The 72,089-nt window shown below is 42.8% G+C and overlaps 2 protein-coding genes across 2 annotated transcripts in view; both read left to right on the top strand.

Moving 5' to 3' along the window:
* LOC114589436 (cytosolic phospholipase A2 epsilon-like) overlaps positions 1-7,943 on the top strand; it is a gene marked incomplete at its 5' end in the record, with an annotated part of 25,457 nt that extends 17,514 nt beyond the window's left edge. The window contains 4 exon segments of the mRNA XM_077927190.1: positions 1-181; positions 4,209-4,375; positions 5,016-5,202; positions 6,696-7,943. The exon segment at positions 1-181 is cut by the window's left edge and continues 17 nt beyond it. Coding sequence (XP_077783316.1) covers positions 1-181; positions 4,209-4,375; positions 5,016-5,202; positions 6,696-6,916 — 756 coding nt within the window.
* A 10,189-nt stretch (positions 7,944-18,132) lies between these two features.
* On the top strand, positions 18,133-71,230 carry LOC114588340 (cytosolic phospholipase A2 epsilon-like). The gene is made up of 21 exons (XM_077919738.1): positions 18,133-18,264; positions 18,596-18,628; positions 30,623-30,698; positions 35,563-35,699; positions 36,806-36,937; positions 38,586-38,626; positions 54,073-54,115; positions 55,088-55,151; positions 57,523-57,689; positions 58,717-58,809; positions 59,012-59,049; positions 60,033-60,168; positions 60,930-61,066; positions 63,664-63,886; positions 64,730-64,844; positions 65,212-65,349; positions 66,449-66,556; positions 67,507-67,695; positions 68,479-68,648; positions 69,071-69,257; positions 70,666-71,230. Exons 1-21 carry the CDS (start codon positions 18,133-18,135, stop codon positions 70,872-70,874), a joined length of 2,568 nt encoding a protein of 855 aa, XP_077775864.1. The 3' UTR covers positions 70,875-71,230.
* Positions 71,231-72,089: the final 859 nt, after the last annotated feature.

Below are 72,089 nucleotides of genomic sequence, written 5' to 3'. Positions count from 1 at the left end.
AGCATGCCTCGCCGGCCAGATATACAGCCAACACGCCTCTTCACCCCCAGCGGAAGCCTCACCGATGTGCTTAGAGATGTTGTAACAATGCGGCCAATTGTTGCAGAATATGGCAATTTCATGAGGGGCCTCCAAGTCAACGATAAATACTTGGAGAATGACAGGTTTTCAATGTGGAAAGGTAATTCCCTTGAACTCATTTACTCAGATCTCTTCTCCCCTCTCTCTTTTCTTTTCTTTTCTTTTTTCTTATGTCTTATGATCCTCTCCCCACAGAAGCCTCTGCACAGCATACACCTAGGTGTCACATATTTCTCAGCTGAGGAGAAACAGCTAATCCTCTGCCCCCTCGGTCAACAGCTGCCAGCTCCCAAGTTAGCCTCCACTTCTTTTTCCATCCACATTTCAGTTAATCAGCCTCTTTGCCCAGTAGTGGTGGCAGGGCAGAAATAGCCTCAAGATGGTGCTGGGCATATGCCGTAGTGCACAAACGTTCCCTGATCAAGGGCCACATCCTCTTCACAGAATCATAGAATTGTAGAATTGGAAGGGATCCTGAGGGCATCCAACTCTCTCAGTGCAGGAATCTCAACTAAAGCACTCATGACAGATGGCCATAGAAGCTCTGCTTAAAAATGAAGGAGACTCTACAACCTCCCAAGGGAGTGCATTCCACTGTTGAACAGCTCTTACTGTCAGAAAGTTCTTTCTGATGTTTATTTGGAATCTCCTTTCTTGTAACTTGAAGCCATCGGTTTGGGTCCTAGCGCTATGGTTACCAGAATTTTTTCAATGAATCCGGGGACACTTCCTCCCCCCTTTTTAAAGCTGAGTAGCAACAGGGAGTCAGTAGTGGGGATGGTGAGGCAAAAGACCCTGGGCCCAAGCACACATGCATATTGTATAAAGGTGCAAAGCCCCTCTTTCGCACCCTGTGAAACATAAATGCACAGAGTTGTTTTTTTAAAAAAACTGGGCAATGACGCGCCACCTGCCCGTGACTCCTGAGCCTTCCCCGATCTCCCCCCCTCCCCCCTTTGTTTTGACAGATCAGGGGAGGCTCGGGAGTCATGGGCGGCCGGCCATTGCCCAGGAGGGGCCAGCCTGGTAGTGCAGTTGGCTCTGGCTGGCTTCAGGAGAAGCTCGCTGCCGTGGTGCAGGAAAAATGGCGGGTGCCATGGCAACGAGCAGCGCTAACAGGCTGGCTCTGGGCTGCTGAGGCTGCTGCTGCCATGTTTCCCTGGGACAGATTTGCAGATTTTACGTCTGGTAACCCTATCCTAGCCTCTGGAGTAGGTGAAAACAAGCTTGCTTCATCTTCAGCGCTTTCCTTGCATTGTTTATTCTGTTATCACCGGTTTGGGCCCTGCTTTCCTTTTGAGTGAAGGCAGAGGCAAAGTAGGTGTTGAGCAGTTCTGTCTTCTCTCTGCCACCTAACAGCATTTCTTCGTCTTCTCCATGCAGAAGAACTAATACTTGCTTGTGTCAAGGTATTAAGTTTTAGGAAGGCAGAAGCTGCCAGTAAATGCTGGAATATGCTAGAACATTCTAGTGGGGATATAATTTTCCAAATTGCAGAAAGCAAACACAGCTGTTGTTTTGTGTCTTATCTTAGTGTCTTATCTTAGTGTCAAGGTCACTGGGAAGGGTATATCTACTGCCCAGTGAGCAGTTTCTCATTCTTCTACTGGCTTCTATTCCTTACTTTCTTTTTATATTCATGCAGTGTTATTTTTTATGCTGTAACTGGATTTTTCTCTAAAGTGAGCTAAGTTGAGCCTTGCTAGGGACCTAGCAAAGAACTGTAAAATTTATGCCGGGTGGTGCTGTGGGTAAAACCTCAGCGCCTAGGGCTTGCCGATCAAAAGGCCGGCGGTTTGAATCCCTGCAGCGGGGTGCGCTCCCATTGCTCGGTCCCAGCGCCTGCCAACCTAGCAGTTCGAAAGCACCCCCGGGTGCAAGTAGATAAATAGGGACCGCTTACTAGCGGGAAGGTAAACGGCGTTTCCGTGTGCTGCGCTGGCTCACCAGATGCAGCTTTGTCACGCTGGCCACGTGACCCGGAAGTGTCTTCGGACAGCGCTGGCTCCTGGCCTATAGAGTGAGATGGGCGCACAACCCTAGAGTCTGTCAAGACTGGCCCGTACGGGCAGGGGTACCTTTACCTTTACCGTAAACCTCTACTAAAGATTTATCTGCATTCTGTGTCTTTTTGGAACTCACACATCTGCCAAAGATCTGCTACTCTGCTAATCAAGCAATGGTTAGGGGTGTCCCAGGGATTGGGGCACTCGTTCCTGACAGCTTGTTCTACCTCTTGCTTTTAACATTGCCAAAGAAAGCCTTTTTAAATTATTTTTAACCTCTCTTGCAAACCCGAGCTCATTTTGAGCTTTGGCTTGCCTGACCTTCTCCCTGCAGCTGTTGGCTGCTCTTGTATATGATTCCTTTGTGATTTCCCCTTTCTTCCATTTTTAAATAAATGCCCTTCTTAAATCTCAGTTCTCCTTATGCAGCCACACTGATTTTTTTTAGATGCCTCCCAATTTTCTTTCTTATTGGAATTGTCTGCATGTGTGCCTTCAGTGGTTCACCTTTAGGAATCTCCCATCCATCTTGGACTCCCTTCTGTTTGACTATTCCTAACCATGGGATCTTACCCAGTAGTTCCTTAAGCTTTTTGAAATCAGCTTTCTTAAAGTGCACATCCGACTACACTCAGCTTTCCCTTGCCTCTTAAAATGAAGCCCAATAGGACATGATCCCTTCCTCCCAAATTTCCCAGTACTTCCACTTCGTTGATAAGTTCCTCCCTGTTGGTGAGAACCAGGTAAAAGATAGATGATCCCTTTGTTGCTTCTCCCACTTTCTGGGAAATGAAATTCTCACAGTTCCAGGGAGAGTATTTGTTGAAAACAGATACAACAGAAGTGAGATTAGATTTGGAATGCTAAAACAGAGCATGTTTGGAACCTGTGCAGCCAGTCAATCTTCATTTCTTCCTTGACTGTTCTCCCTTCTGGTTCCTTGTACACCCAGAATACATTATGCAGATACATAATCCCATTAACAATTATTCTGAGGTTCAGGCTTTCCAGAAACACTTCATGCTTGTCTGTTTCCAAGAACTGGAGTAGCAAAAGAAGAAACGTAAGGGAGGTTTGAAGGAATGGCATCACAACCACGTTGTTTTAGTCTCGGTGACCTGGGATCCTTTTTGGTTATTCAAAAGATGAACCTAGGGAGTGGTGTAGTGGTTAGAATGTTGGACTAGGACCTGGGAGACCAGGGTTCAAATCCCCATTCAGCCATGAAGTTGACTGGGGGGCTTTGGGGCGGACACTCACTCTCAACCTAACCTCTTGTTGTGGGGATTAACTGGGGAGGCAGCAGGCTATGTACCCCACCTTGAGTTCCCTGGAGGAAAGGTAGGATATACAGTAAATGCAATGATTCTTTAAAAAGAAATTATTAAGCATTTCAAAACAAATATTTTGTAAATGTATTAACAGAAAAACAATCATAAGGCATGGGGGAAGGAATTGCTTTTGATAACATTGCTGTACTAATAAGCACAATTTAAAATGTTTATCTCTCCTTCTCCACTAATCCTACAGCAGGATGCATTCTGGTTTCTCTGAATTTAATCTGCTAGGATTTAGTATGAACTATACAGTGGTACCTTGGTTACAGACGCTTCAGGTTACAGACTCCGCTAACCCAGAAATAGTACCTCGGGTTAAGAACTTTGCTTCAGGATGAGAACAGAAATCGTGCGGCGGCAGTGGGAGGCCCCATTAGCTAAAGTGGTGCCTCAGGTTAAGAACAGTTTCAGGTTAAGAACAGGTTAAGAATGGACCTCCAGAACGAATTAAGTTCTTAACCCGAGGTACCACTGTAAAGGCAAACTAAGTTAAATAATTTGGGGTCTCCGGCACATAGCTTCTTTCTTGATAGGTCTATCATTACTTTGTTGGATCAACTGAAATTTCAAAAGTTGAAGGAAAAAATGAAAGTATAAAAGGTACCTGTTATCAAAAGAGGCATCTATGTGGAGTATATAAACTATGAATAAGTAAATTAAGGCTGCACTGTAGTATCATTAACCTGTTAATGATACATAATTAATTGAGTCCTCCTGGTCTTTAATAACATATATGAGTTTTCTTTGCAACATTGCATATAATGCTAAAGAATTTGCCTTTCAGATACTGTACTAGATAATTTCCCCAACAAGTTGAATGAAACACCAGAATATTTGGAACTGACAGACACAGCTTTTTTCATCAATACCAGCTGCCCACCGCTTCTGAGGCCAGAGAGGAAAGTGGACCTTATTTTACATTTAAATTATAGTGGAGGATCACAGACATTGGTGAGAAGATTATTTTTATTTTCTTTAGCAACTTGACCATAACCATTCGTCTTTTCATTAATTTTTTACTTCAAATTTTAACAGAAGACTGGAAGAGCTTGAAAAAGAACTTGTGCTATGCCATATAGTTATTTGGTGTAGTTTCACATTTGATACCAAAATGGATTCTTTTTTTCTTCTTCCATGTATGACTGAGTCATATGGAGTAATGCTGGGGAGCAGGCAGGTGGTCCCCATTTCTCCCTCCCACCAAAGATCTAGCTTCAGCTTTTTACACAGTCTTCTTACAGGGGAAGTAATGTGGAGAAAGATGGCTTTGCTTTCTGATCCTCAGTATTTTCATTGAAAGAGAGTGAGAACAAGCAAAAGAGAAACAGCCCCTGGGAGAGGACAGTGGACGTCCTAGACAGACTGCACCTTGGACAATTATTATTGTGTCCTCCTTCATCATCACCATTTTATAGACTCATAGTGCTAGAAAAACTGATCCACCTACCTATGCCAAGACAAGAGTACCCATACCCCAAATATCCCTGATAAGTGCCATATCATCCTTCTAGTGCAACTACTAGCTTTTGAGAAAGGAAAGCTGTAACCATATCTCTTTGGGTTCTGATGTTGTTCATGTTTAATGCTCTAGCCATTGGATCTAGCTACAAAATACTATGCGGAGCAGGGCATTCCATTTCCCAAGGTTGTGCTGACAGATGAAGACAGGAAGCATCTCAAGGAATGCTACCTCTTCGACAAAGCAGAGAGTCCAGAGGCTCCCATATTGCTGTATTTCCCCCTGGTATGCGATACCTTCCAAAAATACAAAGCTCCTGGTGAGTAAAGAAGAGCAATAGTCTTCCTGAAGACGACATGACTTTCTTATCTGCTTATTTTCATGACTGACACCAATACACACACACACACACACACACACACACACACACACACACAAACTGTATATATAATGGCTGGGATCAAAAGAGAGGACATGTACAGGAGAGAGCAAAAAATGCTCTATGCATACCCAGACTTTTCCTTTTTTACAATGGTGCTTTATGCTGCCCAAGTGAAAAGCCACCGCTCAATTTGAAAAGTGTGTTGTCACTTTGGCAGTAGTAAGTGCTGCAGTGGAAACAAAAGAGCAGCTCTGGGTGTGTGAGGTGCTGTCCTCCATCTGCATAGTTGCTCTTTGGATCATGGACCCTGGGTTCTATGTAGCATCTTCACTTCAATCTGTCTTCTTTTGTTCCACTGGCTCATCATCTTTTATCCCTAACCCAGTCTCCGTTACCAAATCTTCCTTCTAGCTTCTAGCCTTCAACCCATTCACTCAGCACTTGTTGCACTGCTACATTAAAAACAGAGATGAATGTGGCAGGTGGAGATCTTCTCCCCTTTACAGTGATACCTCAGGTTATATACACTTCAGGTTACATACGCTTCAGGTTACAGACTCCGCTAACCCAGAAATAGTACCTCGAGTTAAGAACTTTGCTTCAGGATGAGAACAGAAATCGTGCTCTGGCGGTGCGGTGGCAGCGGGAAGCCCCATTAGCTATAGTGGTGCTTCAGGTTAAGAACAGTTTCAGGTTAAGTACGGACCTCCGGAACGAATTAAGTACTTAACCTGAGGTACCACTGTATTATAAATACATACAAATATAGACCATAAACACAATTGCCCAACCATCACAACCTCAAATTGATTTCAGTTACCTTCAAGATTTTCCTCATCTCATCCATTCTGACAGTGTGTTTTACCAAGATGAGGTTGTGTCAAATACCCTAGTAATAAATGGGCAGAGATTTCTTGCCATTTCTCACCGGAAACTGAAGTGGTTGAGCAATTAACAGGCAGTGATGAATATGCTCATACTCTCCTCTCTGACTCCTTGATAAGAATGTGAAGCTTGGCTGCTCTTGCGAGGCATTACACACCCACACACCCACCTCTCAACTTAGTTCAATGCTCTAATGAAATTAGAAGTTATTGACCAGGGATGGGGGGCTTGTGGCTCTCCATATATTTTTGGACCCACCAGCCCCAGCCAACATGGTCAGTGGTCAGAATAGTGAGAGTTATAGCTCAACAGCATCTAGGGTTCCAGAGGTTCCCCTGCTCTGGTTTATTTAGGGGTGGCATTTTCTGAAAATCCTGATGTTGAGCTTATCCACACACATCCCACCCCCCAATTCCTCTCTTTCTCCTTGATCTCGATGCGAAGTGAGTTACTTATTTTACTGATTCTACTAAAATGGCAAAAAAGGTAATTGCATATCATATGGATTATAGCACACATTATTTCCTTCCATCTTGTTTTCATAGGTATAGAACGCAGTCCTAGTGAGATGGAGGAAGGCCAAGTTGATGTCAGCAGCACTGTATTTACCCCATTTGCTACTGGTGCGCTGCAGTATTCAGAGGCTAATTTCAACAAGCTGTTAAATTTGACCAACTACAATATCCTCAATAATCAACATATGATTCTACAGGCTCTGCGTACAGCAGTACAACGAAAGAAGCAGCAAAAGCAACAGTCTCTATGACTCTCTTCTTAACCCTCTCCAAATGTATTTTCTGCATTTTCTGCCACTTGCCAGTATTACAGAAATGGGAACTTGCTAATTATTATTTGTGATTTATGTGCCCCAAGTGTACCAAGGTGCTCTGTTATTTTGTTTGAATACAAATATGGTAGGAAACAAATTGGGAGATAGTGACTGAGAGACATCTACTCGCAATTGGTCACCAATGAGGGGCTGGAACATGGTCGTCTTAGGCTCAGGTCCAGCACTACAGAGGCTTTGCTAAAATATAGACCTGAGTTATATTGCCCCAGCAACCGAAGCTTAGTGACAAAAGCCATTGACAAAATACGAATATCTATAATAGGCCTCTAAGTTTCAGGTCTTAGGTTTTGTTCATAAATGCATGATTGTCACTTGATGATGGCAATATGAAGCAGCCATCACCGATCAAACAAACCAGAACAGAACTCCCCTCTCACTTCATATCAACCCAGATACAATACCTTGAAATGGAGAAAGTTTACATGTTCAGCGCGAGCTCATTGACTCAGACCGATATGTTATCGAGTGATGTACATACAATGTGAATTTGTTCTCAGTATCTTCTAGAGATATGATATTGGTTTTCAATACTATAAACTATCATGAAGCAATGGAGTGTTCATATGTGAATCAGCCTTCCCTATGTGAAAATTCAGATCGAGAAATACTGTTATGAGTTTGGGGGGTGCCAGACCTCTAAATTTCTGGATCCAGTTAAGTGCTAAAAGCTAATCAGGCCAGGCTAGCTTCCTGTGTTCAGGTAATTGCCTGGGCGAAGGGCCATTAAATGAGAACAAAGGAAAAGGTGACAGGCCATTAAGAAAGAAAGGCTCTGGGCCAGATGGTGAATAGATAGTTAAAAAGACAAAAGTCAGAGTTTAAAGTGAAGTGTGTGTAATGTCGCCTAGAGGTAAAGTTGCAGGCTAGAAAGGAAAAAAGGGCAAAGCACAGTATTTGAATCCAAGACTGTAGCTACGGGAGAAGCAAGACCCTTTTTGGGGTGTTAATTCTGTGAATGCCTCCATTGCAGGCTCAGGTTTTATATGTGTGTAAATAAACCATATATCTTAAAGATACCACTGTCTCTGCTGTGCCTCATTCCCAAAAGGAAACACAAACTCTGGGTAAGTGCTTGGAACCCCTGAAATCTTGCACAGCTCAGAGATTGGGGTGGCATGCAACCATATATATTATGTTTACAAAGTTGTGATTCAAATAAGTCATATAAACTTGTAACAAAGAAAAGAAATACAAGAATGGGAAATCCCACCCCCAACCATAATTTCCTCATATATTATCATGATCACCAAAAAGATTACAACAAGTAAATAAGGGTCATCAGCACAATCTTAGCTTCAATATGCACAGCTACCTGGAGACCTGTGTTAATTCTCTTTCCACAGAATAAGATAAGATGAGCTTTAAGGCTGACCTTGGGTCTCACTGTCTGTGTCATGCCTAAGACCACTAGACATATAACCCCCAAAGGATCATGCATCTTGAACAGCTATATGACTGGGAGAAAGATGGGGGAGAAGCCACCAAGTTTATACTACAAAGCCAGGATGCATTCCCACCCAAAAATACACATTTTCTTTTGTTGGTTGACCTCAGCAGTGGATGGGGTGGTGGTGACATGGCATTCAGCTAACCCCTGGTTGGTTGTGTCACTGCTGCTTACCGAGGATGGGATGGTGCAAACACATCAGTGGAGCCAATTTGGTGCTCCCATTGGTGCATTGGCTGCCTTGCCACCCCTTGCCCCTCTCCTCTGGCACTGTGGTCTAAACTACTGAGCCCCTTGTGCTTGCTGATCAGAAGGTCAGAGGTTTGAATCCCCACAACTGGGTGAGCTCCCGTTCCTCTGTCCCAGCTCCTCCTGCCAAGCTAGCAGTTCAAAAGCATACCAGTGCAAGTAGATAAATAGGTACCACTGCGGCGGGAAGGTAAGCAACGTTTCTGTGCACTCTGGTTTCCATCATGGTGTTCCATTGCACCAGAAGCGGTATAGTCATGCTGGCCACATGACCTAGAAAGCTGTCTGTGGACAGATGCCAGCTCCCTCAGCCTGAAAGCAAGATGAGCGCTGCGACCTCATAGTCACCATAGTCACTTAACCATCCAGGTGTCCTTTACCTTTTTTTTTAACCTTACCTAGTAAGCAGCAGCAACATGCCTAGAGGTCAGGTGAGCACTGCGGCTGCCCCACCATGACACCTGTTATTGGTCATTCCTGTATTATCATTTCAGGTGAAAAACAATACGGAATATGCTACATGCCACTACCATGGCAAATGGTGTAGGTGTTGGCTTGCAAATCCAGGACCAATGGCCACCAAGACATTGTTCAGCTTCCCAGTTGGGACAGACAACACACCTTTTATTTAATGTTGCCTTGTTAATTAGACATCTGATTGCTTTTGCACTGTCCATTTGCAGTTTCTGTCACACATTTTGGATCAGCCCCTGTCTACTGCCCGTGGTAGTAAACAATAGCTTATTTTTCACTTAATCTCTAAAAATAATTTCAGCAGTCTTTTGGCCACCACCCCATGAGTTTTGAGGGTGGTGAAGTGCAGGCAGGGTCAGGATCACATATAAACACCGTCCAAGGGTTGTGCTTGTTCTCATGTTGATTTCTCATTCAGCTGGACTAGCAAGTTCAGCACATATAGCACAGCAACTCTTTACAGTATGAGTAATAGTGATGTGCGCTGTTCCTCCTACCTTCTCCACTAGATACTGCTCCTGCATTTCCCATGCGATGCTGTTGCTAACAGAGCCTCTGATAGTGTCTTGTCTAGTGATGGGGGGGGGGATTTCAATTCAGGTCATATATAAAGGTGAATTTATCAAATTCACACTTTCCAAAACAGTATGAGAACCAAAACACAGCTATCTGTTGAATTTTGCACTTCTCTGAATTTTGGGGTGCATTTCTGCAACTAAAGAATGTTTACAAACATGCACATTTTAGGGGACATTGCTTGCAAAAATGTGGTGTCAAAGCTGCATGAACATGAGCATTAGGAGAAATTCACACTAAAACACTGAGAGATTTTCATGAAGTTTGTTGTTGTTTTTTTAATCACAAATTGCTGCAGAAAGGTGGGGAACTGAATTTAAAATTGGATAAATGAGAAGTTGAGAGAGAGCTGAAATTGACAGAACCGCCCATCACTAGCCTTGACTGTTCCTACTGTGCTGCAGTCTAACTCTCCATCCAAAGGACATCCTTGATGTATCTGAAGTGCGCTCTCACGTGCCTTTTCAGGGCTGATTCACACTCGCATATCTCCCACTTGCTGCAGCGGAAAGACTATGTTTGATTCACCAAAGCTGTCAGCAGCCGGAGTCATGCCTAGGTCAGCAATAAAAGAAGGCACTAAATGTCATGTGAAGGTAGCTCTTTATTCAAGGCTTTCTACTCAGCATGGGCTATGACCAAGCCAAAGCTCTCATAAAACAATGTGTAGTAGACACTGAGCGCCAATTGGATCTAGCCTGGACTCCAACTTTTATTGCCAATGAATCCTCCAGGTACTCTGCTTACCCTATGGCATATCTAGCTAAGTCCCTAAGCACCAGAGGGCCTTTACCTTGGCTCTATCTCATGCCCTCGCCTGGGCTGTCCTTGAAGGCTGATACAGGAAGATTGCTTACCCGGAGAGACAATGCCCCTGTGACTCTGGTCATATGGAAACAACAGAGCGTGTGCTTCTATAGTGCCTGTATTACAGAGACATTCATACTAGCTTCATCTTACCATTACTGCATAAGTACCCAGGGTTCTTGAAGCTACCAACATGAGTTTCACCAAACTGCGGGAGGCAGTGGAAGACAGAAGTGCCTGGTGTGCTCTGGTCCATGGGGTCACGAAGAGTCGGACACGACTAAACGACTAAACAACAACACCACCCAGGGTGCACAGGACAATTCTATACCTTCTTGCGGCTTTCAGATACCAACCTTGCTACAACATACAATGTTGCCAGATTCGGCACAGCAGCGCTCAAAATTCGTCGGACGATGACCCGTGCCACAAACTAGATTAATGAGCACTCCTATCAGAGTGCTCTGTAGACTGATAGCTATAGTCTTATATATATTAATCTCTTACAATCTGCCACTCCTGTCTAATGTTCCCAATGCTTCTTTTAGACTTTCCTTGCTTCCTTTAGATTCTTATAGACTTGTTATTCTTTTTAGTTTTTCAAACCGTTTTTCAGATTTTAAATGACTGTACCCCCCCTTCCTTATGCTGGTCTATGACTGTAATAAAGATTTGATTCGATTCAAGGAAACAAAACTGTTCAGTTCTTAGTGGTCACAACATCCCTTCCCTTCCCTTCCCTTCCCTTCCCTTCCCTTCCCTTCCCTTCCCTTCCCTTCCCTTCCCTTCCCTTCCCAGGAGGTCTTGCCGCAATGAAGCAGTTGCGAGGACTGAAGGTCCCCTCCTTCCAACTGTTATCTAAGGCTCCTCTCCCACATCCTCCCTCAGCAGCCTAAGACTTTGTTGTCTTGCCTCTCATTGCTTCACCTTCTTCATTCCTCTGTGTGTTCCAGGGGACCGGGGGGGGGGGGAGCTGGTTGCAGAAGGAGAGGAAGGGGAAGACTGTCTGGCCTTTTCAGCAGCCTGCTTCATCTCTGTCTCCAGCCCCACGTCCTTTCCTGCTTCTGAGTCTGGATTACCCCGTGCCACAGCCTCTTCCTGCCCACTAAACCAGGGGTTGGCAAGGTTTACCTCGCCTGCGCCACTTCACTCCAGCGGAGATCCCTCTGTGAACCAGATTGCTTGTGCTCTTGAGCATGTGTGCCTGCGATTTCCGGCGTCTGCGCAGACATGATTTCCAGCGCCGCGGAAGCAAGTCCCTGCACTGCGCTGTGCTGTGCTGGCGGCTTGGTTCGTGGGCGGTTCGTGGGCCGGTTAAACGACCCCTGTGGGTCGCTTGTGGCCCATGGGCCTTAGGTTGCCGACCCCTGCACTAAACCCTGCTGCTGCTTCTGACACTGCAAAGCCTGTTGCCTTTTCAGCTTCTTCCACCTCTTCCTCCCAGTCTGCTCCCTCTGACCATAGATCGTTGTCCCACCACCAAACCCCTGGCTCTGAGCTGCTTTCCCTGGAAGTACCCTTGGGGGTTCCTCAGCTTTTGCCTTCTTCCACTGCCATTCCATGACAAAGGAAGAAGCTTTCCCATTTGCCCCTCTTATAAGGAGGAGCTGCTGTTCGAGGATTTACTATAGCTTCCTGACATTTGCGGGGTGGGTGCGTGGGAACTGACCTTTGCCTTAGGCAGAAGGAATCAAGTATTTGGCTTTCAGTTGTTGGTTTGATAAGATAAGAGTATTTTCCCCTTAAACTTTTTACAATTTAATTTTTTTGCCTGGCATTTTGTATCTGTGTTAAGCTTTGTGGGTCCTTTTTGCCAGAAGGTGGGCATAGGAACAAACTACAGCGGTGCCTCGGGTTACAGACGCTTCAGGTTACAGACTCCACTAACCCAGAAATAGTACCTTGGGTTAAGAACTTTGCTTCAGGATGGGAACAGAAATCGTGTGGTGGCGGCACAGTGGCAGCAGGAGGCCCCATTAGCTAAAGTGGTGCTTCAGGTTAAGAACAGTTTCAGGTTAAGAACAGCCCTTCGGAATGAATTAAGTTCTTAACCCGAGGTACCACTGTATAGTACACAGCCATACCATATATTTAAACCACATGGTTTCTCCCCAAATAATCCTGGGGAACTGAGTTTGTTATGGGTGCTGGGAGGTGTACCTGTTAGGGGTAAACTATTGTTCCCAGGATTCCTTGGGGGAAGCCACGTGGTTTAAATATGTGTTAAATGTATGTTGCAACTGTGTCCTAATTGAGCAACTGGTTGCATTTGTGAATGAGCCATCATAACAGGTAAAACAGTCACATCACGTAACCCACAATGCTTTTCAATTAAGTCAGTACACACTTTCAGGTACAGTCATCAAGCACTGAGTAATAAAATGATGTACATGCACATGTAAGAAACTGAATGTAAAATGGTCATCCTAGTTTTGCTGTCCTATTCAAGAATGGCAAAATCCGGGGGGGGGGGGCACTTCAGATTTTTTTGAGAAGAGACAGCACATGTTTGTGTTTGTGTGTGTGTGTGTGTGTGGACACACACTTACCTTTAATATATTTATTTTTTATAAAAAAATATAGTCCTCCCCCCATTAAAAGTGCTTTTTCTTTTTTCTCCCTCTTATGCTAGGTGTATGTGTAGTGCTGTCACCATTGTTTTGCCCTCAAAAGGTGATAACAGTAGCATTTTATTGAGTCCCCCACCCCAGTCTATTCCCTCCCAAACTAAACAGGTGTAAATCTTCTAGCTATGGATGGACAGAGAAAGTTAATTACATCCAATTTCAATTTTGTTGATGTTCAATCATAGGTCCATCCGATCTCATTTTGTGCAGACTTTTTGTTTTTTGTTTTGGTAATGCAACCTACCTCTCTGCCCCCCCCCCCCCCAATTTAAATTATACACATTTTATAGGAATCTACACTTTGGTCGTACCACACCCGAAGTGCAACTACTGATGCTACTAACAACAGTAATAATGTTGAAGGTTTTAAAATGCATGTTTTTGCTTTGTGTCTTTAAAACCAGACAGGGCTATATTTCAGTCTTTATACTCTTCGGTCCATTTTTTTTTAAAGCAACCTGGCTTCTCACCGCTATGTTATAGAGTCCCACTCCCCTAAATTGTCCTCTGCAAGACTTCCTTTACCACTGTAGGGCCATAAAGCTGGATTGCTTTCATGCTTCAGAATATACCAGAATCACTTACTAGCTTTTGACATTTATTGTGCTAGTTTAACTATAAAGTAAAGGTAAAGGTACCCCTGCCCGTACGGGCCAGTCTTGACGGACTCTGGGGTTGTGCGCCCATCTCACTCAAGAGGCCAGGGGCCAGCGCTGTCCAGAGACACTTCCGGGTCACGTGGCCAGCGTGACAAAGCTGCTCTGCTGAGCCAGAGCCGCACACGGAAACGCCGTTTACCTTCCCGCTAGAAAGTGGTCCCTATTTATCTACTTGCACCCGGAGGTGCTTTCGAACTGCTAGGTTGGCAGGCGCTGGGACCGAGCAGCGGGAGCGCACCCCACCACGGGGATTCGAACCGCCGACCTTTCGATCAGCAAGCCCTAGGCACTGAGGCTTTTACCCACAGCGCCACCCGCGTCCCAGTTTAACTATAGATGATAACAAATCTAAGATCCAACTCTTTGCTAAGGACCACGGGCAATGTAGTTTCCTCCTCACAGACTTACAGTTCCTACTACTATTATGGGGATATGGGTGGCGCTGTCGTCTAAACCACAGAGGCTCTTGGGCTTGCCGATCAGAAGGTCGGCGGTTCGAATCCCTGCCATGGGGTGAGCTCCCGTTGCTCTGTCCCAGCTCCTGCCAACCTAGCAGTTCGAAAGCATACCAGCATGAGTAGATAAATAGTTACCACTGCGGCGTGAAGGTAGACGGCGTTTCCATGCACTCTGGTTTCTGTCACTGTGTTTCCATTGCGCCAGAAGCAGTTTAGTCATGCTGGTCACATGACCTGGAAAGCTGTCTGTGGCCAAACACTGGCTCTCTCAGCCTGAAGCAAGATGAACGCCGCAACCCCATAGTCGCCTTTGACTGGACGCAACCGCCCAGGGGTCCTTTACCTTTCCCCTTACTACCATTATAACAAACTACTGTTCCCAAAATTATTTGGGAGGAAGTTGTGTACTTTAACTGTGCATGTGGATGTCTCACCTGGGCGAAAGAGATCTTTAGTCAGGGAAGGAAAAGTACAGGCTCAGCAGCAGACACAGTGCTCGAGCATCTATGAATAAAGATGTTGGATTGCAATCCATGTGAGCCAGATAGGTGATAGCTACACTAATGCATATTGTATTTTACCGGTTTAACTGTCATGGCTTCCTCCAGATAATGCTGAGAGCTGTGGCTTGGTGGTGGTGGTGGTGGTATTGAGAATTCTCTAGCCCTAGTCATGCCTTACTCTCAGCTAGAGCATATCTTTAGCATATCTGTGCTTTTAGCCTCAGCTCTGCCACCAGGTCTTCTTTCTGCAACAACTACATGCCATCTGTGGCTGTCAGCAGAGGTATTTTGAACTCCTGAGCACTACTCACAGGTAGGCCCTCTACATGCCTGAGAGGTGAGGTTGCATGGGTATCCTGATAGCACGGAGCCTCTACATGTGAGTAGGTTCCCGTGCATTTGCATTTTTCCACAGACAACTATGCACAACCTACAGCTATTTCTGAAAGAAGCCCCAGTGGGGTCTTTGGGACCCACAATGCCTCACTGTAAGGAAGGCCCTCTTCCCTGCAGTGAGACATGGGGCAAGAGCTCCACATGACAAATGTAGCAGCAGCTGTGAAGATGTAGCCATGGCGACATGTGGCTGATAGGAACCAACAAACTGACACCTCTCCTAATCTGCCATCTGAGCCATGAAGCTCATTGTGGCTCATAGTAAGGCCAGCCTTGCCTGTACCAACCAGGAACTGGCTCTTCCTTGTGAAGGGCAAGCTAACACTGCCTTATTATCTAATTTGATTAGATAATGGCTCTTACCTCTTTATCTTTGTGTACAGTGGTACCTCAGGTTACATCCGCTTCAGGTTACATCCGCTTCAGGTTACAGACTCCGCTAACCCAGAAATATTACCTCGGGTTAAGAACTTTGCTTCAGGATGAGAACAGAAATTGTGCTCTGGCGGCGTGGCAGCAGCGGGAGGCCCCATTAGCTAAAGTGGTGCTTCAGGTTAAGAACAGTTTCAGGTTAAGAACGGACCTCCGGAACAAATTAAGTACTTAACCCGAGGTACCACTGTACTTGTGAGCTTTGTGTACTTAAAAAATAATAATCCAGTTTTACTTCTTTTTAGTACCAAACATTTACAGGTTAATTTCATGCTCTGCCTCCCCCTCCCTACAATAGGTTTGAAATCTTCCCTAGCATAGGGAAGTGTCTGAAAACGAGTGTTTTGGGGCGCCCCTCTGGGGACCTCAGAATCTCAACACCCCCTCCAGTTATTTGAAGATCAGAATAAATTTCTCATGCTTTGAGGTCGCTTGCTACTTAGAGCATGGTGAGATTCTTATTTGGTGGTTGGTAAATGAAGATTCTGTATTAACAGTAGAACATTCTGGATTCATAATGGAAAATTTCCAACTTTCCAACTTGAGACTGGTACACTATAGTCAATGGGATTTCCTTCCATGTAAGTACGTTTATTATTAGTTGCTGTGTTCAGGGAACAAATGGGCAAGGCACAGAAATTCAACTGAGTTGACAGAAATAAGACAAGTTGACACATGAGCCTATGGTGGCCCCAAGCAATTATTTGCATATGTTTCTTTTCATGGATAAGGAAGACGCTGAGCTGCTTCTACCTGCTATGAAGTAATTTTCACTTTGAACTGTGTTGCAAAAGCTTGGTAGTGCATAAATAGAAAGAAGGAGCTATCCTTCCTGGGTAATATATCTCAGGAATAGCCAACATGGTGCCATTCAGATATTCAGACTACAACTTCCGTAGCCAGCATGGCCAATGCTCAGGGATGATGGCCATACGTCCTGATTTTCCTGGAATTCACTTCCAAAAATGGTGTCCTGGATTATTATTTTTTAAAAATCCAGCAAATGTTCCCAAAAGCTCAAAAATTCTTGTAGCTTTTACTGAAAAAGATCAACAACTTTTGGGTTTTCCTTTAAAAAGTTCAACAAGTTTTGAGGTTTCCTAAACATGCAGGTGCTGTACTTCAGTCCCATCCTGGTATAACTGTGTGATGGAGGTGCTCCTATGATATACAGTGGTACCTCGGTTTTCAAACGTAATCCGTTTCAGAAGACCGAGTTCCGAATTGCTCGAAACTGAAGCATTTACTATGGAAGCCACGTAGTGTGTTCGACATTCTGAAAAGCGTTTGGAAACCAAAACATTTCCTTCTGGGTTTTCGGAGTTCAAAAACTGAAACGTTCGACTTCCAAGACATTGGAAAACCGAGGTACTGCTGTATTATTAATCGCCTTCCACACAAGTGTCTCAATGTGATGTACAATAAAAAATAGCAAAAAACACACAAACCAGTTACAACCACAAAAAGCAAAACAATACAAAAATGGCACCCATGGCAGAGATCCATTCAATCAGCTGGAAAAGTCCACTGGAACAAACATGACATCCATTTTTTTCTGAAAAGTGCAGATAATGGGCACCTGTTATACCTGGAGGGGAATGATGTTCCCTGGTTCATCATGCTGCTATTATATGGTTTCCTGCAATATGAATGTTTTTGTAGACCGGACTGGTGTGCCACAAACTGGACACAATTCAGAACAAGATAAGTGATTCTAGAGCTGTATTAATTTCAGCTGACTAGGTCTATGTACATGTTGGCTAAATGCTTACTGATATTTTATACCCACTCTTCAACCCCAAAGGCCTCATATTTTGACCATTAAGACTTTTGGCAAGCTTTGAATCCCTGTAGTTGGGAAGCAGATGATTGTGTTACCCAGCTCTATGCTTTCTCTATGTCCTCGTCACATTTTCATCAACACCCCCAAATATGGCAGTATTCTCTTTATCAATGTTCCATAAAATCTTTATTGGTTAAGTCTTGTTATGCAGATTAAGGGCTACGTCAGTCAAACACCTGCATTTTTCAGTGGAGGAAGATCATAGAGTGGCCATCAACTGCTATCTAACCAACGATCTTTCTTCTTTGCCTTTACTTAAATAATTTTCCAAACATTTATTTGCACATTTAAGGGTTCCCCATTCTCCAGATGCTGAGAAGTCCAGGGGAAAAGATACAGGGATACAACCACCATCTTTGTATTAGGTTCCCACAAAGTGGTCCTTCACCTCAAGCTGCTTCATCTCCAGGTAGTTCACATAGCTTCATTTAAACAGTGTAACTTTCCTAGACTTTGAGAGCTCAGTATACAGGCTGAATAGTTAAATGGATGTTCTCATCAACCAAGTTGTATGGCCACAATGACCTATAGCCACTTAAGTCACCTCCACCACAACACGGGGACCTTCAGCATCAATTAACTCAAATGACTGGCTTCAAGATACTGAAGGAAATAGGGAGGGAGCTATTTTCATTCCTTGAATTCAGAAAGGGGTGGGGTCATGAGTCACCTGCTCATCTACTTCACCCAGGAGGCACTGTCAGCTGTGAACTTTATCACTCAAGCACCACTTCGAGCAACTGGATCATATGCAGCAGATACCACGATGGGAGCTAATTCAAGTTCACCTGAGGTAAGAAAACTTTGCAAATCAAGCCAAACAGCCTGGGCTTGTAGGAAGCCCGTTCTGAAGCTCGTTATGCGTACTTTCAAATGTAGGTAGAACATGTTTGAGCAACTTGACAAATCCACAGGTGCTGTACTTGATTGAAAGAGTTGCCTTTCGTCTCTGCCCTTTTGGTTTGATTCCCTTTGGTACATATAGCCTGAGAGCGAGTGAGACACCTTACAAACAATTAAACAAACCACTCTGGTAGGAGAGCTGTGAAGTATTTACGCATGTAGGTGGAACTTGTAACCACACCGAGTGGCTATTTTTAATCTATTTTTCTTTCTTTCTTTAGGGCTTAGCAAATAATCGAAATTTGGCAAGACCGGTATGTATGAAATGGGGTAAACACCTTCAGAACATAAGTTTGTTATGACGTGTCAGGGGAGTGGATGTTAGGATGAAAATGTGCCATAATTTCAATCGCAAATACACTGTATACATGGATAAATGCTGATTGTTGTGGTGGTCCACCAGATCTTATAATTTTCATCATCCTGTACCTGCACACTCAGTTTCTTACTTTGTTCTTGGGAACTGCTCTATTTTCAAAATGTCTCTCATTATAGATTTATTGCTCCTTCTTTTTGTTCCTTTCTCAATTTGTTTCATGGAAATACGGTTGTATGTTAGTATATAAGGTTCTACACAGTGTTTTCTGTTTAGGGGCATTCAGGATTTATCCTGAGAATATTAGATTAAAAAAAATCGGAACTCTAAGGATGCCAGATAGTTTGTCTCAAATGAGAGCAGCATTTCATTCAGCGGGTTTTACACATGAAAAGCAGGCTATAGCGCAACTGTAAAAATTATATGGAAAAGGCCTTTTAGAAGCTTATCTTTTTATATTGGGAGATGTACTGAATCCCATCCCCCCCCAATAATCCTCCCCAGTGCTGTATCAAAGTTGCAAGAATAAAATCAATAAAGAATTGCAATAATAGCAATAAAGAATAAAGAATAGCAATATGGGATACACTAATTGGGGTGTTACTTCCTATTGTTTCTTTGAACAAGTATGTTTTTGTACTGATGAATGGCGACCAGTGTTGAAAACAACTGAGCTACACTGGTTCTCTTTCTCTGAGAATTGGGAGATGCTCTAATAGTGGTGGCTAATCTATGGTCCTCAGTGCTTTTTTTTCTAGAAAAATAGGTGCTCACTGTGAGGCTGTTACAGTATGTGCCACACTTTTTAACAACAAAAAAAGAGGTGCCGGTGTTGCGTACCCTTGAGTACCCCCTAAAAAAAAGCAACGAGTCCTCCAGATATTGGACTCCAGGTCCCATCATCCCCAGCCAGCATGGTTAATGATGATGTGAATTGTAGTCCAGCAATATCTAGAAGGCTGCAGGTTCTCCATCCCTGTATCAGAGACTCAGGAGTGTGATGATAATGCCTTGTGTGGGTTGCAACACACCTGCTTTAGTTATTACAGTGAAGATGGACAAAATTCAGAATTATTTGTGTGCCCAGCCGCAGAGTCCCCCACCCGGCGTGCCTAACTACTGAGTGGGAAATGAATGGACACGATAACTGTCTGGTATTTAAAATAAATAATAATAATAATAATAATCATAATCATAATCATAATCATAACAATAATAATAATAATAATAATAATAATTTTTTATTTATACCCCGCCCTTCCCGGTTCAAAAACGGGGCTCAGGGCAGCTAACAACAAATTTAAAACACTTAATTATAAAAGCAGCATAAAATACAGTATAAAAACATGAATAACAATAAAATTCAAAAATCAATTTAGAGGAAATAAGCATTAGATAATCCCCAGGGCTAGCTGGCTGAATTGGTCCTACTTGGGCCAGTGAGGAGGCCAGGGGAGAATTAGCTGTGGGGTCTCAGAGCGGGTGATCTTCATAAAAGGGTAGGGGGAGGGAAGGGAAATAAAAGATCAGGCTGAATTCAAATTAAAGGCCAGGCGGAAGGAGGTTAAATTCTGAAGGGCCCTGGTCTCATGGGACATCACTGAAAAGGCCCTGGCCCTGGTGGAGGATAATCTGACTTCTTTAGGGCCTGGGACCTCTAAACTATGGTTGTTAATGGACGTTAAGGTCCTCTGCGGGGCATACCAGGAGAGGCGGTCCCATAGATACAAGGGCCCTAAGCCACAAAGGGCTTTAAAGGTCAAGACCAGCACCTTGAACCTGACCCTATACTCCACCAGGAGCCAGTGCAACTGGTAAAGCACTGGGTGAATATGCTCCCATGGCAGGGACCCCATGAGGAGCCTCGCTGCAGCATTCTGCACCTGCTGGAGTTTGTGGGACAGTTTCAAGGGCAGCCCCGTGTAGAGCGAATTACAGTAGTCAAACCTGGAGGTGACTGTCACATGGATCACTGTGGCCAGATCGGGGAGGGGAAGGCTACAACTTTATTGATTTCAGATGTAGGAAGCCTTGGCATTGGTATTGGGCATATATCCCTCTCAGCCCCGCCCCTGCTGGGGGGCTGAGGCATGACAGGGTCTATTCGGGGGTGAATCCATCACAAAATGCAGGTTTACACAGATGGCCTCCAAATGCCGAGGGAAGCTCTATGGCCCGCTAGCCCTACCAAGTGGCTCTTGGGACAGAGACTCTCCACCAGACCCTTCTAACAGGGTACCCTGTTATCGCTGCCACAGAGAACAGGGTCTGGGTGAGTCACCATTTCACCGCACTCAAATTGGATGAAAGACTATAAGATTCCGCCCAAGGCCTAAACCGCCAAAGTTGTGACTAAGGGGAAGGCGAAATCTGCAAAGCAGGGAAAATTCATTCCGGCTCCAAATACAGCAACTGTCAAAAGACCACAGCAAAGCCCTCCTAGCTGAAAAGGAAATGTTAGAGCAGTAATAAACTATTAATGAAAGGGTGGGTGATGCTCCCGGCTGACTAGATGCCGTGCTGAGGGGTTGGCTGGGCAAATAGATGGAGGATGGACCCAAGGGAAGCTTGCCTCCCTCAGGTCCACTCCCCATCCCTCCCCCAGGGCCGGGACAGATTGGCTCCTTTGAATGGATGGGTTTGGCGGGAACCCGTCAGCATCTGCTGCAGCTGAGGGGGACAGGGAAAAACAGCTAAGGTAGCATGGAGTGTCTGGGGGAAAAGGAGGCACCGTGTCAGGCCACAACCGCCATGCACTGGGAGGACGGTAAGCGGCCATTCTGTACCACTTCTGTTTGCCTGAACAGCTGTTGTAAATCCCTAATGATTCTGGCCATATTGAAGTCCTCTGTAGTGGTGGAAATATCACAGTATTCAGCAAGAATGGGATCATTACTGATATGAGGCCTATTGTGTTCTCCTCTGCCCTACCATGACCATCTCACAGGAGGGAGAGCAGGGATGAGTTGGTGTACCTTCCTCCCTGGACAGCCTCATTGTTGCAGCTCCCCAAGTATTGGGGGCTGAACATCTCCATTGGTGAACCTGCTCTACTCAGAAAGGGTCCCCATGTGATTTAGAACCCAATTCTAAAAGACGGGCCTGCAAAAATAGCAATGGGGACTTGTGAGAGTATTGGGGGTCAGTAGGCTCATAACTGCCTTCCCCCTTGTATGATTGTAATCATAGGGGGCAGGGGGATTGACAGAAAGTACACCGTAATGGAACATCTTGGCTTATACAGATTGCCAAATTAATATTAAGGGTGTTCACAGACCCCAAGATTCACCATGTATTTATTTCAGGGTTGTTGTTTTTTTTAATCCAATCAATTTCTGAGTTTCTTTGAGCTCTCTGTTTTGATCTGTGTTTCAGTTTTCAGGCTGATTTGTACAAAATGAAGTTCTGTGATTCCCCATTCACTATAATGGGGAATCTAAAAACAGCTACAACTTTTTCCTCTTTTGGTAAAAGTGGATGAAATTTTCTGGCACAGAGTGCATTAATCCAGCAAAATTGCAGACAGATAGGTTCTGTGACTTTTTGTGGGGAAAGTAAAAGATTACTTTCCCCCATCATGTCTTATGGGGGTGGGGAGCAGATGGTTGTCTCTTTCTTAAAGGTAAAGGGGACCCCTGACCATTAGGTCCAGTCGTGACCGACTCTGGGGTTGTGGCACTCATCTTGCTTTATTGGCTGAGGGAGCCAGCGTACAGCTTCCGGGTCATGTGGCCAGCATGACTAAGCTGCTTCTGGCGAACCAGAGCAGCGCACGGAAACGCCGTTTACCTTCCCGCCAAAGCGGTACCTATTTATCTACTTGCAGTTTGATGTGGTTTCGAACTGCTAGGTTGGCAGGAGCAGGGACCGAGTAACGGGAGCTCACCCCGTCGCGGGGATTCGAACCTCTGACCTTCTGATTGGCAAGTCCTAGGCTCTGTGGTTTAACCCACAGCGCCACCCGCGTCTCCTTCTTACTTCATAGCTAATAGGATGCTGCTGAGCGGTCTACATTCTCGCTTGTACATTTGTTTAAACTTTGCATCTTCACACCAGCCTTTTTCTGGTGGTTATTTATGTCCTTCAATAGGCCTTACATGCCTAGATCTTTACAGGCCTCTGATATGCATTTTAGTGTGAGGCTGTTGAGAATGCTGCCTGCAGAGTTCTGAAGAACTTTGGGTTTGTTTGTTTGTTTATTAATGTAGAACATGGGTAGGCAAACTAAGACCCGGGGGCTGGATCTGGCCCAATCGCCTTCTAAATCTGGCCCGCGGATGGTCCGGGAATACCATGGTTTTACATGAGTAGAATGTGTCCTTTTATTTAAAATGCTTCTCTGGGTTATTTGTGGGGCATAGGAATTCGTTCATTTCCCCCCTTCAAAATATAGTCTGCCCCCCCCTCAAGGTCTGAGGGACAGTGGATTGGCCCCCTGCTGAAAAAGTTTGCTGACCCCTGATGTAGAATGTAGATTTTTCTAAAATTAAATTAAACTTTTAACTTTTAAAAATATCCTCTGCTGCTGTGCTTTAAAAACAAACAAACAAACAAACAAACAAACAAACAAACAAACAAACAAACAAATCCAGAGCTCTACAGTGCTCTGTAGGCAACATTTTGGACAACCTCAGTCTTGAATAGCTCATGACCTCAGAGAAGCATAGCAATTTATAGGGACACATAGATACAAGGTATGAAAAATTTCAGAAACAAGGTGCCATGAGACTTTGTTTGGCCCCAGTGTAGGAGGGCTGTTGACACCACGCTTCCACCCCATCCCCCAAATTTGTTTTATTTAACACCCACACAGAACCGATGCACACCCCTAACTAATATCATAATACAGTAGTAATATTGCGGTTTCCTTGGGATCAGCCTGCTTCATATATGAATGTTTCCTAGGAGATGGAACTGAAATAGGCTTTTGGTAAGGGTAGAAAAATATTGAATCCAATCAAGTCTAAGCCTACTCTGCATTATATGCCAGCCCACATGCAAACTCCTCAAGATGTTCTGTGATGTGATCTCAAAGCTTGCAAGGTGCTCATTTAGCGGTACCCTGAGTGCCTTCCATCAGCTTCAGCTGGTGGCCCAGCTATGTCCCTATCTGGGCAGGGATAGCCTAACTCAGGCATAGGCAAACTCGGCTCTCCAGATGTTTTGGGACTGGAGAATGGAGAACTGCAGGTTTCTCACCGCTGCTTTATGCAAAGGATGCCTCTATGTGAATCTTGCCTAGCCGCAAGTCTAACCATGGCACTTCAAATTCCGAAGATGCTGGAATGGGCCTCCCAAATTAAACAATTGTAATCTCCATTCATACCAACGTTTTCAGCATGCAGGTAGATCTTAAAAGCCTTGTGGGATCACACAGGGGAAGACATTGCCTAAGGTAACTCAGGAATTCAACCATGTTGGGCTTTAAAGGTCCAATTCAGTCTCTTGTAGCAAGCCTGCAAATCACCTGATTTGTGTTCTTTGCAGACCTCAGAATGTTTACTGGGCATCTACAGCATTGCTATAAATATCTGATAGATTGCATTTGCTTGATGTTTCACAAGTTGTGCAGGCCTACCATAAACTGAGGAAGACATTGCGTATGGTTTTGTGGGCTTGTTTCTTCCTGGTGTACCAATTTGCACAGAGAAGGAAGCATGTTACTTTAAATTAAATATGGTATCAAGGCACCATTAAGTGTTGTGGGGGGAGGAGTGCTTTTGGATAAATTCAAGATTAAACTTCAAAGAAGGTTTAGGTTTAAGACCATTTGTTGGATTGTCTATATCGCTTTGGAGTGGCTGGAAAATAAACCAATCTGCTTCTTAAAAAACTGAGAATGACTTAGAATCTGAACTAGCTGAAATCAAACCCAAATAATTTGGGAGGGGGTCATGCTGCCCACCCCCCCTTTTTTTTTGAGGTGAACGTTATGAGTTCCTGAGTGTCATAATTCTGAGCTTCAGCATCTTACCTATGTGATGTTTTATTTTTTTGATTATAACCAGAAATAGGTGTTTGGTTATAATTAAGGGCTGTTGTACGCCTAGGGTTTTATAAGAATGACTAATGTTTCTGGCTTCCCAAAAGCCTTGGGAAAAGAACTTCAGGACTCTCTCTCTCTCTCTCTCTCTCTCTCTCTCTCTCTCTCTCTCTCTCTCTCACACACACACACACACACACACAACTTTTCATTGGGTTTTATCAAACCTCTTGACTTGACAAGATGTCACTCTATATAGCCATGTTGGGTGGGATTGATGGGAGTTGTAGACCGAAACACTTGGTTAAAGTAATGCAAGCCTGTGTAGTGAGTGCAAATGATACCACTGCCTATTCCTCAGCAAAGTTACAACTGACACAAAGTGTTGTGTACATGTTATGTATGGCTGCTGGGAGACTGTAAACAGTGAGGTCAAAGGAAAATGAAATGCAGAAGGCATAGATGGTGATGATTAAGTTATTAGCAGTGGCAATCCACAGTTAACAATGGCAATTCAACAAGAGGCTTGAACAGTTTGTTTAAAAATTCTTCTTATTGTTTTTACTCTTATTCTTAATCTAATTCTACAATGTTGTTGTCATTTTTGTTGATGATGATTGGCTGTGTTATCACCAACAACTGTTTTCAGAATGGCCACTGTTAGTAATGCAATTTATCATCATACAGTCATACCTCGGGTTACAGACGCTTCAGGTTGCGTTTTTTTGGGTTACGGACTGCCGAAACCCGGAAGTACTGGAACGGGTTACTTCCGGGTTTCAGCAGTTGCGCACATACAGAAGTGTCGAATCTCAACCCACGTGTGCGCAGACGCGCCGCTGCGGATAGCGAACGCTGTGGGTTGCGAACGTGCATCCTGCATGGATCATGTTCGCAACCTGAGTGTCCACTGTGTCCCATTATTTCATGGGATTAAAGGGATTAAATCCTAAACTAAAAAACCCTCAACTTCAATCCTAAAAAAAGCTCAACAATTACAATCCTAAAAATAGTCAACAAATTTGGTTGGCCCTTTGGTCACTTCATCAAATCTGGCCCTCTTTGAAAAATCTTTGGACACCACTGCTTAGCCTCTGGAATATTCTCTTGAAACTGTCCTAATGCCATTTTCTCTTTTTAAAGAAGGGGCTTTAGTTTGTTCCCCCCCTCTCATTGCTTTGCCTTTTTTAAAATACAAAATAGTACATGAAATTGTAAAATTCCATAAAAGAGAAGTTTTTATGGCATCACAGCAATGTGCAGAGGTTGTTCAAGGGAAAAATCAGAGACTATTCATTATTCTTCACAAGGACAGGGCTGGGGAACCAGTGGCCTTCCAGATGTTGCTGGACAACAGGTCCCATCATTATTTATTATTACCTTTTTATTTATTAAATTTGTATACCGCCCTTCATCTGAAGATCTCAAGGCGGCTCACAGCATCATCCCTGACCATTGACTATGATGGCTGGGACTTGATAGAGAAATCCACAAATTTGGTTTAGGTTTAAGGATTAAAACACAACGAACTCTTTCCTAGCTAAAAAAATAATAATTGAGAAGCCGAGTAGCCTAATTCAAAAGGGTAAAGCTGACGGCTAGCTGCTAGAACAAACTTTTGCAAATGTTCAGCTGATTCAGTAGAGCTTTCCCTTTCTCTCCAGCTCAGTGCCCGTCAAATCCCAGAACCCCCAGAACAGCACATGGGGAGAGGAGAGGGGATGCAGAGGTGGTGTGTTCCATTTGGCAGGTTGAGGCAAAATGAGAGCATGCCACACACCCCTGCTGCTCCCCTGCCACCAGTGCCACACCTGTGTTACCTGCATGAAATGCCCGTGAAGCGCCGGCTTCCAATGAGAGCTCACAAGAGCTCACCAAAATCTCCCGAGATCTCATGTGTTCTGTCACCTTAGTGTAACAGTGAATTTTACCCTCAGCTTTATGTTAGATTTTAAAAAATAAATATTTTTATTGTTTTCACATTTTCCATAACATCCATATTTTATGGGACGCGGGTGACGCTGTGGGTTAAACCACAGAGCCTAGGACTTGCCAATCAGAAGGTCGGTGGTTCGAATCCCTGTGACGGGGTGAGCTCCCGTTGCTTAGTCCCTGCTCCTGCCAACCTAGCAGTTTGAAAGCACGTCAAAGTGCAAGTAGATAAATACCGGTAGGTACCGCTCCGGCGGACGGCGGAAAGGTAAACGGCGTTTCCGTGCGCTGCTCTGGTTTGCCAGAAGCGGCTTAGTCATGCTGGCCACATGACCTGGAAGCTGTATGCCGGCTCCCTCGGCCCATAAAGCGAGATGAGCACCGGAACCCCAGAGTTGGTCATGACTGGACCTAATGGTCAGGGGTCCCTTTACCTTTACCTTTACCTTTTACCATATTTTATATCTTCTTTTTTTTTTACAACTTAACCTTCAGATCCCCTCCCTTCCCTTCACGGGCTTCTAAAATAACCCCCAATTAACTGCATGTTATTAATATACAAATTCTTAATCAAATATGTAAAAAAAAAATCCTATAATAAGCATTCACAATACATGCTCCTCACAATTCTGCCAATAATTTTAAGAGCTTACAATGGTCTTTTAAATATTTCAAATATTTACTCCATTCTTTTTCAAATACTTGATCTCCTTGGTTTCTGATCTTTTCTGTCAGTCTTGCCATTTCTACATAGCCCATTAGCTTAGTTTGCCAATCTTCTTTTGATGGTAGTTCTTCTTGTTTCCATTTCTGGGCTAGTAATCTTCTTGTTGCTGTTGTTGCATACATAAATAATTGTTTGTCTTTTCTCGGTAGCTCTTCTCCTATTATACCTAACAAAAAGGCTTCTGGTTTCTTAACAGATGTATATTTAAACATTTTCTTTAACTCATTATAGATCATTTCCCAGAACAACTTTACTTAATCACATACCCACCACATATGGAAAAGAGTACCTTCCTTCTTTTTTACATTTCCAGCAAACATTTGAACTTGTTTTATTCATCTTTGCCAGTTTGCTTGGTGTTAACTACCAAAGATACATCATTTTCATATAGTTTTCTTTCAATGCACAGCATGCAGTCTTCTTTAACTTTTTTTCAGCTTTATGTTTGATTGGCTAAACTTGCACCTTTCCCTCACATTTCATATTAGTAATAGTAATAGTAATAGTCACTATTAGTAATAGTCACTGCCAAACAGTGCAACAGAACATGACAGTCATGGCTGGTTCACATGGTGATTTCCAAATGGATAGCTCTTCCCATCAGGTTGGACATGGTGTGGTAATTCCGTCTTGTAATGTCAGCATGACGCCACAGGGTTTGAAATCCCACCATATCTTGCCTCGTCCCAGTTTCCTAACAATTCCAGCAGTATGCTGTGAAGCACCACACTAATTCCAGCATTGTGCTGCGAAGCATTGCACCACATTGATTATTGTGTGGGAAGTTCACCGAATTGAAATTCAGACCACAGAGGCATAACAACATAATGAAATTGGGCAATTGAAGGAGGTGGAGAATTCCTTTGTGATTCATCCAGTAGAGACTTCTGAGCAAATCAGTCAGGCTCTGTGTGCTCATGTTTTTTTGGTTTGTCTCCATTGTGTTTTAGCATGAGCCTGGGGAAACGTAGTTTGCCACAACAGATTACATTATCATTGTTTATTTATGTTATTATTTATTAATTTGCTGTACCTCCTTTCATCTGAGGATCACAAGGTGTTTTACAATATACCCAACATAATAACAAACAAAAACTATAACCCTCCCCGCAGTTTAAAAGGCCATAGATTGTTTAATTACCCAAAGGCCTGGAAGAAGATGAATGTTTTTGCTTGGCGCCGAAAGATAGGGAAGCGGGTGGCGCTGTGGGTTAAACCACAGAGCCTAGGGCTTGCCGATCAGAAGGTCAGTGGTTTGAATCCCCGCAACGGGTGAGCTCCCGTTGTTCGGTCCCTGTTCCTGCTAACCTAGCAGTTCAAAAGCACGTCAAAGTGCAAGTAGATAAATAGGTACCGCTCCGGCGGGAAGGTAAACGGCATTTCCATGTGCTGCTCTGGTTCGCCAGAAGCGGCTTAATCTTGCTGGCTACATGAGCCGGAAGCTGTCTGTGGACAAACGCCGGCTCCCTCAGCCTATAGTGCAAGATGAGCGCTGCAACCCCAGTCGGTCACGACTGGACCTTATGGTCAGGGGTCCCTTTACTTTTACTAGAGATATGGCATGAAGGTGCTAGGCGAGCTTCCCTGGGGAGAGCATTCCACATCAGGAAGTCACTCCTGAAAAGACTTCTTGTTTTGCCACCCTCCAGACCTCTCATGGAGAAGGGACCTGAAGAAGGGCCTCAGATGATAATTTCATAAGGAGAGAGGTGGTCATTGAGGTATTGCGGTCCTGAGCCATTTAAGGCTTTACAGTCATACCTCGGGATAAATATGCTTCAGGATAAGTATTTTCGGATTGTGCTCCGTGGCGACCCAGAAGTAACGGAGCGCGTTACTTCCGGGTTTCGCCACTTGTGCATGCGCAGACGGTCAAATTGATGTCACACGCATGCGCGGAAGCGACGAAATGTGAAATGCAGATGCGCAGTCACGTTTTACGTTCTGTTTAGGATGCGAACGGGGCTCCGGAATGGATCCCGTTCGCATCCCGAGGTACCACTGTATAGGTCAAAACCAGCACTTAGAATTGGGCCCCTGCTCTTCCCAGCTCCTCGCTTCCCAGCCACATCTCCCCTCAAGAAAAAAACAACAGTAACAAAACCCGACATATTTTTTAAAAAACCCCCACACAGTTAAAACAATTGTAGCAGCGAAGCTGCCAGATGCACAGATATGAACTTGTGCAGCAAGGAACAAGCTGTTTCACTTGCTGTCAACTGATAGACTTGTTTTGCTTTTAATGCGTCCAGGAGGCTGGAGCCAGAGCCAGAGCTGTAGCAGTAGCTGAGTCAGGAAGTTTTCTGGAGCTGGAAGCCCAGTGAGCTCAGTGAGCAGCTATTAACCCTGCAAAAGCACAGAGGAGTCGGAGACTCATATATCCAGCTCCTTCTCTACCTGCTCTTATGCTGAGTTATTGTTTGCAGCAGGTCCTCCCTTATCTACCTTCCCCAAGTGTGTGTGCGTGGAGATCCCTACTTTGGGAAGTGATGCAGAGGGCTCACTATCAAAGATTGGCTCCCAGTACATTTCCGAGCACAATTCAAAGTGTTGGTGCCGACCTTTAAAGCCCTAAATGGCCTCAGTCCTGTATACCTGAAGGAGTGTCCCACCCCTATCTTTCTGCCGGGACACTGAGGTCCAGCGCTGAGGGCCTTCTGGTGGTTCTCTTGCTGCGAGAAGCCAAGTTACAGGGAACCAGGCAGAGGGCCTTCTTCGTAGTGGCACCCGCCCTGTGGAACGCCCTCCCACCAGATGTCAAAGAGAAAAATAACTACCAAACTTTTAGAAGACATCTAAAGGCAGCCCTTTTTAGGGAAGCTTTTAATGTTTAATAGGTTATTGTATTTTAGTGTTTTGTTGGAAGCCGCCCAGAGTGGATGGGGGGACCCAGCCAGATGGGCGGGGTATAAATAATAAATTTATTATTATTATTATTATTATTATTATTATTATTATTATTATTATTATTATTGAAGAGGAGAGGTCTCATAAGGACTTTCCTTGGCTAGAAATGACACTTAGAGAAAAGTTTCCTGCTTGGGGTTGTGAGGCTTGACTCTAATAAATTTCTGCTTATTTGTTTCTCTAACTCTTTAACACTTTTTCTAAAATATGCAATATAAAGAAGGCAGGTGTTTTGTGAAGTACTGCATTGCATCAGTGAGAAGCAAAACTTCCCCCCGTTTTATGCTATATCATTCATTTCCCATCCTATTTGTATATATGCATGTTGATGGACACCCTCAAATACCCATGTTCATTCATTTATTGTTGCTTTTTTATATCAGCACAAAGAAGAAACACCTTTCAGACTCCTCACAATAAGAATACTGAGAGCCAGGAATATCCAGAAGGCAGATATTTGTGAGTATCTCTGTTGCTGCCAAATATTCCATCCTTCTAGAGCTGGGTGGGCAGACTTGCAGATCTACTTTGTTTTTGTTAGAACCCTGAGGTTGATCAACCAGAGCCAGGTACAAAATCGTGGCTCAGCTGGGCAGCCATAGGCTGTGTACACCTTACCAGCTTAAAATGCAATGAGGCTTTTCTTTTTCTCAGTCCAGATTGAAGCTAGTTTGGGGGGGAAATGCATCAAAATACAACACTACATAAGAAATGCCAGGATAGATACAGGATATGTATGGATTGGGGCTAATGTGTGCACCCTGCTTCCCAAACCAGTGGTGGGAGTGCACTGTATGCAGAGTAAACAGAAATGTGTCCCATTTAGCCATATGCTAAGAATTAAGGAACAGGATGCCTTTGTGCACATGATCAAACTGGAAATTTGTGATTAGTAGCACAGTTGAGCTCTCAAGCCTTTTCACAGAAAAATCCACTCCTGGACAATTGAAGTTGTGGCAGAGACTGTCATAGCTTTAAGAAATATGGTTTATTCACATATTTACAACATCAGTCTGCGTGGAGAGAGTCTAGATTTTACAGTATGGTCATTTCAAGCAGGGCTTGTTCCCCACAGCAGTGCAGAACAGGCGTCAAAGGCATCTCTCCCAGCCAGCCTTCAGCCATCCTGCCCAAGATGGATCTCTGTCTTTTTTCTTCCCCTTCTTCCCAGCACACCTTGCTAAAGACACCCTTAGTTGTCATCTCACACCCAGTTACCCTGGCAATCTTCTGTCTGCCCAGGCCCAAGTTTCCTCTTAGATGGGCAAATAACAACAACAACAACAACAACAACAACAACAATAACAATAATTTATTTATACCCCACCCATCTGGCTGGGTTTCCCCAGCCACTCTGGGTGGCTCCCAACAGATTAAAAGCCTTTTGTCATGTTAATGCCTCTATCCCAGGTGAGGTTTGGAAAGGAAGCTTAGCTTGTATTTTTCTACTGGCCTGCAATCTTTACTTCAGTACTCCAGATAATGAAAATTCTACCGTTTATTAATTTCTAGGGTTTTGGGGGTCCCCACCTCCAAAATGTATAACACAATTGTTGAAGTTGCTACTGCTTTGGTAAACTGAGCATTCAGTCTTCATGCAATGTTTGCAAACAGTTCCCTTATTTCTGGAGTGAGTCTATCGGCAAGAGAAGCCTTGTCATGATCCCTCAGGATCCTGCTGGCATCTATATGATGAAGGAGGAACATGGACTGAGTCAAGGTAGACCACCAGGGTCATCTGAAAGATACTTTCTACTTGACCTTACACAGGGGTAGCATTCTGCCCACACTGCCACTTCCCTTACAAAGCTTGCACAGTGGCAGCTTCTCACCAAAATCTTATGAGATTCCGTGCATTCCGTGAGGTCTTGTGAGATTTTGGTGAGATCCCGCCAGAAGCTGCTGCTGCCTCTATTCCTACTCCACCAATGGAGGGAGCAGTGGGTTGGAATTTAGTGAATAAGAAGGCCATGATGCTTCATTTTCTTCTTCTTCCAAAATCAGGATTTGTATTTGACACCAAAGTGCTTCAGAACAAATCAAGCTGTTGTCTGAAGTACGAAATCAGGCTGTGAACTGAATCTTGTGGTTGGTGCACACCCTGGTTCCATACCACAGTAATCATGTTGCAAAGGAAATCCACACTGTCCACCAGATTCCATGAACCTTCAAGTGACTAGTCTCATCCAGCCTTTCTGAATAATGTTTGATTGTCAAGGGAGTCCTTTAAAAACAACTCCATTAAAACAAAACAAAACCTAAATTTATGAAGCTCCATGGAAAAAGCATCCTTAATTTTAATGCCCCCCTCCCCAATTCTCAAAAGATGGTTCCTTATGGAAAGGTTTGTCTTCTTGAGTTATATGTAGAAAACAAGTTAATTCTGGTTACGTTGCAAATGTTTGGCCCAGGTTATCTCTGTGACTTCCTTTCATTTTAGACACCTGGGGCAGACAGATATGTTGTCTGACAGGCAGAATACTTCATAGCTATTAGGAACATGATACAGTACGTGCCCCAGTGACTCCACCACACTTTGTTTCCTGCTTATAGCTTCAAGTAATGGCTTATTAATTGTAACAATTAGTCAATTGCCACTCTGTGGCATTACAGAAACATGACACATCTTAACATTGCTGTTTCATATATTGTTACACGGGGACTGCTGTTGTGTCATTTGGCAGCAACACAGGATCCAAAGGCAACGTTTGATTTCCTAATCCTGCCAGCCACAGGGAGAAGGAGAAGGTGATCTGCTTTGACCAATGGTTTCACTATGCTCAAGTAGGAATATTGAGTTTTCATCCTCTAGTCCCACATTCCTGCTCCTCCTTGCTTCATGGGATAAAGCCTTCTATCCTTCACCCTCCTTTTGGACTTCAATGGTCATGCTCACATGTCATAATGACCAAGCCCAGTTTTCTGGTTCATTGTGGTTCTTCTTGTGTGTCAGCAGCGTGCTGCTCCATGCTGCATGATCATTCCCATTTTGCTGCTCCAGGAATGAATGGGAGAAGCAAATTAGGAAACCACAAATAAGCTTGGCTTCCTGTTTCCTCACATCTGAATGCCCCTCTTCCTTTCCCAATAAGCCAATTTGTTATTGTCTTATGGCAGCCTTTCCCAGCCTGGAGCCCTCCAGTTAACTTAAGGATGTTCATGGAAGGAAAGTTTCTCACCCCTTTCCTCCTTCCCTCCCACCATCAGCTCCAGCCTGCATTGTTTATGAAGGCCCACAACCCACCAGAGGATTTTAGGGGCACAGCTGGCCATGGGGTAAGGCAGGTGGAGGGAAGAGGATTATTTCCTTCTCTGAACTTTCTTGTTTTTGGATCTATGCTGATGAGCATTAAGTGGGATAGAAGGGTGGGGATGTGGCTTTTTTAATTAACACCCAAGGTATTACATATTCAAGACAATGCTAAACGAGTGTGACTCCTTTGAAGATTGCAGCCACCAAGTGATTCATTGTTGTTGACTTACATTGCTACATGGCAATTAATTACCAGTCATTGGACACATACGAGTTCAACACTCTGCAAAATGTCTTTTCTTGTACATGTAAAAATGCAAAGCTCTTAAGTGCTGGCTAGTGATGACAAAATGATACGCTTATTAGGAAAGAGGTGATGTAATAGGAAGCTGCAATTATGTAAGAGAGAGGCCTAAAGTTTGAGACAAATGGTACAGGTGGATTCTTTCACGCTCTTTTTGAAGAATAATAATAATAATAATAATAATAATAATAATAATAATAATAATAAATAATTTATTTCTATTCTGCCCTCCCCAGCCGAAGCCGGGCTCAGGGTGGCTAACAACAATAAAACAGTACAATGAAGAGGTATTTTTAAACTATTGGCAAAAAGTATATAATACAGATTGTATATAATATCTATATAGACAGTATATATTATATACTGTATATAATAAGATTTAAGGACACTGGAATTTTGGCTAGTTTGGACATTATTGTTACATGCCACCCCAATCTCTGTGTGGTGTGAGATTACCCAAGATATGGTTTCTTCAGAATAATGGACAGCGGCGACTGTGGTGTCTTTATGATATGTGGTTTATTTACATATATATATAACCTGAACCTACGATGGAGGGGCTCACAGCCTTAATACCCCCAGAAGGCCTTGATTCTCCCTGTCAGGGGTGCTTCTCAGCCAAAGGAATGCACAAGGCAGATAGTGAAATATCTATTATCAAAGATAACACAGTCACTTCTACAGCTCTGGATATATACGCACACCAATAGTAGTAGTAGTAGTAGTAGTAGTAGTAGTAGTAGTAGTAGTAGTAATAATAATAATAAAAACAAATTTTTATTTATATCCTGCCCTCCCCAGCCGAAGCCGGGCTCAGAACTACAGTGGCGTAGCATGGGGATGGCAAAAGGGCAGTTGTCCCAGGCTCAAAATTATTAGGGCCACAAAATTTCAACACCCAGTGCTGCCTCAATACAGCTGTGCACTTCCAATGCCAGGCTCTGTTGAAAGCTGCTTCTCCATGTGAACCAGGAAGTGGCCTTTCCAGTCAATGGAATGACTCTTATTTTCTTATCTCTGTTGCTGCTCTCTCCCGGGTGATGTGGATGCTGTTAGACAGTTGAATGTGCATGCTAACTTCCTCCATTTCCCTCCCTCCTACCCTCTCCTCTGCGCAACCCTGGACACTGGCAACCCACGCTATGCTACTGAATGGTTAGGCAGCTATTTCCAGGTCTGTGCTCTATGGAGCAGTTGCGGAAACAGGGCCAGCCCTCCCCACCAGTTTATGTACCTCCCTGCCGACGGGCTGTGTGCCTGCAGCCCGTGATGGTGCCTGCATGGAAACTTCCTTTGCTCATCCCTTTTCACTTCCTTCCTGGTTCTGGGAGACAGTGGTGCAGGGGAGGGTACGGAAGCACCCAGCCCTTCACTTGCCTGGCTTGCCTCTTCCTCCTCTTCCTCTAGCTCTGAAATTTGCCTCCTGCCTCTGATTCTTGCCTCCTGGCTGGTACAGATCCCCACCAACACTCCCCCCCCATCTCCTGAGTCAGACTCCAGCACCCCTTCCCTATTGCCCTCACAGAGCTACAATTCCCTAAGTGGTTTAACAGACAGTCCCTCCTCCCAGGAAACTGTACTTTGGCTCTGGGAGGGGAATATGGGTCTCTTAACAAACTCTACTTTTTTTCGGGGGGGGGGGGGACCATGACTGGTTAAAGTGGTATGATACTGCTGTAAATTTATAATGCAGACGAGGCCTCAGTAATGCTCTATCTGTTTCAGCGTTGAAGGACCCCTGTATAATTTATCATCTTATTCTACAGTTACTGAATCTGATTGCTACGTGTGTCTATCCTTGCCAACTGCTACAAGTGAAAAAGTCCGGACCATAACTGTTTCCAACAGTAAAAATCCAGTGTGGAATCAATCCTTTTGCTACAGGATTGACAGCCGTGTAAAGGTGAGACCATGTGTATTTTCTTCCATGTTGATCATAAGTGTGGGCAATTCTAATTAGGTTCTATTAACAAATGAATCTTATATACTATTCCCAAACTCATTCTCTGAGTCTGGGACGACATCTGCATGCAAGAGGGAAGTGGCAGTGGGTTTGGAGGAACTCAAAGGGTTGCAGAAACCCTAAAATATATTTAATGAAAAAACCTATGTGTGTGTGTGGGGACAGACTGACAGGGAACCCACCACAAAACAGTGCAGTAAAGACTGATCATGCTCAGCAGACATGGAATACGAACTGTCAGGTGGGGGGTTGAGAAAATTGGGGTAGAGGGGTAATGGATTGGAATGGAATATCCTGGAAGAAGGCTGAGCTGGCTGGCTGGAAGCCTGAGCAGGAGCAGTCCACACTGCAACATCTCACAAGGGAACCAAATGGATTCCACCCTAAATGAGCATAGTGACCCAAAGCATTAAAAATAATAATTTAAGCAGTATGTAAGCAAAATGTGGTTATTTACCTTTAGTAATTCCCCCCTCATAAGATGAACTCCCAACAGCAACACTGTTGATTAAAATTAAGAATTTCATTCATTTTTTCAAGTTTACATTTATAAACGCTGTTAAACAAAACTAAAATAAGCTTACAGACTCTCTTACAATAGCAATCTTCACAAGGCAGTTTACAGAGTGAAATAAAAGCAAGCGCATTGTTAAAACAATATAAAAGCACAGCTGAAAATTATATAGAACAATAGAAAAATAGCAGTCTCCAAAATTTCTTTACCTGCTTCTGAAAAGAGAACAGCAAAGAACATAAGTGAATTTCCCCATGGGAATGAGTTGCCCCAGATAGAGATCAAATTTACCTCCCAAATGGGTGACGTTTGGAGTTGACATCTTAAAACGCAGCTTATGGGGGAGAGGCCTATACGTAAGTTTTAGGAGTGAGGAACCAGAAGGATAGGCTGTTTTATTTACATATCCCTCATGGACCCAAAGAAACAGAACTTGCATATACTAGCTTGCATAGTTCATTTGTCATTTCTTTGAAACTCACAATACAGTTTTCTAAAAAGAATTATTATCACAATGTGTTTCTATTACTAGAATATTCTGGAGCTAAAAGTCTGTGATGAAGATACATTCACCAAAGATGACCACCTTTTCACAGTTCTCTTTGATGTCGGTAAACTGCAAACTGGGCGAACTAGTCGTGTGAACTTCAACTTGAATCCAGCGGTGAGTGGTTGAAGTTACACTGAGAAATATACGTACAGTGAAACAACTGCATGCCTGTGACATAGTGGCTCAGTTTCCATGGAGCACTGAGTTAAACTATTGCTTAAAGGACATTACTCTTGCTTTGCTCAGTTTTCTAGTTCTGCAGTTGCAGTGAGCTAAGCCATGGCTCGTGCTTTATCTCCTCAAGACAAACCAAGGGATGTAGCCCTCTAACAAACTTTGTGGTTTGTCTGGAGTGAGTCAAACCATAATCCTGGGTTCAGATGATGTGCTATGCCAACCATGGTTTAGGTCTCTGCATTGTAGAAGCAGCAGGACCAGATGAGAGAGCAAAGCAGATGGATTTTCCTATCTGGGAACCTGAATGCTTATATGCATTCATGATAAGCATGACTTAGCAGTACATGTGAACCAGCTCATTGCATTATTGGACCCTGCATTAGAAACTCGCTTTATTGCATTTCGATTAATGTGTGGATTTTTAAATAACATTTCCGGGGCACACAGGCTGATATGATAATGACCAAAAGTGTGAACATCTCAGCAATTCTGGCACGCAGAAACTGAATTTTGTCAACATTTGGTCATTTGTGTGCGTTTTAAAGAGTAAACCTGTTTGCTGATTTTGCTCATGTATAATGTTGATAGCCAAATTATCGCTTAAATGCTTTTTCAAAATTAAGCTCTCTTCAAAGTTTAAATCACAATGCCTGTGATCACAAACATAGAAGTTTTTGCCTTTTAACTTTGAAAATCATGGAGTTTGTCAGTGGGGAAAAATGAAAATCCAATATATTCAGGGTTGTTTAGTTAATTTATTTTTATTATTAAATATGGAAGTATAAAATAAGTCACTAAAGCTTAATTGTATTAGAATCCTTTAGAGTGAGTATGACAAAATAATATTGTGTTTCATATTGTTACAAACAAGAGATGTACTTGCTACTTTACTTCACTGCTTTTAGAATCAACTTTTGCAACAACACATTTTCTGGACCTGAAGGAATAATTGAATTATGTTCAGATACACAAGTGTGACTTCCCAGATGTAAACTTGCATTAGCTCAGTTCATACGTAAGGGAAAGCCATGGTTTACTGCTACGTTTATACGTCTACTCAATCCCCCTCTCAACTTATTTTGTGTACCAGAGGAGATTGGAAGACATTGTTCCTGATTTAGAAGAAGTCAGTATTCCTTGTGACATCTGAACTCTGGGAACTGTGGATTGTTTAAACCATGGCTTGAGAACAGTCAAATCCTGGTTTAATTTCACTAACCATAATTTAAACAAATCAAAGTCCCCCAAGATTGAATGTCATGGGGAATACTGGGTTGTTTAAAATTGGAAATGGAAGCTTCCTGTCTCCTCCTCATGGGCATGAAAGGAGAGGAGAAATAGTGGGACTGTTTTCAGGAAGGAACTAAGGTTGTAGCATCCAAATAGTGTCTACATTGATATTGAAATACTGTGAACACATAAAATGATACTTATGATAATGAGGCACAATCATTACTTGACTCTACTTTCTTCTCTGCAAGCTGGGAGAAGGGTAAAGTGCCAAAAATAAAATATTATCAGTGGATATGTAGAAAAGGAGATTTTGTATAGGGAGGAGTCATTCTTTTTCCTATTTTTTTTTTAGACACAGGAAGAGTTGGAGGTAGAGTTCACATTACAGCCCATGTGAGTACAACTCTTAATATTGCAAAGACTCTATAATTTATGTGCAGAATCACATCAGTGCGGCTATAAGAGGCAATTATAATTTAACTTGTGTGTTTGCGTGTAACACAGATGTTGGGGAGACTGTGGTTGTAATGGTCGATTAGCAGGGCTTCTGCAAACACATTTCTTGCGTGGCTTAGGAATCTGTTATTTGCTGGTGTGTTTGCCTTGGTGAGAGAAATTAGCTGTGCTGAGATTACTCAATGAAACCGAAAAGAGGCTCATTTTTTTACCATCAGCATTTGAGCTGAATTATGAGCATACAATAGCTGGGATACAAAATACAAAGCAAAGAAGAAGAAAAAGTCTAGCCAATTCAAAATATGGCAGGTTTCAAAATGCAAATTCAAAACCATTTCTTCCATGCTAATGAAATCTGGTGTAATGATGTGGTAGCACTTTGAGGGGAAGTGTGTGGGAGAAGCCCTCTTGCACTTGTAAGAGCTTTGCACTGGCTTCCATTAGCAGAATAGCTTAGTTGAATCTGGTCCCAAGATTTTTATTTTTTATATTAAAATTCAGAGAATGTTATCCACTGAAAGAGTGGCTGTGAAACTTTACGTTGGTTCTGTGGTGGCCTCAGTCTTTGGCCCTCTGTGTGTTCCAGCCCTGTTTGGATTAGTATATTCACTATCAGGTATCATTCTTCAGGCTGAAAAACTGGCTGCATAGTGGTGTCTTATTTCCTTATAGCATTTTTATCCCAGAAACAGGTGAAACACATAAAACCGGAACCCATTTATACTCTGCTTATGTTTTACTCTTTGTGTCTTAAAAATGCCTGGAAGGGAACTCACCTGGAAATATTTTAAATTGTGTGTCTTTGTTTATTAAAAATGGCACTAACTGCAAATGACCTTAGTCCCAGGAGCTTTGGGAGATGGAGTGCATGCATCTAAGGGATGCTCCAAATATGTTCAAATAATGTGGGAGAAGTGTGCAAGCGGAGTGCAGCACACTATGTGTACCTCTCCTGGATCTGCTTCACTACCTATATGGGTTGGGAAAATGTGAATCACTAACCTCACTTGTACACCATGCAGTGAAAGAAGTCAGGTGAGCAGCAGTTGCCAATAGTTTTCCATTCCCCCCTGCGTGGATTCATCACGTTTGAAGTGGCCCTAAGATTTGACGCTGGTCCTTCTGAAAGGACAAGGGCATGTGATTTCAGATGTTTTCTGACCATGTCTCTATACATGTTTTCAAAATGCAAGGAGGCCCGACCATTTTAGATGGGGAAGATAAATCAAGGAGGTGTCAGTGGGGGGCTCAGGTGGGGTGACACTGATGCTTCACACCTCAGCAAGGCATTGGCTTGGCCACAGAGGGCCCAGGCAGGCAGTTGCTGCCAGCAGCAGGAGTTTGAATGGCGTGGCAGCAACTGGTCTGGGGTGTTCTCATTTTGTCATTTTGGACAGTGCAGCCTCAGGCAGACAGGGCAGGGGGAGTTCGTTCTGCTGCCCTTGCTTATCTGCCACTGGAGACAAGTACAGTGGTACCTCGGGTTAAGAACTTAATTCATTCCGGAGGTCTGTTCTTAACCTGAGGTACCACTTTAGCTAATGGGGCCTCTCGCTGCCGCCGCGCTATTTCTGTTCTCATCCTGAGGTAAAGTTCTTAACCCGAGGTACTATTTCTGGGTTAGCGGAGTCTGTAACCTGAAGCGTTTGTAACCCGAGGTACCCCTGTAGCTCAGTGTGGTTCATGAAGGCTAAACATCACTTGAAACATCTCATCACAGAATCATAGAGTTGGAAGGAATCACTAACTCTTAAGCAGGTGGTGTTATTTTAACTTTGGTTTAATAATTTCTATTGGAACAACTTTCAGTTTGTATGCCATGCCATTTTTCTGGGAATTTTATGTGTGGATTTGTAAAGGGGAACTTCTTGTTCCAAGTACAGCCAGTTCTCTCTCTCTCTCTCTCTCTCTCTCTCCACTCTCCCATCACTACATACCAGGCATTGGAAATTACATTTACATTTGGTATTATATGCCATCACAACCATAACAAAATTGATTGATTCAATAGTTAACATTAATTTTTTATTTTACTTAACAAAATATGTATACCACTTACTCGAACAAAATGCCTCTAAGTGCTTTACAAGACAGTACCAATAAGAAACAAACATTAAAAACAAGATACACAAAAATAAAAATAACAAATAAAATGAGTCATTTAAAAACATTTACACCTACTAAAATCGCATGTCAACATGAAATGCCTGGGTAGAATTGCTGGTACCAAAAAAGGGTGAAATTTTGAATTTAACAACAGTTGTCGGTGTGTGTACATTACAGCATTGCAGCTGCACTTCTTTCTGAAAGCAAGTGTGGTGTAGTGGTTAAGAGCGGTAGACTTGTAATCTGGGGAACCGGTTCGCATCTCTGTTCCTCCACATGCAGCTGCTGGGTGACCTTGGGCCAGTCACACTTCTCTGAAGTCTCTCAGCCTCACTCACCTCACAGAGCGTTTGTTGTGGGGGAGGAAGGAAAAGGAGATGTTAGCCGCTTTTAGACTCCTTCGGGTAGTGATAAAGCGGGATATCAAATCCAAACTCCTCCTCCTCCTCCTACTCCTCCTACTCTTCTTCTTCTTCTTCTTCTTCTTCTTCTTCTTCTTCTTCGACATCAGTATTTGCTATGGTTGTTACGTGGTCCATGAACAAAATTAGTGATGGGTGAACTCTCTTCAGCTCAATTTGTATATTCCAACACATCTTATTTTTCTGGGCCCAGTACCAATATGTGGAAGTTGTACTGCAGTTCTGATAACATCATGGGAGAGTATGAATGAGTCAAAATGCCATTTCCTCCTCCCATCTCCTTCTCCCACACCTGTAAATTCCTGAATTCTGCCCCTTTCCCTTCACTGACCTTGCTGCAATGGGAGCAATGGCCATTCCTTTCTGATGCCTGGGACACTGAAATGGCAGCAGCAGGGATTCATTAGGGATGTCCAGGAGCCCTGGAAACCACAAGCCCCAAGGCACTTGGGTTTCTGTCATGAGCATGTTTAGCGGCATCTCAGACTCCTGATATCTCTACTGAGTAGTTATTGTTGTGGCACACATGTCCAGAAGTTTACTGAGCCAGAGAAGAACTTTGGGGGACAAAGTGCTCAGTTCACAAGCTGAGTGCTTCAAGCTGGGGAGCATCATGTTGTGAAGCAGGTATGTATGAACTTCACGCTTGAGCCAGATGCCATGGTTTCTCTGACCACTTGGAGCAGCTGTATACAGGGGGTGGCGCTGCGGTCTATGTTAAGTTGTGGGCGAACATATCAGACGACACAGCGATTCTTCCAAAGCAGCTCTTTATTTGTAAGCTGGAACTGAACTGAACTGAGGACCTTGACAGATTAGAGAACTGGGCCAAAACAAACAAAATGAACTTTAACAGGGAGAAATGTAAAGTATTGCACTTGGGCAAAAAAAATGAGAGGCACAAATACAAGATGGGTGACACCTGGCTTGAGAGCAGTACATGTGAAAAGGATCTAGGAGTCTTGGTTGACCACAAACTTGACATGAGCCAACAGTGTGACGCGGCAGCTAAAAAAGCCAATGCAATTCTGGGCTGCATCAATAGGAGTATAGCATCTAGATCAAGGGAAGTAATAGTGCCACTGTATTCTGCTCTGGTCAGACCTCAGCTGGAGTACTGTGTCCAGTTCTGGGCACCACAGTTCAAGAAGGACACTGACAAACTGGAACGTGTCCAGAAGAGGGCAACCAAAATGGTCAAAGGCCTGGAAACGATGCCTTATGAGGAACGACTAAGGGAGCTGGGCATGTTTAGCCTGGAGAAGAGGAGGTTAAGGGGTGATATGATAGCCATGTTCAAATATATAAAAGGATGTCATATAGAGGAGGGAGAAAGGTTGTTTTCTGCTGCTCCAGAGAAGCGGACACGGAGCAATGGATCCAAACTACAAGAAAGAAGATTCCACCTAAACATTAGGAAGAACTTCCTGACAGTAAGAGCTGTTCGACAGTGGAATTTGCTGCCAAGGAGTGTGGTGGAGTCTCCTTCTTTGGAGGTCTTTAAGCAGAGGCTTGACAACCATATGTCAGGAGTGCTCTGATGGTGTTTCCTGCTTGGCAGGGGGCTGGACTCGATGGCCCTTGTGGTCTATTCCAACTCTATGATTCTATGAGGAGCTCAGTCAGCCTGCTTATATAGAGCTCCACTAGAATGCAACAGTAACCATTTTCTGTAACTAGCCAATCATTGAACGTCACTTTCGATCCTTCATTTGCATACAAACTATCCAATCACTGAACGTCACTTTCGATCCTTCATTTGCATAACTATCTACAGTATTCCCCTGCTGGCCCAGGGTGAGAACTTCAGTACATAACAGTCTAAACCACTGAGCCTCTTGCGTTTGCTGATCAGAACGTCAGCAGTTCAAATCCGTGTGATGGAATGAGCTCCCATTGCTCTGTCCTAGCTCCTGCCAACCTAGCAGTCTGAAGGCACACCAGTGCAAACAGATAAATAGGTACCACTGTGGCGGGAAGGTAAACAGTGTTTCTGTGCGCTCTGGCTTCCGTCACGGTGTTCTTTTGTGCCAGAAATGGTTTAGTCATGCTTGCCACATGACCCAGAAAGCTCTCTGTGGACAAATGCTGGCTCCCTTGGCCTGAAAGCGAGATGAGCGTCGCAACCCCATAGTCGCCTTTGGCTGGACTTAACCGTCCAGGGGTCCTTTACCTTTTTACACAGGGGTGAGTCATGGAATGCCTTTGCCATCCTCCACTGAGTCTCCACATGGAGGCCAGATTTGCCTAAAGGAGGCAACTGATGCCCCAGCAGGCAAGGACTGAGGAGGTAAGTTCTTCCTCTTCTTCTTAAGTTACTCCATTGGTGTGTTTTTGTTTTACCTGTATTGCTTTGTCGTGACAGCATTTTTTCCTCTTGTTTGTTCATAGGGTCCAAAGACAGCCCCGGGTTGCTGCTGCTGCGCGTACTACTGCTCCTCCTCCTGTTCCTCGTGGTGGTGGTAATGAAGGAGGCCTTATAGCAACAGGAACACGCTGGATCCGGTGGATTCGCAGTATCGATATCCCTAGGCCTCCTGGCTTCTAACGGAGCACAGGATTCAAGGTTTATAAACTTTTTGTAGCTCTCGAAGAAGCAAATGGCGCTTCACATTCCTAAAAGTAATTTATCGGGCATGTCTATACCATAAGGCATCGTTTCCCCACTTTGGGGCATTTGACTGCGAGAAGAAGGTTAAAGAGTATGTAACAAGGCATAGAAGACAAACTTCTCACCTTGTATTATGTGAATATTGTGGTTCCCACCAGCCCTTCTGTGGCGTCTTCTTGCTGTGGAGATGGATGAGGAAACCATGAAAGCCCTACTCATGGATCTGGGCTCATAGGAGGGAGTTTGATTCCTAAAGATTGATCTTTGTGGACATGCTGCCTATGGGTGGTTAATTCAACTTTTCTCACTTTCTTTCCAACAGGTTTGAAATTGAGCACGATTATGTATTCCTGGAACAGCAAGAAGCTTACGTGAAAACCACAAAGGAAAAAAGCTAAAGAAAAATGTAAATAAATGTATAAAATGTATAAGGTATATATTAAAACATTGACTATGAAGAAAAATCAAACTTGTATGCTTTTTTCTTTTTAGTAAAGTATTCATCTATGTTTTTAAAATATTTGTTTTAGTGCTGGTACTGTTTTTATAATTTATTTTATTGCGTTTTTAAATCACCCTCCCTCTAAGGAGTTCGGAATGGCTAACAAGTTTCTTCATGCTCCACCTTATTGAATCCTCACAACACCCATGTGTGGTAGGTTATGCTGGGAGAGCATAACTGACCCAAGAGATCTAAACCTGAATTTTCCTAGTCTTTGTCCTGTTCTTTGACCACTACACTGCACTGGGTTGTCCCCTACAATATTTACATTCTCACAGCGAGGTGAAGGTGAATTATTTTGTGAACCCATCCAAGTGTTTTGTGAACCCATCCAAGACAGCCCTTTAGACCAAACTTCACACCAACTTATGCATTCATTTCATTTTGGTAGAAATGTTTCATATCTGTGCCATTGTAGATACTGACTGAGTTGAATCCTTATGAGATTGTTGTAGTCAGAGATTAATGAATAATTCTGGCATTTGGCGAGCCATGAAAGAAAGAAGTGTTCAGTAGGGCCCACTATAAATTTGAATAATAGAATAATAGAATCATAGAGTTGGAATAGACCACAAGGGCCATCAAATCCAACCCCCTGCCAAGCAGGAAACACCATCAGAGCACTCCTGACATATGGTTGTCAAGCCTCTGCTTAAAGAAGGAGACTTTACCACACTCCAGTCTTACTGTCAGGAAGTTCTTCCTAATGTTTAGGTGGAATCTTCTTTCTTGTAATTTGGATCCATTGCTCCGTGTCCGCTTCATTGCCTGGAGCATTTGGGGCAACTTTTCTTTTTTGGGGGGATGGGGAACATTTGTCAGAACTGTGCTTATAGGTTGTAGCAAGATGGGAATTTTTTGTGCAATTGCTGCCGAAAATAGTGCTAGGAGATTTCACACGCCACACACAGGATGTGCCACCCATTGTTCCCTTTTATCATTTAACTTCCAGTTATTTTCCCAGAACATATACAGTACTTCTTACATTTTAGATGTACATTTCACACTGTCTCCCCTTGCATTACCAGAGTTTGATTCCATCTTTTCTTCCGTTGCACACATTCACACTCAACATTAGTTTCTCTCTCTTTTTTTTTTTTAGTTTTAGCAGAAGCTAAATTTGCTATTATATAACATTAACACTTGGGCTGGATCTAGACACACCAAAGAAGTGTTTCAGTTAAATGCTGTAAATGCTGTAAACAGTGCAACCAGATAGAGAAAAATGGGAATCCATAATGCCATCTGGTGGTACAACATTATATCAATATATTCAATGCATATAAATCACTTTTTCTTTACCAATCTAGCTGAGTCCTAGGTTACGTTATGATGTTCTGTCAAAGGGACTCTCCCTCTCCTCTATTCTTTTACACACTACGTTGGAAGTATTGGGACTCTCTCTCTTTTTTTTTATAATAAATTTTTATTAGTTTTCCATAAATAGAAAAAACAAAACACAACAAAAACATAAACAAACATAAAATGGACCTCCCCATACCTCCCCTTTCCTGCATCCTTATTTCAAATTTTCCAGCAACCCTTTAGTCATAAACGTATTTTACTCATTTCATAAATTTAACTTCCTTAACTTATTAATAACAACTGTAGTTCTTTATCTCTTATCTCCCTGACCCCTAGTTTTCATCCAAATTACAACAATTTTTAAGATATGCTTTAAATTTGTTCCAATCTTCTTCCACCGCCTCCTTCCCCCGGTCTCGAATTCTGCCAGTCATCTCTGCCAGTCCCATGTAGTCAATCACCTTCGTCTGCCATTCTTCCAACGTGGGTAGTTCTTGTGTCTTCCAATACTTTGCTAGAAGAATTCTTGCTGCTGTTGTGGCGTACAAAAAAAATGTCTTATCCTTCCTTGGCACCATTTGGCCCACCATACCCAAGAGAAAAGCTTCTGGTTTCTTAGAAAAGGTTCTCTTAAGAACTTTCTTAATTTCATTATAGATCATTTCCCAGAAAGCCTTAATCTTCGGGCAGGTCCACCAAAGGTGATAGAAGGTTCCCTCCGTTTCATTACATTTCCAACATTTGTTATTGGGCAGATGATAGATCTTCGCTAACTTAGCAGGAGTCATGTACCACCTATAGATCATTTTCATAATGTTTTCTCTTAAGGCGTTACATGCCGTGAATTTAACACCGGTGGTCCATAACTGCTCCCAGTCAGCAAGCTCAATGTCATGTCCAATATCCTGTGCCCATTTAATCATACTGGATTTCACCATTTCATCTTGAGTATTCCACTTCAACAGCAAATTATACATTCTTGACAAGTTTTTAGTATTGGGTTCTAACAATTCTGTTTCTAGTTTTGACCTCTCCACTTGGAAGCCTTTCTTTCTGTCCTGCTTAAATACTTCATTTATCTGACGATAATGTAACCAATCTCTCACTTTATCCTTCAGTTTCTCAAAGCTCTGCAATTTTATTTTTTCACCTTCCTGTTCTAAAATGTCAAAGTATTTGGGCCATTTAGAACCCATATTGAGTTTTTTCACCTCTTTAGCTTCCATCGGTGACAACCACCTGGGAGTTTTACTTTCCAATAGATCTTTGTACCGAATCCAGACATTATACAATGCTTTCCTAACCATATGGTTCTTAAAGTCTTTATGCAATTTCACCTTGTCATACCATATATATGCATGCCAACCAAATCTGTTATCAAAACCTTCTAGGTCCAAAATGTCTGTATTCTCGAGAAGCAGCCAATCTTTCAGCCAGCAGAACGCTGCTGATTCATAGTAAAGTCTTAAGTCCGGCAGGGCAAAACCCCCTCTATCTTTTGCATCTGTTAGTGTCTTAAATTTAATTCTAGGCTTTTTGCCCTGCCAGACAAATTTAGATATGTCTTTCTGCCACCTCTTGAAACAGTCCATCTTGTCCATTATTTGCAATGTCTGAAACAAAAACAACATTCTAGGCAATACATTCATCTTGATAACAGCAATTCTGCCTAACAAGGAAAGTTTTAACCTTGACCATATGTCTAGATCCTTCTTAACTTCTGTCCAACATTTATCATAGTTGTCTTTAAATAGATTCACATTTTTTGATGTCAAATTCACCCCCAGGTACTTCACTTTCTTTGCTATCCCCAGACCTGTTTCACTCTGAAATCTCTCTTTTTCGTCATTTGTTAAATTTTTCTCCAACACTTTAGTTTTTTGTTTGTTCAGTTTAAATCCTGCAACCTGACCAAATATCTCAATCAGTTCTAAAACCCTTTTCGTACTAGTGTCTGGCTGTTGTAGGGTCAATACTAGATCATCTGCAAATGCCCTTAATTTATACTCTTTAACTCCGACCTGAATTCCTTTAACCAACTGGTCCTTTCTAATCATATTTAACAAAGCCTCCAGGACCGATATAAAAAGTAGAGGGGAAATGGGGCATCCCTGTCGTGTTCCTTTCTCTATAGATATTTCTTCCGTTACCACATTGTTTACAATTAATTTTGCTTTCTGTTCAGAGTATATTGCACCTATACCATTTTCAAAACCTTGGCCTACCCCCATCCCTTGGAGATTCTTCTTCATAAAGCTCCAACAAATGTTGTCAAAGGCTTTCTCCGCATCCACAAAAATCAATACCGCTTTTCTGTTAATGTTCACTTCCAGCAGCTCCAAAATATCTATTATATTCCTCACATTGTCTGACATGTGTCTTCCTGGAAGAAAGCCAGCTTGGTCCTTATGAATCTCTCCCATCAGTACTTTCTTCAGTCTTTTTGCTAAAATGTCTGCAAATATTTTGTAATCCACGTTTAGTAATGATATAGGGCGGTAGTTCTTAACCTGGTTCTTTTCAGTCTCAGTTTTTTGTATAAGTGAAATAAAAGCTTCTTTCCACAATTCAGGTGCCTTTTTCCCCTCCAGTATTTCATTGCAAACTTCTTTCAATGGTTGCACTAACCATTCTTTCAAAGCTTTGTAGTATCTGGCCGTCAAGCCATCTGGTCCTGGAGATTTTCCCAGTTGTGTTTTTTGAATGGCATCCTCTATTTCTTGTTCTGTTATTTTCTCATTCAATATCAATTTGCTTTGTTCTGAAATTTTAGGCAATCCATATTTTTTGAGAAATTCCTCTATTTCTTGTTCATTCACTGGCCCTTGTGTATATAATTTCCTGAAAAAACTTTGGAAACAATTACTTATCTCGTTTGGCTTGTAAATATTTTTCCCATCCACCTCTAAACTGGTCACTGTATTCAGCTTTTGCCTCTTTTTCAGTTGCCATGCAAGAAGCTTCCCACATTTGTCTGCTGATTCGAATGACCTTTGTCTCATTTGCTTAATTTTCCATTCTATTTCTTGATTTGTCAGTTCCATATATTGCATCTGGTAATACTTTATTTCTCTCAAAATCTCATGAGACTTTGGTTTTGACCTCAATTTCTTTTCTCCTTCCTTCATCTTTTCCAAAATTCGTTCTTTCTTTTCATTTTGTTTTTTCCTCTTGATCGAGTTCTGTTGTATCAGGAAGCCTCGCATCACCGCTTTACTTGCGTCCCAAATTGTTCTTTTTTCCACTTTTGTTCTTAAATTTATCTCAAAGTAATCTTTCAATGTCTTTTGGGCCTTTTTATAAATTTCTTCATCTCTAAATAAGGAGTCATTCATTCTCCATCTGAAGGATCCAGTTGTTGTCAATTTCATTTCCATCTTTACCGCGTTATGGTCGGAGCAAGTTTTTGGGCAGATTTCTACTTTTTTTTATCTTTGATGCCATCACACTAGATACCCAAATTTGATCGATTCTTGTCCATGTCATTTTTGCTTCAGAGAAAAAAGTTCCCTCTCTCTCGAGAGGGTTCCTAGTTCTCCAAATGTCAATCAGGTCCATGTTTTCAGTCATTTCAAAAAAAGTCTTTGGTAGTCTTCCTTCTTTAGAAATTACTTGTCTTTGTGCCTTATCCATGTTTGTAGAGACCACTCCATTCATGTCTCCCATCATTACTACTTTATAATCAAGGTAGTCCATTAAAGTCTCATGCAGCTTCTTAAAAAATTCAGCCTTCCCATCATTTGGTGCATATATTCCGATTATCAAGTATTTTTCTCCTTGGATTTGTATTTCAATTGCCAAATATCTTCCTTCTTCATCCTTAAATTTCATTTTAAGATCCAATTTTTCTTTTGCATAAATCACTACTCCTCTTTTTTTTACTTTGTCCGAAGAAATAAATTCTTGTCCTAATCTTTTGTTGACAAGCAATTTTCTGTGTATTCTAGTTATATGAGTTTCTTGTAAGCATATCAGATCCAACTGTTCCCTTTTCAAGATATGGAAGACTTGACGTCTTTTCCTGGGAAGGTTAAGACCATTACAATTCCAGCTAAGAAGTTGCAGAGACATTTTGTTTAGTGGGTACTTGTCCCTCCAACTGCTCCAAGTTTTTCTTCCTCTTCAGTTGGTAGTTGTGGTAGTCCAAATGATAGATTTGCAATGTCCGTTAGTCCTCCTCCTTCTGGTGTTAGTCCTTCTCTTTCTCTTGCTAAATCAGCTGTACCTTTCTGTAGGTCCTCTTGGTTTCTCTCCAAAAAATATTCTTTATCTTGTACTGTTCTTATTCTCACCTTCTTTCCTTTATAGTTAAAGGACAGTCCCTGTGGAAATTCCCACCTAAAAGGTATAGAATTCTTCTTCAACAGATTGGCCAGATCTCTATAGAAGGTTCTCACTTCCAAGATGTATTTAGGGATGTCTTTGAAGATTTGTATTTGAATATTTCCAATTACCAAAGCTTTTTGGTAATGCAGGTTTAATATTTTGTCTCTTTCCTCTTTGGTTCTTAAAGTGATCAGACAATCCCTTGCCTTCTTGCTTTGCCTTCTGCCGAGTCTGAAAGCAGTTGTTATCTCAATTTCTTCGTCCTCCAGATCGTCTTGCCAATTTTCCAAAATTGCTTGTGTGAGAAATTCCGCCAGACTGTCCCCTTCGTTCTCTGGGACCTGTCTCAATTTTAAATTCCTTTCTTTTCTCTGAAGTTCCAGTAAGGAGAGGGCTGCCTCGTGTTCAGTCACTTTTTTCTCTATCGGTGCAAGTTTTCCCTGTGTCTCATCTGCAATAGATTTCGCACTTTCTGCAATTTTTCTAGTTTCTGTACTTTCCTGAATCAGTCTATTTATAGATTCTGTATTAGAGGTCACACTCGTGGTGTTCAGGTCCAATCTTGCTGTAAGTTCTGTCAATTTCTTTGAATTTTCTGTAGATTGCTTTGTTAAAGCTTCTAGGGATTGATTTATTTTAAGCAATGCCTGTGTCATAGAATCCATTGATGCTGTTGACACTTTTTCCGGTGCAGCGTGTGTAATGCCGGAGATTGAGCCTCTTTTCTTTTGTGATGCTTTGGCTTTGGATCTAGTTTTTATCTCATCTCCCTGGCCGCTCATATCCCAAGGACGTTCCCACAGGAAATAACTTGCAGATGGAAAATCCCACTGTTAGCCAGTCCCTTTGCAATTTTTCCCTCTTAGCCCTCAAGAGGGAGCAATTAATAGTATCCAAGTTAAGGGAAACAAAGAAACACAAAGCCGGATGCAAAGAGTCCAAAGTCCGCCATTAAAGTTGTTTACAACTCTTTTTCCAAACTAATTTTACTGTCCAAACTTCAATAAGAAGTCCCATCCAAGTCCTGTAACTTTATCACAAGTTAAAATACACTCTGTATCCACTCTGTATCCACTTTTTAAAGGACAAATCACTCCCGGTGTTTAATCCTGGCAGGTCGTCCCGGGGGATCAGGGCAATGGAAAACTTGTTTCCTTCTTAGTTAAAAGTATCTTCGCAAGACTGTCTCCCCCCCCCCCTTCTCCTACTGATCGGGGGGGAGATACGTTCAGCTGTCAGAGTTTGACAGTTCAGAGCTATATTTCTTGCAACTGCAGCAAGATCTATCGTTGCTTTAGTTCTCTGCAGTCCGGGGGGGGGGCAGACTTCCTTATTTTATGCCCTCCCGTTTTCAGCCAATTTTCAATTTAATTTTAAAAGTCCCGTTTCCTTTTTCGTTCTTACTCACGGGTGCTTCAGTCCAATTTATCTTTCAGGAAGGAATCGGCGCTCTCCGTTTATGGCAACGCGGCTTCACTCCACGGGCTGGGTAGCAACTCTCAGCACCGCGCTCACTCCCGATGCCGCTCCGGAGCCTTTAAAAAGGCTCTTTCACAGTACCGGGGGGCGCAAAGGTGCCCACCGAGTCTCCTTGCTCTCAGGCTTCAGCGCCTGAGATTTTAGGGGTCCCCCGCTCGCCGTAGCGGGTCAGACCCGAACTCGCGGAGCAGTCCTCCTCCGGAGCTCGGAGGGAGGACCGCCATTAAACGCTGGCGCCGACCGGAAGTCAGTATTGGGACTCTCCCTCTCCTCTATTCTTTTGGGACTCTCCCTCTCCTCTATTCTTTTACACACTACGTTGGAAGTATTGGGGTGTAATGAAGGGTGTAAATTTCATTTTGCCAGAACACATTATGAACCTCAATATTCTTTGTTTGAAATACTCCACTGGTTGCTCTTGCTTCCTTTGGCTGAAGACAGTTGATTCATGGCTGCTGCATATGAGACTCCACATGCTATCTAAAAAGACATTTGACTACTAAAATGACCAAAAAATAAAAATAAATAAATCCAATATACAGACCTGCCAACATTACAATGTCAGGACTTGGCTTACTAGCAGGGCCTGAAGCAAAAATTCTTGGAAAGTCTTCAGTTGCTACAAATAGGGATCCACAACAAAGACTAGTAACTCAGAGCATGCAGTAGGCCCAAGGTTAAATCCCTGACACTTCCAGGTAAGTGTGGGAGAGAGCCTTCCCTGGAGAGCTGTAGCCAGTCAGTTTTGATAATACAGTGGTACCTCAGGTTACATATGCTTCAGGTTACATACGCTTCAGGTTACAGACTCCGCTAACCCATAAATAGTGCTTCAGGTTAAGAACTTTGCTTCAGGATGAGAACAGAAATTGCGTGGCGGTGGCAGCGGGAGGCCCCATTAGCTAAAGTGGTACCTCAGGTTAAGAACAGTTTCAGGTTAAGAACGGACCTCCGGAACGAATTAAGTACTTAACCCGAGGTACCACTGTACTGAGTAAACTGGAGTAGTGGTCTCACTTGGTGTAAGAAAGCTGCCAATGTTTCTATTGTAGTACATACTCCTCTGCTACTCAACCATTGCTACTGTGTCCTTCCTTCTAGCAGATCAAGATAACCAGGTGACAGCAAAATTGGCAATTTTTTTTAGCAGGGGCGATTAGAATAAGATCTATTATTTGATTATAGATGTAAACCTCCAGAATGTATTTTGTATTGTTAAGTTTTTACCTCTGTCCTCATGCTGTGCTATAGGGCTCACAATCAGGAGCAGCTCACGGCAGCCCTGTATTAGAAGGCAAGTTGGTATAAACCACAGAGCACCAAAGGAGCCAGTTGGCAGAGCCGTCTTTTCCACAGGGCTTAGTGGTGCATCGCGCCAGGGCGCTGGCCTCTCAGTGGTGCCCCAGCAAGTGGGGGAGCTGCGCGGCTTTGCTCCCCTTTCCCTGCATGCCTGCCAGCTGCGTCCCACCGACCATAAGGCTGCCAGGTGTGCAGCTTCCCTCCCAAGCCTCTGTGGGGATCGCTCTCCTCCCAAGGAGGCTTGGGAGGGGCGCAATTTCACTCCCAAGCCTCTGAGGGGGTCGCTCTCCCGCAGCGGCATGGGGGAGAGTTGCACCCCCTGATGGCTGGCAGTGTGCAGCTACGGCCACCCCAACACTATCCGTGGTAATTTGGGAGATGTGGGAGATGTGCACCTCGGAGCTGCATCTGCTAAAGACGGCCCTGCCAGTTGGGACTGCCAGTGTCAGAGAATGACTGGATATAAGATCAGCAGAGCAATTGAACACTGACATCAAGAGTGTTTCTAAGCTCCGTTTGTGCTGTGGGTGGGGGGAAGCACAGCACCTTTGGGGATCCGGGGGCTGAGAGCTAAGTGGCACTGAAAGAAAGGCTTTCAGGTAATCGCTGTTGCAAGAATCCACCCCTCCTCCCAGCTGAAGGTGGAGACTAGGGGTCATTTTGATTATTAGGGTGTGATGTCTTAATGGGTCAGGAGACCTGCCATTCCACCCGCCAAATGCCTTGGAAATTCTCTCGTCCATAATGCAAGGGAACATGGAGCTCCAATCACATGATGCAGTGTGGATTCACATTGAATGACTTGCTTCAGAAGTCTACTACACTGAAGTGAATCTGATTCTGGGGTCCATTGCAGCACTAATCTATGATAACATATATGAGGCTAGTGGAAGAACTATAGGAGGACCAGCAGCACATCTCTTCATTCTGTAGCTTAACATCCAGAGCTCTAGAAGAGGCGTGGGAAGCTGTGACTCTCCAAATGTTGGACTCCAACTCCCATCAGGCCCACTCAGCATGGCAATTGATCAGGATGATGGGAGCTGCAGTTCAGCTACAACCGGAGGACTCCAGGTTCTTCAGCCCTGCTCTAGAAGTTACATGTCTGTTCCAACAGTGTTTACTTCTGTCCATAATGGATATATCTTTACATCTCAGTTTCCCATCTGTCAAGAGAGCCTGTTGGCTATAAAAACCTATGCAATGTGAAGGGTATAGGTAGTAAGGTATTAAGGTATAACACCTAACGAAATACAATGTATTTTGTGCCTTAAAGGTCCCATAGAAAATATTAATGGATCGTAATATTTCCATCTGCCATTTTGTTTTTCAGCCCGGATGATCCTGAAAACATCATTACAAATGGAACTTTGGTGGTAATTATTCATTTTCAGAGTCCTTTTCTATGAAATGGCTGCTGTATGCAAACCTTAACCCATATTGTCTTGCAGTAAGCAAGGAACACTCTGTGCTGCTTCTGTACTGAGGGATTAAATTGCTTGCTTCTGCTTATTTCAGCTCAGCTAATGCAGATGACATCTGTTGGTTAAAATGGTTTCAACCAAGTTGTTATTCCTTCCAGTGGTTTTGTTGTTGTTATTCACTTGAACCCATCTCCTACCCCACAACTTGAATGTATCAGCCCTTAAAATATTTTCCCCCCTTTTTGGAAGAGGTGTTTGCAATTACATATGTTTTTCTTCTTGTTGTTGATTAGAAATTACTAGCCTGATGAGAACTATGTAGGCCATTCAACCACCTTGATCACACCCTCTTTGGGCATTTATGGTTACATGGAAAGTAGGGTAATTTGTTAACATTAATCAAGCAGGACTAATAACAGTCATCAGAGAGCTGTCTGGATATGACCAACTGGTTGGGTGACAATGTAATGGTCCAGAGCTCTCCCTCCAGCTATGGAGTACCCATTGTCCCAGAGAGGGACTGTAGCACATTAATACATCACATGCTCTGCATGCAGAAAGCCTCAGGTTCAGTCCTTGGCATGTCCATTTCCCACAATGGATAGTTTAGGTGGGTTTTCTGTGTTTCCCTCCTTATCGAGCCAGATGCACCTCTACTTGGCAGATTGAAGGAGTGAGAAACAAAGGAGGCAAAGAGTTGAGTTGTCAATAAAAAGGTTTGGAACAGGGATGTGTGTCATAGGAAGGAAGGGCAGAGTAGAATGAAGGTTGGGAAGACAGCAAGACTGGGAGCTTGGTGGGACTAAGCAGAATGCTGGATTTTGTATACTAATTTGGAATAACCAGTCAGATCTCATGCTGCAGGTTTGCAATTATTTGGTTCCATTGATCATTTTGCTCTTTGTTTCCCCATTGTTCCTGCAGTCACGAGAAGTTTCATGTTTGGAAGTTACAGTGGATATTGAGAAGCTGAAGGAACAATACACAGGTGAAGTCATTGCATCTTTAACTTGTTATGTATTTGTTGCTTTAAATCAATAGCTTACGAACACTGGAAGATATATAATAATCACATCTATTACATTTTCTTGACCCTTTACTTGTTTCAGGTTTCACGGGATAAAAGAAGAATTTGATAAGCTCATGCCTTTCACACGTGATAATGTGTTCATTTATTTTGTGGTTAGGTGTCCCTACCTGAGTAAAAACATTTGCAACTGACGCCACTTTGAAGGTTGTGTTTTTGTGGGACTGTTAAATAAACTCAAGTACTTTGAGTGGACAGTCCCAAATAGCACTAACCCATTTCACAATGTCTTTATGACTCAGTATTTGGGATTTATCCAGTTTAGTGATGTGTCCACATGGCAGTTTTGAAGGGTAATGAATATCTTCCAAATGAATATCCGGTATTTACATTCCACACACATCCTTTGCTTCATGTACTGGTTCCTTGCGCATCCCATTCATCCTGTTGGTGGTGAATGCAGAATGTACAAGAACATGTAGTCCATATAGCAGAAATACCTCCAGAAAGAATTTATGGGAGGCTACTGTTTGGCACCGTGGGAGTTGCCTTGTGGTGTTCTGCAGGGTCCATCTTGTTCCCCATGGCATTTAATATCAATATGAAGCCACTGCGAGTTGCTATCAAGAGAGTTAGAGTCAATGTACAGATGACACCCAGCTCTGTCTCCCTATTCCATCTGAATTGGGAGAGGAGGTTGAGGTGTTAGACCAGGGCTTGGAGGTAGTGATGGGTTGGTTGTAGGTCAATAAACTGAAGCTGAATCCTGAGAAGACAGAGGTGTTATGTGTCCTGAGTTCTCACATCTGAGAAATGCGGAGACGACCTCTTTTGGATGGGGTTGCACTTCGCTGGAAGGAGCAGGTCCACAGATTGGGGGTGCTCCTGGATAAATCAGTCACTGGAGGCTCAGGTGACCTCAATGGCTAGGAGTGCCTTTTTCCAGAGCATGGAGTACAGCGGCCAAATCATCTCTGCCCAAAAGAGTCACCAACTACTGCCTCTTTGGGACAGAGATGATTTGGCCACCATACGCCATGCTCTGGTAACTGGCTAGAGCTCTGTTGAAATCTCACATAACCCCTGTTATGCAACAACTGCATTGGTTGCCAGTTCATTTCCATTCCCAGTTCAAGGTGCTCACATGTTTAGAGCCCTAAATAGGCCTCAAATGCCTGAAAGGCCTTCTCCTTCCAAACAAGGTCCCCTTGGGTGTTAAGATTGGTAGAAGGGGCTCTCTTGGTGCTTCCCTTGCCCTCAGCAAGCTGGGGTGGTGATGGTCCAGGAGAGGGCATTTGCTATGGCAGTCCCTAAGTTCCAGGACACCCTCTGCACAGAGGTGTGTTTGCCACCTTCATTATGCAGCTTTTAGCTGAAGATGTGCCTCTTTATCCTGGCTTGGAGACCTGAGATGTAAATTTTTCGGCCCATCTCTTTGTTTTAAACTCTTTTTAAACTGTTTTTATCTTTGTGCTTTAATTGTTGTGACTTGCCCTGAGATGTTAGGGTGAAAGATGGGTAACAAATGAAAACATTAGGAGTTGTAGTAGGAGGATTGATGCTTGCTGTTCACACAAGTTACAGTTGTTTCACATCCTTCCACAGTTTTTCTTACATCTGATTGAGTGTTCTAGCTCCAGACTGAGTAGAGAAAATGACAGTCTAGATGTGCCATCAACATCTTACCTTATCCCTGGGCTGCTTCTGAAACCCCCTCTCCCTGAATTGCCTGCTGAATATTGCTGCTCTGAATGAAGTTCCCTTTGTTGGCTTGATTTAGGATTTGACTAGGTTAACTGAGCTATTTCCCTCCTAAAAGAGCTTGTGTTTTACTTTCTTTAAGCTGAATTCTGAATTTTGAAGCCCCTTCACACTCCTGGTAACATATTCAGGAATGCAATGGGGTTCCTCAGTGTCACCTGGGGGGGGGGGGTGTCAGAGAAGGAAATCTAGAGTCTGAGAGGCATCATTCCTTTTTTGTACCTGAAACATTAGGATACCTCGCATCTTGGATGCTAATGTTCAAAGTGCGTTAGAGGTGGTATCTCAAGGCCTCCAGATTTCTCATCCACTGCCACCATTCCTGCATTTATTGCCACTGTCACCAGTCCAGGTGAATTGGAAGAGAGCTGTAGGAATTGGCCAGAGAATTCTTCTCAAATGTGAATTATTACGAGTTGCCATTTTCAACACCCCATTTTACCTGTTGTGCATAGGTTTCCTCTTAATTCCCAGGATTCTGAATAACTGGATCATAGACAAGATTGATTTTTGGACAAAACCTTTTTTGAAGCAAGTGAACTATTTGTGCTTCACTTTTTTTTCTGTTTAGAAGGTGATCTGACATTAACAATAAAGGGTTCCTATGAGGAAACACAGAAGATTCCACTGGCTCCAGACACCAGACTTAGTAACAGAACTGTCATTCAGTTCCACTGTATCAAGAATCATCAGTCAAATTTGGAGATCATACTACCTAAGAAGATGCAGTGGTCAAAGGTATGTTTGCCTTGATAATAATGCATAATTATTAGTCCATGGAGGTGCAGGTCAATTCTGTGTCCAGGGCAGCTGTTTACCAGCCCCATCTGGTACGCAGGCTGAGACCCTACCTGTCCGCGGACTGTCTCACCAGAGTGGTGCATGCTCTAGTTATCTCTTGCTTGGACTACTGCAATGCGCTCTATGTGGGGCTATCTTTGAAGGTGACCTGGAAACTACAACTAATCCAGAATGCAGCAGCTAGACTGGTGACTGGGAGCAGCTGCTGAGACCACATAACACAGTCTTGAAAAACCTACATTGGCTCTCAGTACGTTTCTGAGCACAATTCAAAGTGTTGGTGCTGACCTTTAAAGCCCTAAACAGCCTCAGTCCAGTATACCTGAAGGAGCGTCTCCACCTCCATTGTTCTGCCCGGACACTGAGGTCCAGTGCCGAGGGCCTTCTGGCAGTTACCTCACTGCGAGAAGCCAAGTTACAGGGAACCAGGCAGAGGGCCTTCTTCGTGGTGGCACCCGGCCTGTGGAACACCCTCCCACCAGATGTCAAAGAGAACAACAACTACCAGACTTTTAGGAGACATCTGAAGGCAGCCCTGTTTAGGGAAGCTTTTCATGTTTGATGCATTACTGTATTTTAATATTTTGTTGGAAGCCGCCCAGAGTGGCTGGGGAAACCCAGCCAGATGGGTGGGGGATAAATAAATAAATAATAATAATATTTAATGTGGTTTGACTGAAACAAATAAAGGCGGGTGGGGGAGATTCGTCACCAAACTCTTTTACCCCCAACGTGAAAAAACTCTATTTTTAAAATGTGTGTATATTGTATTTAATGTATACAGCTGGATTTAGAGGTTTTAGAAACAAAAACAAGGGTTGGATTCACAAATTTCATTTAGCTTTCAGAAGTGGTGCACATCAGCTTGTGATAAATATGTCAATGTTACTGTACCTTGGGGGTAATGTAAAAACTTTGTTTAAATTTCTTTACCTTCTTTTAATTTTTGTTGGTGTATTTTTAGCTGGCTTCATTTAAAGGAAACTCAGAAAGTAATATCTCTGTGGTTTTACCTTTGGATGAGCTTCCCATAGAAAAGACAATAACATTAAGAAAGGTAAGTGCTTTATCTTTACGAAAATATTGAATTTAAATAATTGTCAGTCAGTGTGGGAATGCTATAGCTCAGTTGCTGTTTTGCAGTAGCAGTTCAGCTGATCCACAACAAGACTGCTTTGTTTGTTTGTCCTACTGTGCTCTTAAAAGGGCAGAATAGTTTATGATATGCCTGAGGTTTTACCCATTCTCTTAATTTTCAGGACACAACGTTTGATCTGCATGTGAAGGCAAAAGACTGGTAAAACATTGTTTTTCTTTGCCCATTTCATCTAAGCTTGTGCAGTTTTGTTTCTTTGTTTCTCAGGAAACTATGATTTTGAATCTCAGAAGTCAGATCATTCAGGAACTAATTCACACACTTTGTTGCCCTTTCTGAATCTAGAGTGAGTTTCTCTTGTTCCGATCTATAAAAAGGCAACATTATAACGCTTAAAAACAGATGAAATTAACAGGGCAAGGGGAGTCATAACTGTGACTGAGCAGAAACAGTATGTTTCAGGAATGTTTTGGTAACATAAGAAAACAGTGGTGGGCCTGGGCACTATGGCACCCTGTGTAATGCCAAAATCCCTCCCCCTCCTCATGCTGCCTTCTGAAAGGTGGCAAGGAGGCACGAGGGCCTTACATGTAAGTTACATGTCATTTTGAAAAATATAATTGAATTTTTTGTTTTGGTGTTGTTTTGATTTTGAATTACATATGGAGGGCACCAAAATTGTTTCAGTGCTCAGGGCCTCTAAGACCACCAATGCTGATGTACCATAAACTGCACTGTAGGTGCAAAAGTCAGATTAGCTTTAGTAATACTAGGATAACATAGATTTTGCTGCAGGCACAAAAGGGGGGGGGACTCCCCCCCCTTTTGTATCACACAACTGGCTGCTCCATTTTACCTGTTGTCTCATCATTGTTGCACCCTTGGCAAGAGCCATAGTTACATTCTTGTTGGAGGTGGCATCCTCATGGATTTAGGGGAATGCGACCAGTTTGGTTCAGTTTGGTTGCACTGGGCGCAGAGCCTTGGGGACGCCTTGGAGGTGCCACCGCTATGATGTAGAATGGAAGGAGAGAGGTGTGTGAGGCAAATTTTGGTGTCAGACAGGGCTGCCACTGAAAGTTGATACTCCAAGGTCCACTACTGCTCATGTTATTCAACTAGGTCAGCTATGCAAATCATCTGAATTGCGATTTTGGAAGCAATGCCAAAGCAATGTATTGCAGGTCAAAGGACTTAGATGTCCGCCTGGCCTACGACTTGTGTGCCGAAGAACAAAATTTCCTTACCAAGAGAAGGAAATATGTTGCTACAGCTGTGAAGAAGATTCTCCAATTAAAGGAAAAGCTGCAGGATGATGAGGTACGTGACACAGGATCTTCTCATTTTCTTCTTTCCCCAAGAAGGTTAGAGTAGCCAGCTGGCTCCACCATTCATGAACTAGTGCTAGATATCTTGGGGGCAGGCTGCAACCCCAGGGATGGAGGAAAAATGCAGGGTTGTTTTTTTTGCATTTGAGATTGGAAAAAATGAGAAAAGTAGAGTGGATAGATTTGTCCATTCCTACTGCCTTCTGCTGTTTAAGAATGAAGACACTACAAGCTGAGTTAATGGTCAATTAAACTTTATTCCTGATGGTGCCTAGGAGCCTGCACAGATCAGAAACTAACTTCTCTAGCCATGCCACACCTCTGAGTCAGCTTTGCAGAAGCTGGTCTCCTGGGTCATAGCCATTTCTCTTAAAAGGATCACATGCCAGATATTTAATTATAATGGTTTATCAAGGCTTGTGGTTCATAGGGTGGAACACACATTGATGCAAAGATGCCCAGTTCCACCCAAAGCTTCTTCTGATGCAGTTGTGTCCTGTACGGGCAGTGGAAGAACAAGAGGGAAACAATATGCTGTTTTGCTTCACCTTACTCAATGCACATAATATTCCGGACTGCTAATATTATGCTTAATATGTTAGGTAACTTCTATAGACCTCTGTCAATGCTAAGTGCATATGACAGTACCAGTGTTGCAGAGCACCTGCCCTATCTTTTCTTTCACAAACATGGTACTTTTGGAATAAGGTCCAGCAGCTTACTGTTTGTTCTCTGCTTCTGTGTGTTAAACAGTTGCCTGTGGTGGCAATCATGACAACAGGTGGTGGGACCAGGTCATTTGCAGCAATGTATGGAAGCCTTCTGGGTCTGCAGAAACTGAATTTCTTAGACTGCATTACGTATCTCACAGGCTTGTCTGGCACAACATGGTAAGGAGGGCTTTTCTTGAAACTTACTATATTTTGTATGCCCAATGCAGTTCGATGTTTTATGTGGTCGCCCAGTATTCAAGACAATGCATAAAGCTTTCCATGCTACCGGTACTACCTAGGTCACAGGAGAAAATTCCTTTTTAAATAACGGTGTTATGACTGGTATTTACCTTGCGCTTTATGAGAAATATAGGGCTACAAGGCTTTGCAGGCACAGCGAACCCGGATTCACTGGGGGCAGAGGGCATAAGAACCAATAATGACATGGCAACAGCTTGGGACTGAAATGGCCACAACTTTATTGAATACAGATATTAGCAGGCTTTGGTATAAGCATTGGGTATGCATCCTGAATCAGTCTATCCTGATTGCTGGCTGATTGCTCCTTTAGGGTCAATCCTAGGTTAAAGCAACCCTCCCATAATGCAGATCAAATGGGGTGAACTGCCAGGCCACCATGTGGGAAGCCTTTTGGCCCATTAGCCCCTGTCTGGGCCTTTGGACAAAACTTTCCCCATAGACTTCTTTACCAGAGTACCATAAACATTAGTTCCAGTTTAGACTAAGGATCCAACCCAATGCCTTTTCTGCCAGAAGGTTGCAACAGGTGGTATGAGGTAGGCAAAATCTCCAGACAGGCAAATTCCTCCTGGTCCTAAATACAGCATCTGATTAATTCCACAACAAGGTCAAGCATGTGCTCTGTTAGCTTACCTTTGTGTAGGGCCAAGATATACCAGGTGGGCAGATGGGATCTTCGTTGCCGACTGCTCTGCCCACTCCCGGCGCAGCCAGAATGTAATGTGTGGAAGCAGACCAGAGATAGGTTCCCTCAGGTCCATCTCCACAACCACACCCCCTAGACTGGCAATGGTTGGCCATTTTGCATTTGAAATTCTGGTGGGAAGTCCCAGAAGACCCTGTGACCAGCTGAGGCTGAATAACACAACCGGTGGTCAACCCCTGGCTTCCTCGCAGCTGTGCCAGTTTGCAATTGCCGCCGCCGCTGATATGATAAGCAGTCTTTTCATTAACCAGCTAGATCATTCAGTCTGAAACTTTTTAATTCACAAAAATGCAGCTGATTAAGGCATCATTAGGATTTTTAAGATAAGTGCTCATAAAAACTGCAGATGGCAGGCACATGCTCTGAATAGGCATTCACCATTGTCACACAGCTTAGAAAAAGAGAAAAGCCCCTTTCACTACAAGAGTCTGTCCGGCAGTGACCCTCCATCTATGGAATACCCTACCCTGAGAGGCTTAGCTGGTGCCTACTTTAATATCTTTTTGATGCCAGGCAAAGTTACTCCCCGCAGCCCTTTTAATATCTCTAGTATCTCTGAACACCAATAATCTGCATCTGCAGAATGATGACAATAGCATAACCTCTAACATTTCGCCGATGAAAATAGGGACGTCCCATTCTGTGATGATAATTTTACTATTTATACCCCACACATCTTACTGAGTTGTCCCAGCTACTCTGAGCAGCTTTCAACATATATAAAAACATAATAAAACATTAAACAATAAAAAACCTTCCATATACAGAATTGCCTTCAGACGGCTTGGGGGTCAGATAACTCAATACCCTCCAACATTTGTCCAATGAAAATAGGGATGTCCTAAGGAAAAGTGGGACATTCTGGGATCAAATAAGAAACTGGGATAGCTTCTCTAAATCAGGGATGTCCCTGGAAAATAGGGACACTTGGAGGGTCTGCAATAGTTGGGCTGAGGATTGCTGGATTTGATTTACCTGTCTCTATTGAGTTTCAGCACATTTATCTGGACACATAATTTAGTTATGGATACTTGTTTTTAACATTTGCTGCTTTTATCTGTAGCTTATTGATTATTGTTTTATATTGTTAGAGGGGCTTTTTATTAAGCAGTTTTTAAATTATTCTAAATAAATCAACATAAATAAAAAAAGTATTGTTGTACTATTACTGGATTGGTTCATTGATTTAGGGTAGTATGATTGAATGGCTCTATTTTTTTTTTTAAGTCATTGTTTCACTGTGTATGTTGCTTAGCCAAAAAATAAAATAAAATAGGTGACTCATGAATTAAATTAATAAAATAATGTTAAATAATACATGTGTGCCTGACCTAAATAAAAAAATACATGTGTGAATCATCTAAGCCTTTTGCCTGCCAGGATGAAGGTGTGTGTGTTTGTGTGTGTGTAGAAATCTCTGACGTTTTTGTGCCTGAAGTGTAGCCTACTGGACAAAGGTAAGAGCTATAAACATTGATCCTCCCACTTTTACCTCTGGCCATGCCCATTGCTGGCACCTAGTCCCTGGGAGATGGCTCATGGAGGTTTGTGGCCTTCAAGCATTGAAAAAGATTACCCACTTTTGATCTAAGTATACTTATTGTTTCTGAAAAAATGTTTTTATTCATATGCAGATCTATGCAAATTTAATTTATAGAGTAATAAACTAAAAGCACATTTGAAATGTTTTTTTTTTTAATTATTTGGCTTGCAGCTCTTATGAAAAGCTAGAGTTTGTCTCTCTCTGAACTTGAGGTTTCTATGCTATTAGTTGCATATCAGTCTGATAGTATCTTTCAAAACTCAGGACTATGGGAAATTTGTATGAAGATGCTGATTGGTCCCAGAAATACCTGGAGGAAGCCATTCTCAAAGCCCGGAAGCAAGTGACAAAGTCCAAGCTTAACTCCTTTTCCATGGATAAACTGAAGTATTATTATAATGAACTGAAACAAAGAAGCGAAGAAGGACACAACACTTCATTCATAGACCTCTGGGGGCTTGTCATTGAATCCATGTTACATGATGAGGTAACTGTTGTATTCCCCACCTCCCTTCCATTTTGAAACATGGTGGTTAATCAAGGGAAAATGGAAGTTTATACACAACAGAGGAGGAATGCAAAGAGAATAATAGGGGAAGGTCTGGGAGCTATTAACCTCAGTGGTGGAGTGAGAGTATTAAGAGGTGTAGGCAGAGCCACTACACCACAGGAAATGTTCTTGATGGGACAGGATCCAATAATGACAAGAGCACCCAAACTCAACAGTGAGGGGCTCATCAGGTGTTTCCTGAGGATCACAGGGCACTTTATTCATAGAGGGCACTGTATTTCATACTCCTGTGTAGAACACACTTATGCTTTTAATGTTGCCCTAGTTTTCAGCTGCATTTCCCACTGCATTTCAATGTTTTGATATGTATTTTAATATTGTACGCTGCCTTGAGACTTGACATGGAAGCCAGTACAGTGGTACCTCAGGTTACATATGCTTCAGGTTACAGACGCTTTGGGTTACAGACTCCTCTAACCCAGAAATAGTACCTCAGGTTAAGAACTTTGCTTCAGGATGAGAACAGAAATCGTGCTCCGGCGGCACGGCAGCAGTGGGAGGCCCCATTAGCTAAAGTGGTGCTTCAGGTTAAAAACAGTTTCAAGTTAAGAACGGACCTCCAGAACGAATTAAGTACTTAACCTGAGGTACCACTGTATAGAATTGTTTCAAACAAATATAATATAACAATATAAAAATGTGTGCACATGATGGCCAAGGCATGTATGCAGACACATATTCAGATCTTAGATTCCATCTCAGTTTTAAACTAATGAATCTATAATTTTGATCACCGTTGTTCTTCTCTCTCATTTGCAGAAAGACAATAGTACAATCTCAGGTCAGCGAATGGCTGTGAATGAGGGTCAGAATCCCTTGCCCATTTATTTGACTGTCAACCTTAAAGACCAGTACAGTGCTCAAGATTATAAAGGTAATGTTGCTATTATAAATCAATAAGGGGTCCTCTTTGTTGTTCTACCAACATCAGAAGCTCAGGGAAAGCAGTGGCGGCCCAGGAAAAATGCTTAGCCAGCTCAAGTATGGAAACACCTGCCTTTGTGGTTAGAGTGACTGTACTGGTATATAATTGTGTGTAAACAGAGATTGGAGTTCCATCCTCTGAACACTTTCCAAATTGCTTGCTGTAACCTTTCCTGCTTCGGCAAGAAATAAAACTCTACTTTTAGAGAATTCTTGGGCATCACTTGTTGCTGCTAGCGAGTAAAAAGATTTGGCTGTGCAAGTCTCTTTCCCCACATCAGTAGGGGAAATCGAACTCCATTTTGTTGTCTTCACAGAGTGGCTGGAGTTCACACCTTACGAAGTGGGGAACTTCAAATATGGAGCCTACACCCATCCAGAAGATTTTGGTAGTGAGTACTTCATGGGACGACTGATGAAGAAGCTTCCAGAAAGTCGAATCTGCTTCATGCAAGGTGCTGAGGGCGGGGGAGGATCAATTAGAAAGAAAATAGTAGTTTAGACAAAGTAGAGCTAGGATCAATTCACTTGCCCTAGCACCCAATCATTTTCTTGTAGTTCCCAAATGTCTAAATCAGTTTTGTTTTTTGTTTTGGCTTCACTGGCAAAGCTACTTCAAGGAAAGTTGATCTACTGAGTTATGTTGGCAACACAGTGCAGTAATATTTTACACAACACATTTAAATGCAGTGTGAAGGGTTTACACGGATAATTGTTCAGATTATTGTGAGTTATTCTGAAAAGCAAATATTTCTCCCTAGTTTCAGGTTTAGTTTGGTTTATTATTTCTATCCCACTTCAGTGTTACTTGGTTTTTTGATGAAAAGCAAGGGACAGTGATGATCAATAGTGTATTCCAAACCAGTCGTATGTGAATCTTGACTAGGGTGATCAGAAGCAAAGGAGGTCAGAACTATACATTAAATAATTGAGGACACAAAGACATGTTAGCAGGTGGAGCTCATCATGTGTTGCAATTCTCTCTGCTGCACAATTAGAAACTGGCACAATTTCCTTAGCTCAATTTAGAATCCACTAAGCTTTCTTAGTGAGCATTTGGGCATGTGTGTTTGTTTTCTGAGAGAATATATGGAGCAAATATGCTGATGCGACTGCCCAGATGCATGGGTAACCAACAAGGTGCCCTCTAGATGTTGTTGGGCCCCCATGGGAGTGGTAGCCCAACAACACCCAGTTGGTATCATGTTGCCTACTTTGGCTTTGTGTATTGTTCCCTGGTCATTGTCCCCGCCCCCCTTCTCAAAACAGATATACACATGAACAAGATGATGTTTTGGACAGGATGGGGAACAATAACCATATGAACATTTTCTAGCAATGGCCCCATTACATCCACACTACAGGGCTGAGATCCATAGTCCCTGCAGGAATCCATTTCCCAAAGAGAATTACAAAACTGTTTTTCAGGCTGAAACCATATTTCACAACTCAGGATGCCTTTATACAATTAGTGAGCTCCAGTGCAAGGCAAAATACCTGTTTCCTTCCAAAGCTTCACCTGTTTAGTATTTTGAAATCTCTTCCATTTTACAGGAATGTGGAGCAGCATATTTTCCATGGATTTCATGTATTTCTGGAATTTGGCTCATAATTCTGAAGACTTTTGGAGCAGGTGGACAAAAGACAAAGTAGAAGACATTGGTAATGTGACATCCTTGCTTCTTTTAGATTTTTCTGTTTTGTAAAATGATTGTTGACACACTCCTGTTTGATAACAGATTTGCGTAGACTAATTACTTGTTCCAGTAAAAGGAGACAGGAAACATTATTGTATGATTCTATTAAAACAAAAAATGCCCGCCCAAGAAAGTGATCAGACACAGGAGAAGACACTGATCCAGAGAAAATACCAGGCCCAAATTCTCCCAGTTCCCTTGACAACTAGTGTGAGAGACCAAATCTACTTAAAACCTAGTCTATGGAGGGTTTTTACGTTTCCGGTGTGTTCAGGCTATGTGCAACAACAGCTCATGAATATGTGTATTTAAGATGCTTTATTTATTAATTGGAGGTATTTTTAATCCACCCTTCACTTGATGGTGGTACATACCTCAACAATGAAAGCATCATTAGCAGTGTATAATTAATTAATTAATTAATCATCAGCAACATTAGTAAGACTCACAGAAAAATCACCAAAAAAATGTTCAATCAATGTGAGGCAAAATATAGCAATTCTTGATCCTCAAGGGCCTAGACAAAGAGGTGTATCCTTGTCTGAAATGAAACAAAACAGTGTTGGAGCATAGCACACCACAAAGTGATAGCTATTCCAGAAGTGTTGCCACCACAGAATATTATTTGTGGCAGTACCTGCGGTCCAAAGCTATCTTAAGTTTTATTCCTAGTATTTTATCACTTCTGACCATTGGTCCATCAAGCCTAGTTTTTCTTTTCTGTTTGGACTGGCAGTGGTCTTTTGAAATCTTGGGCAAGATATCCTTATATCTTTTTACTGAAAGGGCTGAACCTGTGACCTTCTGCAGGCAAAAGAGGTGCTTTTTCACTATATTATTGATCTTCCTCAAGGCTCTGTGAGCAAAATGTCATTGATATCAAGGGGTATTAAACATCCCTTGTGTCTTTTGCAGATGCTTCTCTTTCGCCCTCAGGACCACGAGATCTGGAAACCCGCAAAATCACCCCCCAGGGCCAGCTATCTTATGGTCTCCGAGATGTCTTAACAGGACGCCCAACAATAGCAGAATATCCCAATTTCCTGAAAGGCTTCCAGTTTCATGAGGAATACTTGAAGAATGAGCACTTTTCTGCGTGGAAAGGCACAGTAATAAACCTACATTTGTGGTGATATCTTGTTGGCTTCTCAGTTGTAACTCAATATACAAGAACATTTTACTCAGGAAAACGAGTAATCTAGTTTTGTGTTAATTAAACTAGGAATTCATTGTGTGGCACAAGCAGTTCTCATCAAAGAATCACTTCCATTTGAACCTGGCAGCTTGCTCCACCAAAGACATTTTGGAAGATTCAGAATACAAGACCAAAGAGGCTCAAAGAGGCTGGAGAACCAGTGGAAAATTATGCACAAAACAGCTGTGGTGATATTTCACTGGTTATGTGATTGATTTGTTGCCACTTTTTGCCTTACATTTCATAGTTAACCCTAGAAAAAAAGTTCACATTTTCAGTTACATACATTTCTCACTCTTTGTGTCCCATATAACTTCTTCCAACATTTTCAGGGGTGAATAGCAGTGTTTGCTGGGAATGGAAGAATCTCCCCAATTTGGTTTCTCATTTCCCAGCCTTTTCAGTACGCCACATTTCAGCATGTTTGCATATTTTTAAAAAGGAAATTCCTCATGTTTCCTTCAAAAAACCCCTCCGAAATAACTAAGGACAATAAAGTAACATTCACAATACTATTTAACAGCTCTCCCTCCCCCTAAAAAAATCCCACTGGGGAGCAGCAGAGGTTAAAACGGTAATTAAAAAGCACTAATACACAAAGTTTGGATGAAATTAGAGGACATTCCTTTATTTTTTGCCTTGGGAGCTTTTGTTGTTTTTGCACAAAGTTGACCTGCAAATTTGCTTTTCAGATACTGTGGTGGATGATTACCCTAACCAGCTAATGGAAACAGCAGAGCATGCTCTGTCTCTGGTGGATACTGGATTTTTCATCAATACCAGCTACCCACCCCTTCTGAGACCTGAGAGAAAAGTGGATCTTATACTGCATTTAAATTACACTGGGGGCTCACAGACCTTGGTGAGATCTTTTAATTGTTCCTGTCGTTCTTCTATAAGCTCCTATGCAAAGATTAAAATGTGACAGGCACACACTGTGGACTGGCCATCTTTCAAATCCTACAAAAGTCATGCAGGCTTAGGAGTGATATACAACAATGTTCTTTCAGAACAATGCTTTCTGCTTTCTCAACTAAAATCTATCCCACCTCCCCACATGTTTGGATGTTTCCACCAGCTCTCTGGAGCAGATTTGGAGAGAGGGTATAGAGCACACATGGAAAGAAGAGGAGGGAAAATTCCATTACATAAGTGGAAACCCTTATACAGATGGAGCAAGTTACTTAGATGCCACTCTAGGGTGAAACAGACTTGGTTGGCGCAGCATTAGTTTTGTGTTGTATTTGATTTTCACAGCCCATTTCTTTGTGATTTCTCACCTAGAATTTGGACCAGTTTTCCACTTATATTGCTAAGCTCGGAATCCCATTTCCCAACATGGAGCTCAGTGAGGAAGACAAGAAGAACCTGAAGGAGTGCTATTGGTTTGAAGATACAGATAACGCAGCAGCTCCTATCGTGCTCTTTTTCCCACTGACAAACGATACTTTCAGAAAATACAAAGAACCTGGTAAGTTGCGAAAAGCTTCCCAACATCACAATGACTAGTCACACTCCAATAATGCTCTTTGCTGACTAGACACTTAAGTATTCCTTTGGTCAAATTGTTAGTCTTTCCATGAGCACCAAATCCTATAAGTAGAAGTGCACTGAACCACAACTTAACAGGTTGATTGTATCTGGCCTAGTTTTGAGCACATGGTAAAGTGTCTTTGCTCTGCAGCCAGGTCTTAATTTTATAATGACCAACGTGCAGATGCCTTTGTCATGGCGCACTGAATTGTCTGCATGTGTTATAAAGCAAGAACTTGGGAGAATGGTGGAGCAATGATGCAACAATGCCGACCTACCAATGATACAACAATGTCAAAGAAGGGTCAAACAAAGGTCTCTATTTTAGCACATATTCCACCCATTTTCCCCAAGGTGGCCATTTTGTGGTTGATAAGCTTCCTGTAATTAGGGTTGTCTCTATATCTATCCATCAACTTCATAGAATTGTAGAGTTGGAAGGGGCCAACTCAGGGGATCTTTTGCCTAATGCTGGGCTTGAACCCATGACCCTGGGATTAAGAGTCTCATGCTCTACCAGCTTATCTTACAAATGGTGGATGTGCAAATTTGTATACTGGTAAAGTGCTGGCACGAGTTCAAGGCTCAATAGCCTTGTAGGTAAAGTTAAAGGACCCCTGGACAGTTAAGTCCAGTCAAAGTTGACTATGGGGTGCAGCGCTCATCTCACTTCAGGCCCAGGGAGTTTTCCAGGTCATGTGGCCAGCATGACTAAACTGCTTCTGGCACAATGGGACACTGTGACGAGTGCCAGAGTGCATGTAACTGCCGTTTACCTTTCTGTCGCAGCAGTACCTATTTATCTACTTGCACTGGTGTGCTTTCGAACCGCTAGGTTGGCAGAAGCTGGGACAGAGCAACGGCAGCTCATCCTGTCGTGCAGATTCGAACCGCCAACCTTCTGATCGGCAAGCCCAAGAAGCTCAGTGGTTTAGATTACAGCGTCACCCACTCAAATAATATAGTCTACACAGTTTCCCATCCTGTTGACTCTCTGGAAAGTGGGAAGGAGACACAGGGAGCTGTGTAGGTGGAAGACTCTGATCATAAAATGGCCACTTAGGTGATTTTACTTGAGTGAGTTCATTGCCAGCCTCTGGTTCTCAACAAATGGCCCATCAAGCTGACAGCTGGAGCTGTCATATTTATTTTGGGCAAGCTCTGGTGTGATTTCATGCTGAGTTTTATATGCCTTTAGAGTATTTGTACATTATAGGAAGATGTAGTATTTAAGCAAGGCCAATAATATTACCCTTCTTAGATTAATGTGAATGGATGAACTCTGCTGTTTTGGCCTAGAGATGAAAACCTTACTGGTGAAACTCTTGGTGGTGTTCTTTCTACAGGTGTGGGACGCAGCCCCACAGATATGGAAGAAGGCAATGTGGATGTCTCTAGCTTTCATTCCCCATTTGCTACAAGAGAGGTGACCTTTTCAGAGGAGAATTTTGACAGATTGGTGAAACTGACTGAATATAACATCCTGAACAATGAGAACAAGATTGTCGAAGCCTTGCGTGTAGCTGTGGAGCGGAGAAAAAAGCGGAAATTATGAGTACCACTGTGGAGGGTGCTAGGCTGCAATCCTAAGCAGATAGATGTCCACGTCATTTTTGCTCTACTCAAATTCATGTTGTAAATCTACATGAAGAGAACAGTTGTTCCATGAGCACCTACTGCAAGATATCTGTTTATTGAAAACGAGATAGCCATGTTTCCTTGTAATATTGGGAACACATTCTTTTAGGTAAGCTGCATCATAGTATAATTGCAATACAGGGATACACAGCCCTCCTTTTACAATAGATTATTTTGGGGAATCTATTCTCAGATGGACCAGAAACTCTGAGAAAGAATGAAATTAATCATCTGTCTGCGCAATTATACATTGTAATCTTATGCATTGTAATCTTAAATCCTCCTGCTTGATTTTCTCATTCATTTGATGTTTTTCTCCTCTTTGCTTGGTTTATTTTGTTACTCATGTTTGTTGTTGTCATGGTACAGTATATATGCATGTCTTTTTTTATTGGAAAACTCAATAAACTCATTTTAAAAAGAAAGAAAACAGGGCAGTCATTACAGTTGCTCATACACACGAACAAATGATTCGTACACCCCAAGAGGAAAATGTATATTTCATAGAGAAGCAAGCACGTTAGAATAAAAGGAAAACAATCCTCAGCTGTTTGAGAGATACAGTGGTACCTCGGGTTAAGAACTTAATTCGTTCTGGAGGTCTGTTCTTAACCTGAAACTGTTCTTAACCTGAAGCACCACTTTAGCTAATGGGGCCTCCCGCTGCTGCAGAGCACAATTTCTGTTCTCATCCTGAAGCAAAGTTCTTAACCCGAGGTACTATTTCTGGGCTAGCGGAGTCTGTAACCTGAAGTGTCTGTAACCTGAAGCGTCTGTAACCCAAGGTACCACTGTACAGCAGAAGAGGTGCTGTCTTCACTTTCATGTGAGAAAACCAGATAAACCATGCACTCAATGCTCTCAAGCTCTTTTAAATCTCAGTGCATTTCTATAGTCACCGTATTTTTTGCTCCATAAGATGCACTTTTTCCCTCCTAAAAAGTAAAGGGAAATGTCTGTGCGTCTTATGGAGTGAATGTGTGGTCGATCGCTGGCTCCCTTTCTGGCCCCACCCCCTTGCCCAGGCCTCCATTGTTGAATGTTCTGAGGAGGCTGTTTCCCCAGCGACATGTGACTGGCTGATTAGATCATCTGTTTGGAAACTGTAGAAATGGCTCCCTTTCCTTTCCTA

This window comes from Podarcis muralis, chromosome 1 (assembly GCF_964188315.1).
Source record: "Podarcis muralis chromosome 1, rPodMur119.hap1.1, whole genome shotgun sequence".
Classification (NCBI taxonomy): domain Eukaryota; kingdom Metazoa; phylum Chordata; class Lepidosauria; order Squamata; family Lacertidae; genus Podarcis; species Podarcis muralis.
Note: the sequence above shows the minus strand (reverse complement) of the source record. Positions and strands in the feature narration are given on the sequence as shown.

What these genes read in the sequence shown, in the direction of transcription:
- LOC114588340 (XM_077919738.1), top strand. Translation starts at nt 18,133, where the DNA reads ATGAGTCACCTGCTCATCTACTTCACCCAGGAGGCACTGTCAGCTGTG. An exon ending in ACTTCAACTTGAATCCAGCG is followed by an intron (nt 36,938 to 38,585) that starts GTGAGTGGTTGA and finishes TTTTTTTTTTAG; the next exon opens with ACACAGGAAGAGTTGGAGGT. An exon ending in TTACAAATGGAACTTTGGTG is followed by an intron (nt 54,116 to 55,087) that starts GTAATTATTCAT and finishes TTGTTCCTGCAG; the next exon opens with TCACGAGAAGTTTCATGTTT.